Source organism: Oncorhynchus tshawytscha, linkage group LG22, assembly GCF_018296145.1.
Source record: "Oncorhynchus tshawytscha isolate Ot180627B linkage group LG22, Otsh_v2.0, whole genome shotgun sequence".
NCBI classification, from domain to species: Eukaryota; Metazoa; Chordata; class Actinopteri; order Salmoniformes; family Salmonidae; genus Oncorhynchus; species Oncorhynchus tshawytscha.
Window position 1 is genome coordinate 14,303,347 of NC_056450.1, and position 60,948 is coordinate 14,364,294.

The 60,948-nt window shown below is 41.6% G+C and overlaps 3 protein-coding genes across 3 annotated transcripts; all 3 read right to left on the minus strand.

Annotated features, from left to right (window-relative positions):
• Positions 1-3,391: 3,391 nt before the first annotated feature.
• tcf15 (transcription factor 15) lies at positions 3,392-5,326 on the minus strand. The gene is made up of 2 exons (XM_024383565.1): positions 4,593-5,326; positions 3,392-3,754 (listed from the first exon to the last, which is right to left on the minus strand). The coding sequence occupies exons 1-2, from the start codon at positions 5,079-5,081 to the stop codon at positions 3,689-3,691; spliced, it is 555 nt and encodes a 184-aa protein (XP_024239333.1). The 5' UTR covers positions 5,082-5,326; the 3' UTR covers positions 3,392-3,688.
• A 9,369-nt stretch (positions 5,327-14,695) lies between these two features.
• srxn1 (sulfiredoxin 1 homolog (S. cerevisiae)) lies at positions 14,696-16,020 on the minus strand. The gene is made up of 2 exons (XM_024383566.2): positions 15,659-16,020; positions 14,696-15,209 (listed from the first exon to the last, which is right to left on the minus strand). Exons 1-2 carry the CDS (start codon positions 15,977-15,979, stop codon positions 15,000-15,002), a joined length of 531 nt encoding a protein of 176 aa, XP_024239334.1. The 5' UTR covers positions 15,980-16,020; the 3' UTR covers positions 14,696-14,999.
• Positions 16,021-29,533: 13,513 nt separating this feature from the next.
• Positions 29,534-36,794, minus strand: scrt2 (scratch family zinc finger 2). The gene is made up of 2 exons (XM_024384253.2): positions 36,137-36,794; positions 29,534-32,091 (listed from the first exon to the last, which is right to left on the minus strand). Exons 1-2 carry the CDS (start codon positions 36,294-36,296, stop codon positions 31,274-31,276), a joined length of 978 nt encoding a protein of 325 aa, XP_024240021.1. The 5' UTR covers positions 36,297-36,794; the 3' UTR covers positions 29,534-31,273.
• Between the last annotated feature and the right edge of the window lie 24,154 nt (positions 36,795-60,948).

The following is a 60,948-nucleotide window of genomic DNA, read 5'->3' on the forward strand; positions in this document are numbered from 1 at the left end:
AGCTCATCGCTATGTTAAGGATCCTGGGACTAAACACCTCCCTCTGCAACTGGATCCTGGACTTCCGGACGGGCCGCCCCCAGGTGGTGAGGGTAGGTAGCAACACATCTGCCACGCTGATCCTCAACACTGGAGCTCCTCAGGGGTGCGTGCTCAGTCCCCTCCTGTACTCCCTGTTCACCCACGACTGCATGGCCAGGCACGACTCCAACACCATCATTAAGTTTGCTGATGACACAACAGTGGTAGACCTGATCACTGACAATGACGAGACAACCTATAGGGAGAAGGTCAGAGACCTGGCTGGGTGGTGCCAGAATAACAACCTATCCCTCAACGTAACCAAGACTAAGGAGATGATTCTCTCCCATTCTCATCGACGGGGCTCTAGTGGAGCAGGTTGAGAGCTTCAAGTCCCTTGGTGTCCACATCAACAACAAACTAGAATGGTCCAAACACACCAAGAAAGTCGTGAAGAAGGCACGACAAAGTCTATTCCCCCTCACAAAACTAAAAAGATTTGGCATGGGTACTGAGATCCTCAAAAGGTTCTACAGCTGCAACATCGAGAGCACTGGTTGCATCACTGCCTGGTACGGCAATTGCTCGGCCTCTGACCGCAAGGCACTACAGAGGGTAGTGCAGCGGCCCAGTACATCACTGGGGCTAAGCTGCCTGCTATCCAGGACCTCTACACCAGGCGTTGTCAGAGGAAGGCCCTAAAAATTGCCAAAGAGCCCAGCAATCCCTGTCATAGACTGTTCTCTCTACTACTGCATGGCAAGCGGTACCTGAGTGCCAAGTCTTGGACAAAAATGCTTCTCAACAGTTTTTACTCTCAAGCCATAAGACTCCTGAACAGGTAATCAAATGGCTACCCGGACTATTTGCATTGTGTGCCCCCCCAACCCCTCTTTCACACTGATGCTACTCTATGTTCATCATATATGCATAGTCATTTTGGTTTAACCATATCTACATGTTTTTGTACATACTATGGTTCCAATCAATCAACCAGACTAATGGGTTTTGTGGGTAGTGTCTGTTTAGTGTTTGTAGCCATTCCTTTTGTTACTTTATGTTTAGTGTTCAGTTCTATTTTATAGCCTCGCTACTGTATATAGCCTGTCTTTTTTTACTGTTTTATTTCTTTACTTACCTATTGTTCACCTAATACCTTTTTTGCACTATTGGTTAGAGCCTGTAAGTAAGCATTTCACTGTAAGGTGAAATTTTGATTTGATTGCACACAGGTGGACTTTTTTCAACTAATTATGTGACTTCTGACAGTAATTGGTTGCACCAGATCTTATTTAGGGGCTTCATAGCAAAGGGGGTGAATAAATAGACACGCACCACTTTTCCATTTTTTTATTTTCACTTCACCAACTTTGACTATTTTGTGTATGTCAATTACATGATAAAAATCCATTTAAATTACAGGTTCTAATGCAAAACAAAATAGGAAAAATGCCAAATGTATACATACCTCAACCTAAACATCAGCGCCACAGGTAACTTCCACAAATCTGTGAACAATCTGAGAGACAAGGAAAGAATGGCCTGCTATGCCATCCATCAAAAGGAACATAACATTAGACATACCAATTACTGATTTCTTGAATCAGTTATAGAACCAATTGCCTTTTATGCATGCAGAGCAGAATTAGGCCGATACCCGCTAATTATCAAAATCCAGAAAAGAGCTATTAAATTCTACAACCACCTAAAAGGAAGTGATTCCCAAACCTTCCATAACAAAGCCATTAGCTACAGAGAAATGAACCTGGAGAAGAGCCCCCTAAGCAAGCTGGTCCTGGGGCTCTGTTCACAAACACAAACAGAACCCACAGAGCCCCAGGACAGCAAAACAATTAGACCCAACCAAATCATGAGAAAACAAAAAGATAATTACTTGACAAATTGTATAGAATTTACAAAAAAACGGAGCAAACTAAAATAGTATTTGGCCCTAAACAGAGGGTACACAGTAGCAGAATACCAGATCACTGTGACTGACCCAAAATTAAGGAAATATTTGACTATGTACAGACTCAGTGAGCATAGCCTTGCTATTGAGAAAGGCAGCCGAAGGCAGACCTGGCTCTCAAGAGAAGACAGGCTATGTGCACACTGCCCACAAAATGAGGTGGAAACTGATCTGCACTTCTTAACCTCCTGCCAAATGTACGACCATATTAGAGACACATATTTCCCTCAAATTACACAGACTCACAAGGAATTTGAAAACAATCATATTTTTATAAACTTCCATATATAATGGGTATAAAAAAACAGTGTGCAATTGCAGCAGCAAGATTTGTGACCTGTTGCCACAAGAAAAGGGCAACCAGTGAAGAACAAACACCATTGTAAATACAACCTATATTTATTTGTATTTATTTCCCTTTAGTACTTTAACTATTTGGACATCATTACAACACTGTATATAGACATAATATGACGTTTGAAATGTCTTTATTCTTTTGGAACTTTTGTGAGTGTAATGTTTACTGTTCATTTGTTATTGTTTATTTTACTTTAGTTTATTATCTATTTCACCTGCTTCGGCAATGTAACCATATGTTTCCCACGCCAATAAAGCACCTTAAATTGAAATTGAATAGAGAGAGAGAGAGAGAGAGAGAGAGAGCGAGAGAGAGAGAGAGAAAAACTTTAAATTGAGCTCCTGATTGTTTGACTGAAACTGAAATAGATTTGAGTCTAATCAAGGATATCTAGATAAGTGCTTAATGTAGAGGGTTCCTTTCTCCTTATCTTTCCTGTGTAACTGTTAAGACCAAATAAACCTGCCATTAGAGGTATTCATTGACAAGCCTCTTGGACATGCCACCCAGCAGACGATGGCGCCCAGCTTAATTCTCTTGAGGATGTTAACCTTATTTTCTACTCTTAAACTGTTGGACTCATTTTCCCAGGGTTTTGTTTTGAATGCAGTAAATGTCATGTTCTTGGACCATACAGTACACACACATAAATGCTTGTACCATCTCCAAAGCTTTTACAGTTTTACATTGCATTAAGAAAAACATTTACAATCAATACCCGACCCTAAATACTTTAATTGTAAATGCTGTTTTAGTCAATGTAACATTTCTCATGTTTTTATAACCTTGTACCCTAACTGACCGCCTGCCATCTGCTCTGGCACAGGGGTTGCCATGAGGAAATCCTTAGCAACATAAAGAATAAATATGGAAAAGTCCTCAAATCTCAGTCTCAACGTTTTCCTGTTTTTCTGTGCCCTGGCATGAACTAGACAAGGAATCAAGTGAATAGGTCTGTCATATGTGTCTTTAAATGAATCTTAACTGCAACAACATGCACGTGTTCAAAGGAAAGAAAACTACTAGGAGAAATTTCATTCAGATAAAACAATTATTTTATTTCAAAATGTAATACATGTACAACACAAATATCACACAAATATACACATCTATAATTTCTCTATCTATAAATGCACTGCATTTGTTAAAGGCTTCATTCACATTGGACATTGGTTTGTTCCGTGCCTCTCACAGCATTCTCTCAAGCATAAATAGTCTCTTGTTATATAATGTTCTCCAGCATGATGAGAATGGTTCTGTTATGGCCTGCTTTTAGTGTTCCCTGAGTTTGTGGATGAGGAGTTCTGGTTCTGGTTCTTGCTGTTGTGTTTCACGGCCTTCTATCTGCGGTTCACCCTCAGAGAATCAACACCTCGCATCTTCAGACAGTCTTTGCTATCCTTTATCTGGGGAAAAAAAAAAACATTTTTGGGGACAATTAATAAGTGAACAATTTCCAAATGGCACTGCATATCACCACAACCAACAGCAACAACAAAACATAAACAACAGTATACAGTATATGGTAATAATGATGACGATGATAATAATGATGGCGATGCTGATATAGTATTAGCGCCACTGATTTAAGGTTACTTAAAGTGTATTACATAAATGTAATACTATTCTGTTATAAATGTGTATTGAATATTGCATTAGGCATAAATTCAAATCAATTAAAAAACTTGTGCAAACAATGTATGTTTTCTTTTGACAAAATAATAGACTATCCTATATATTTTAAATATTTTGTTCTTCAAAATACATGAAACAATGGCAGTGGAAGAAAGAGGCGTCATCTTGAGGGCACACCGATGAACAAATTCAATATCTTGAATTAATTAAAACACATTGTAAAAGAAAAGTTAAAGAAATAGTTCAATCACATTTATCACATTTAGGGGTCGCGTTGACCCCTCAGTATGGGCATAATGACGCCTCGTGCGAAGATGAAGGAAATATTGTTTTACGTGCGAAGATGGGGGAAATATTGTTGTACGCGCGAAGATTTCGATACAGAACAAATAATAATTTGGAAATGTCAATCAGTGTCAAATGTAAGTCTTCCAAAAACAAATAATTCCCTATTACTTCCCAACAACGTGATAGGCAGGGCCTGTCTATAACTGGATTGCTATTTGCCTGACGTTCAGCCATGTTTTCAAGCTATTGTTTTCTTCACTGATCTAAACCTTTTCCACTTGAATTGTGGACAATAATATTTAATAAAACGCATTGAATTACCACTTTTCTTTGGTTGCTCAAACAGAAGGTGCAGATGGTGCGAGGCTGCTTTCCTCTGCTCTCTCCTTGCGCGTAAACCGCGCCAAGACAAGGTTGTCCATCTCCATTCCCGTCACGGAGCAGCAGGGTGTTGGCGAGGTGGGAGATGTAGCTTGATGCTAGGCGAAGCGTCTCAATCTTGGAGAGCTTTCTGTCCACTGGCTCAGTGGGTATTAGAGTCCGAAGTGCAGTAAATGCAGTGTTGACACTTTGGGTTCGGTCGCGCTCCCTGGCATTGGCTGCGTTCCGCTGTTTCACAATGACAACACTGCTGCCTCCCGACTTTAGAGAAATCCTCCGCCGTTTGTCCGCGGCTGCGCAGCATCCATAGCTCTGATCCGAGCTGCCGTCGCTCTCGCTGCGGTTCTCCTCGTCCTCGGACATCATACTCAGGTCCGGGTAGCTGATCAGATGAGTCGCAATTGGCCGCAGCATGGCAAAGGTCATCATCGAAATGTTTTGGGTCTGGGTCTCTAAAACGATGGCCCAAGAAAAAATAAGAGGAGCAAACAAATCCCCAAACGAATTAATCTTCTATGCATGCATCTTGGTGACCTAATGTCCTAGACTTGGCCTATGTCTAAAATAGGCCTATTGGTAGTTCCAAAACGAGTTAGAAATGTCTAGTTTTTCTCAGCCACGTGTTTTTTCAAAGTCTTGAGCATCTCATAGTCAGTGTACCGGCCCACATAGCTCTTATAGTTGGATGGGAGGAGTTGTTCAGTGCATGGAATGTTCAGCCTCCAATCGAGATGTAGGCCCTATAACCAGCCTATTGCAGACTACTATAGTAATAACGATCTATTTTTCATAATCTATTTTTCAATTGCCTGTATTGTCTATTTAATTGGATTTAATTGGATTTTAAAGTCTTTAATAATAATATAATTAATAGGCCTGTAATGATAGTAATAACATTTATTATTGTCAATAATAAGTAGCCTGGCAATTCATATTTTAATACAATAAGGCTGTTATAGTCATGCATGGTAAATTTATTATTATTATGCATATCACAGTTTAAAAGTAAAATTTCTAAAACTTTTGGTAACCCTTTACATTAAGGTACAATTTAAAGGTGGCTGTAAACGGTTTATATGTTGTTGACAGTAAAAAAAAAAGTATATGTATCTGATAGATCACTAATGAACCCTTATAGGCCTAATTAATTGTTTAAAATAAGGACAATAAAGATGGCACTGACTGAGAAGGTTATTGTTGTTATTGTATCTTATGAGTTCCAACCTTGCCATATAGTGACTTTCATCTTGTTTATCTTTACTTTTTTTTTGTACAGAATGTTCATTTGATTATCACATTTGACTACCAAGCACTTCTGGACATCAGATCGCCAGTTTCACCTCAATTTCGAATTCAAATACGTCTTCAACTCCAAATCAGCTGTTCCAATGTTCATACTGGATCCTATTATTTGTTCCATGGGCTACCAAAACGCTGCAGGTATAGACGCCGGAGATGAGGTGGAGTCCTAGTGAAATTTAGGCAAAGAGAAAACTGAACGGCGCTCCTCTCCGTTCTATTGGCAAATGTTCAATCACTCGAGAATAAGATGGATGAGCTTCGTTCTAGTCTCCTATCAGAGAGACTTGAAAAGCAGCAATATTATATGTCTTACTGAAACGTGGCTGGATGATGACGCTATGCACAGGATCAGACGGATCAGACGCCGGCTTCGGGGTAGTCAAAAAGAGGTGGAGTGTGTTTTTTCATAAATAACAACTGGTGTTCTGCTTCAAGTGTGAAGGAAATCTCAAGCTTTTGCTCACCTGATGTAGAATACCTCATGGTAAGCTGCAGACCGTTTTATCTACCAAGAGAGTTCGCATTCGTAATTATCACAACTGTTTACATCGCTCCACAAGCCAATACCACTCTGACACTCAACAAACTGTATGGGGCCATAAAAAAAACAAGAAACCGTTCACCGAGAGGCAGCGTTTCCGGTGGGTTAAGACTTTAACACGGGAAGACTTAACACGGGAAGACTTAAAACCGTCCTACCTCACTTTTACCAACACGTCTCCTGTGCCACTAGGACTTCTAAAACTTTAGACCACTTTAATTCTACCCACAGAAACGCAAACAAGGCCCTCCCTCATCCTCCCTTTGGCAAATCTGACCTTGACTCCATTCTTCTGCTTCCTGTTTACAAACAAAAGTTCAAACATTAAGTACCTGTGATGTGCTCAATACAGAAGTGGTCGGAAGAAGCAGAAGCAAGGCTACAAGACTGCTTTGCTAGTTCAGACTGTGATATGTTCTGGGATTCACCTGATAGCATTGAGGAGTTTACCATAACAGTCACAGGCTTCATCAATACGTGCATAGACAATGTTTTCCCCACAGTGACTATAAGAGCGTATCCAAATCAAAAACCAAGGATTACAGGCAATATCCGCACTGGGCTAAAGGCTAGAGTTTACCGCTTACAATGAACGAGAGACAGACATGGATACATACAAGAAAGCCCGCTACGACCTCTGACGAGACATCAAACATGCAAAAGGACAATATAGGAGGAAGGCTGAATCCTATTACACCGGCTTTGACGCTCATCGTATGTGGCAGGGCTTGCAGACGATAACGGGGGAAACAAAGGGAAACCCAGCCATGAGTTGTCCAGCGATGCAGAACTCTCAAACGAGCTAAATGCCTTTTATGCTCCCTTCGGGGAATATAACACTGTGCCTTGCATGAAAGCCCATGTTTTTATGGATGACTGTGTGATCTCGCTCTCCCTGGCCGATGTGAGCAAAACGTTTAAACAGGTTAACAATCACAAGGCCACCGGGTCAGACGGAATACCAGGGCATGTTCTCAAAGCATGCGCAGACCAGCTGGCAGGTGTCTTCACAGACATTATCAATCTGTCCTTGTCCCAGTCTGTAATCCCAACATGTTTCAACCTGACCACCATTGTCCATGTTCCCAAGAGCGCCAAGGTAACCTGCTTAAATTACTATCGCCCTGTAGCACTTGCATCTAAAATACTATGAAGTGGGCATAGAAAGGCTGGTCATAACACACATAAACACCATCATCCCAGACACCCTAGACGCACTCCAATTTGCAGACTGCCCCAACACTGCCCTCTCTCAACTGGATAAGAGGGGTATTAACTATGTAAAAATGCTCATAGACAACAGCTCAGTGTTCAACACCACAGTTCCCTCCAAGCTCATCACCAAGCTAGGGACCCTGGGACTGAACCCCTCCCTCTGCAACTGGACTCTGGACTTCCTAACAGGCAGGTCCATGGTGGCGAGGGTAGGCAACAACACCATCACGCTGACCCTCAATAAGGGGGCCCCTCAGGGGTGTGTGCTTAGTCCCCTCCTGTCCTCCCTGTTCACCCATGACTGTGTGGCCACGCACGACTCCAACACCATCATCAAGTTTGCTGACGACATGACGGTGGTATGCCTGATCACCGACGGCAATGAGTCAGTCTACAGGGAGGAGATCAGAGACTTAGCAATGTGTTGCCAGGACAACAAACTCTCCCTCAACTTCAGTAAGACTACAGAGTAGATGATAGATTATAGAAGAAAGAGGGGAGAGCATGTCCCCATCCACATTGACGGGGCTGTTGTGGAGTGGGTCGAGAGCTTCAAGTTCCTTGGCGTGCACATCACTAAAGACTTAACATGGTCCACACACACCCGCACAGTCATGAAGAGGGCACGGCAGGACCTTTTCCCCCTCAGGAGGCTGAAAATATTTGGTTTGGGCCCTCGGATCCTGAAAATGTTCTACAGTTTTGGATGGTCTATCAATATAGCCAGTCACTACAAAGATACAGGCATCCTTCCTAAGTCAGTTGCCGGAGAGAAAGGAAACCACTCAGGGAATTCAACATGAGTCCAATGGTGACTTTAAAACACTTGAAGTTTAATGGCTGTGCTAGAAGAAAACTGAGGATGGATCAACAACATTGTAGTTACTCCACAATAGTAACCTAAATGACAGAGTAAAAAGAAGGAAGCCTGTATAGAATAAAACATATTCCAAAACATGCTTCCTGTTTGCAATAAGACACTAAAGTAAAACTGCAAAAAATGTATCAAAGAAATTAACTTCATGTCCTGAATACAAAGTGTTATGTTTGGGGAAAATCTAACACAACACTGAGTACCACTCTTCATATTTTCAAGCATGTTGGCGGCTGCATTATGTTATGGGTATGCAGCTAAGCACAGCTAAGCATAAGAAAAATCCTAGAGGAAAATCTGGTTCAGTCTGCTTTCCAACAGATACTGGGATAAATTATCCTTCAGCAGGACAACCTAAAACACAAGGACAAATATACACTGGAGTTGGTTTCCAAGCGAACATTGAATGTTCCTGAGTGGTCTAGTTACAGTTTTGACTTAAATCGGCTTGAAAATCTACGGCAATACTTGAAAATGGCTGTCTAGCAATGATCAACAACCAACTTGACAGAGCTTGAAGAATTCATAAAATAATAAGTTACAAATATTGTAGACTCCTGGTGTGCAGAGCTCTTAGAGACTTACCCAGAAAGACTCACATCTGTACTCGATGCCAAAGGTGATTCTAACATTCAGGGTTGTGAATACTTATGTAAATGGAACATTTTGGTATTTTATTTTGAATAGATTTGCTAACATTTCTAAAAACCTGATTTCACTTGGTCATTATAGGGTATTGTGTGGAGATGGTTAAGAGATTCCTCTTGTGTTACTATTTTATTTTAATTTGTATTATTATTTTTAAACTGCCTGGTTGGGAAAGGCTCGTAAGCAAGCATTTCACGGTAAAGTCTACACCAGTTGTATTCAGCGCATGGAACAAATTACATTTGATTTGATTCATTGTGTGACCTTTCACTTCGGAGCTTCCCAAAATGTGCAGCACTAAACCCATTATTTAGCTATCATCAAAACGATAATCACACAATTTAATCTAGGCTATTTATATTTATTGAATACTTACTTTTCTCCATTGATTATTTTGAGCTGAGATAGTTAAGAAAGGTTTACACATTTTTGAAGAGAGAAGAGAGAGCGAACGTGGTCCTGCGTGACTGGCATGTTTGTCTGAAGTTTATGGTCCTGTCATCCGCTGAGGTTTGTTTTCTCACTGTCACAAACAGCTCCTGTAGGCCCAGTGGAAGAAGCTGTAGTCAGTGAGGTGGAGAGGTCTGTCTTATGTCGAAGAGAACCCCCGCCCAAACCCTTCAAATTTGATCCTCAAAATTTGCTAACATTGCTGACACAATATAAATAATCTGTTACGAATGAACAATTAATTTTTAAAAAAACATGTAAACAGTTAATAAAACATTATTCATAAAAATAGGTGTAGTCTGTATCAAGGACAAAATTCTATTATTTCGTGAACTTAAAAAAACAAAAACGTGATTTCTTTCCTAAAACCCATCTCCCTCAGTAGCTAACATACCCTCACCCCATGCTGAGAGGGTTTTCTTGGGCGGTGGGAGAAAGTGAAGTGTTGAGTAAATAAACGTTGAGCAGATGTCCGACTGACCGACCAGGGGTGAACCAGGGACACCCGTCCACTTTCTGGGGCCAGCTTTGACAAAACAAAGTGAGGACTGAGGCAAATGGGTGCTAGCCTAGAAACTCTGACTTTAAAACAGCCACCAGTCACCAGGGCAGCTTTCACAAACATGTCCCCACCACCTCCTGCCTGCCAACCGACACATCAAACCACTGCTATGTGCCTCAGCTGCATCAACAATGCTGACCCACCAGACATTCAAACCCACTATAAAGAAGCACTGACTGAGACCATTTTAAGCGTTATTTTAAGGACAGGGCATGACAAGTACAATGACACGAAATATGTTCTTACTTTACTATGACCTCATCAAGCAAAGTGGCACAGAATGCCTCTACAAAGTCCCTCCACTGACCCAAAATAAGTTTGTAAAAAAATATATAATATGCTGTATACCATTCTGTAAATACACTCTTCTTCCTAAAGAGAATTGAAGCAGGGAATTGTACAGGGAGCACTAATTAATAGAGTAATTTATTATCCATGGAAATAATCCGTGGTAATTGACAAAAATAGTGAGGTGTTTGAAATATGCCTTAATTGTCAGCATGTGGGTTGGTTAAGAGATGCTTATGAACAACACTCATTTTTCACAGGATTTCTCAAGGCTCTTAATGTCCATCCCGAGGAAGTGTTCCCATTTATCCATGGTGGTGAGGTGACAGCTCATTGGTTTCACCACCTGCAGAGGCCCCTGTTATTCAGCCGGGGAATAACATGGGAACTGAGAAGCAGCGTAGAGTCAGAGAGGAGGTAACCTCAAACTGTCAAAAATATATATTTCAGAGAGCATCCCTCACTAAGTCTCACTGAACTCTATAAAAAGGGTCAGGCGTAGGAACCAACTAAAGATGGACAAAAAGCCCATTCATGTGTAGTGTAGGATCTCAACATTGTTGTTGTTTTTGGAGATAAAGCTATACTATGGAGTGGGCATAGAAATTTAAGTATTGACTACAGAAGAGACCAACTACTTACTATATGTTTTAAGATAGAGATGTGACTTATCTTAAACTGTAAATACCCTACAACCACAGTACAAAATCAGTTGACATTTATAGTTTAAAATCAGTCTAATGTTCTAGCCAAGGCAGAATTATACATGAGTTTGCAATGCGGTCAAGAAGGCGTTGGAAACACTGGTCTGGCATGAATTACACGCCTGTGGTGGCCAGCAGTCGGAAGGAATTCCTGATAGGGAGCCCTGGAGAGGCATAACCCCTCAGCCGAACAAACAGGGCTACATCCAAATGGCACCCTATTCCCTATATAGTGCACTCCTTTTGACCACAGCCCTATGGGCCCTGGTCAAAAGGAGTGCACTATAGGCCTATAGGAAATAGGGTGCCATTTAGGACACAGCTCAGGCCTCAAAAGGACTTGGACGTAATCCCTCCCTAAGTGGAACAAATGGGTGAGCTGGTTTACCGTCCGGAGGTCACTGCTCACCTGTTTTATTGAGACTCACTCTGCAAGGCAATAAGGATCAAGAAGAGCAATTAAAGACTCCTGTTTGGAGTTGGGTACAGGGAGGAAAGGAGAAATTACACGGTTCTTAGAGGAACTTTTTTTTATTTCACAACTGGAATGGATCATGTTGCAGACCCACCAGTGATCAAGAAGTTAACATAGAACACATGAACCACTGCATTACTAGAGATTACTAATTCAAAATGTATTGTTGGCTATTTAGAAGCAACAACAGAAAGAGCAAGAATGAGAAAGAATGGGACCACACTGTCTCTAAATAAACACTTCCTTCAACTTTCCACCTGATCCCCATATTGTCTTTAAAACCTCAAAGATACAGCATCTAGCACCCATGGAATGAACCCCCTAAAGTAACAGGTGCAATCTCTAAAGGCCATGGACGTTAAGAAAAAAAATTCTGAACAAGGATTTTGCGTGTCAAGAACCCTGTGAGGATATGGTTACTTCCAGGCAGTGAGGGAGCAACAGGAAATCGTCTCACACGCGACGATTATTTTGAGAAATGTAGTCCTTTAGGTCTATTCAGCAAAAGCTGCCCCCAGTCTCCCTTCACTTCCTCCATGGCTGCAGAGGGAGGCGAAGAGGCAGGTCTGAGCTTGCAAAGACTAGAGATATGGATGGATGGAGACCCTTATCTTGGTGTTTTATTTTTATTTTTTTCTAGGGAGTTTTTCCTAGCCACCGTGCTTCTACACCTGCATTGCTTGCCGTTTGGGGTTTTAGGCTGGGTTTCTGTACAGCACTTTGAGATATCAGCTGATGTACGAAGGTCTATATAAATAAATTTGATTTGATTTAGATGGTACTTTTTGGAGAAATGTTCTCTGGTCTGATGAAACAAAAAATAGAACTGTTTGGCCATAATGACCATTGTTATGTTTGGAGGAAAAAGGGCGAGGCTTGCAAGCCGAAGAACACCATCCCAACCGTGAAGCACGGGGTGGCAGCATCATGTTGTGGGGGTGCTTTGCTGCAGGAGGGACTGGTGCACTTCACAAAATAGATGGCATCATGAGTATGTAAAATTAGGTGGATATATTGAAACAACATCTCAAGACATCAATCAGGAAGTTAAAGCTTGGTCGCAAATGGGTCTTCCAAATGGAAAATGACCCCAAGCATACTTACAGAGTTGTGGCAAAATGGCTTAAGGACAACAAAGTCAAGGTATTGGAGTGGCCATCACAAAGCCCTGACCTCAATCCTATTGAAAATGTGCAGGCAGAACTGAAAAAGCGTGTGCGAGCAAGGAGGACTACAAAACTGACTCAGTTACACCAGCTCTGTCAGGAGGAATGGGCCAAAATTCATCCAACTTATTGTGGGAAGCTTATGGAAGGCTACCTGAAATGTTTGACCCAAGTTTTAAAGGCAATGCTACCAAATACCAATTGAGTCTATGTAAACTTCTGACCCACTGGGAATGTGATGAAAGAAATAAAAGCTTAAATAAATTCTCTCTACTATTATTCTGACATTTCACATTCTTAAAATAAAGTGGTGATCCTAACTGGCCAAAGACAGGTAATTTTTACTGGGATTAAATGTCAGGAATTGTGAAAAACTGAGTTTAAATGTATTTGGCAAACTTCCGACTTCAACTGTACATAAACCTGCATACCAAAGTGATGCACTTCTTTGTCCTTGAAGAGACTTTACTGAACTTTTTTCTCTGGAGATATACAGAACTATTGCCCCTAAATGGACATAAATAACATCCAGAAATGACCCCATTAGACAGAAATATGCCAAGACAAATTTAGAAATCAAAGAGCAAAAGAAAAATGGGGCCTTGTTGTGAAGGTTTTCTTCCTTATGAATTCACCTTCGGCTTCGGCTCACATCCCCTGAGAAAGCTAAAAATACTCCTCATCCCTCGCCAATTATGGCAAACACAACCTAGAAGAGGTTACGAGGTTAACAAAATGCGTCCTTTTTACAGACTTTGGTTGGCTGGGTAAGACCAATGGCCAGCCACAGAGAGGAAGGGGGCATGCATACCTCAAAATAGCATCCTGTAGTGTGGAGCGAGTTAATCCTGTTTTTAAAAAAACTATTTTTTCAGTAAGTCTGGAGCTTGGAGGCACTCTGTTCTTATGGAATCTGACCCTTGACCTCTTCTCGTCATCCTGTCCATGAGGTCATATCACGGACTAATGGAGACGCAGGGCCATATTCTGACTTTAGATTTGTGTGGTTACCTCAAGTTTTCGTTCAAATCTTCCATTGACTTCAATAAATTATTTAAGTCTTGTTGTTGACTTTACACTGTCTTTAATTGCATCATAATCATTTAACTTAACATTTACATTGCAGATAGAAACACCAGCCAGTATAGAATACAAGCAAGTTTACAACTTCAAATTAAGTTAATCTCTTCATTAATCTTTTTAAAAATTCAATACATGATATATAATTGGGGCTATTTGTATGTGGAAATATAATGTTCCAGCTTTCGGCGTCTAAGGTGATACATGAGGGAAATTCATTTAATGGCATGATATAAAACAGTCACATCTCTACCTGCTGGCCAGTACTTACAAACAATTATGACTGAAACCCCTGATCGGCATACACTGAGTGTACAAAACATTAGGAACACCTCCCTAATATTGACTCCCCTTTTCCACTCAGAACAGCCTTAATTCGTCAGGGCATGGACTCTACAAGGTGTCAAAAGCATTCCATAGGGATGTTGGCCCATATGCTTCCCACAGTTGTGTCAAGTTAGCTGGATGTCCTTTGGGTGGTGGACCATTCTTGATACACACAGGAAACAGCTGAGCGTGAAAAAAAAACAGCAGCTTTGCTTACACACTCAAGTTGGTGCACCAGGCATCTACCACCACTTAAATATTTTGTCTTGCCCATTCACGCTCTAAATGGCACACATTCACAACCCATGTCTCAATTGTCTCAAGGCTTAAAAATACTTATTTAATCTGTCTCCTCCTCTTCATCTGCACTGATTGAAGTGGATTTAACAAGTGACATCAATAAGGGATCATAGCTTTCACCTGGATTCACCTGGTCAGTCTGTCATGGAAAGAGCAGGTGTTCCTAATGTTTTGTACACTCAGTGTAGAGTATACCCACATCTACAGTCCTCATACTGACTATGACTCAAAAACAGTCCTCAGTTAATTAAACTTTTTTTTAACCTTTATTTCACTAGGAACAAATTCTTATTTTCAACTGCCTTGTTCAGGGGCAGAACGACAGATTAGTACCTTGTCAGCTCAGGGATTTGAACTTGCAACCTTTTGGTTACTAGTACAACACTAACTGCTAGGCTACCCTACCGCCCCAACTTCAATGTAGGTCTGGGGTTGAAGAGCCCAAGTAAGTGCGTAGGTCTGCAACATTTGATTTGAAGATCTTTGCTGGAATGGTGTTCATTTTCAACCGTTTGTATGCCTCAAACCGGTGACAGCCTCCAAAGGAGTAGTAGTAATTCCCTCCTTCCATGCCCTTGATCCAGAGTATATCAATAGGAGGAACAATGCTGATGTCTGTAGATTCCTATGAGGAAAAATAATAAGTGAGGATATATTGTCGCACATTCTTACCTTCAATAAGACCAACCACACAGACAACCGGTAAAGTAAGTTAAAATACCATTTTATTCAGCACTCTTGCTTGTCTGGTGAAAATGTCCAAACAAATTAATGGCATTAATAATCTCAGACCGTGAACCAGAGGTATCAGTCTGATTGTCAGGCAATCTGCAGAGCTGCCTCAAGAACAAGATTCATGACGAAAAACGCTAACCTGCTTTTGATACATTAAACATGGAAAAAATGTAATTCCCCCTAGAGGGTTTAAGGCTTACAAATACAGTAGTCTAGTCTGTCAGATGTTTCCCAATCAACAAGAGAATCTTCACAATTTTCTTGCTGCAATCTGTTTTAACATCAGCACTTATCTGAACTCTATGGTTTGATCTTGGCAGAACTAGGACACATTTTTACCTGGATTGTACCCATAAGGCTCTGAACTTTGGACTCATCTAGTAGAGGAGGGATTGGTCGTATGATAACTTCCATTGGCACGTTATGAACTTCCTCGACGTTGTCCGAGTGAATAGACCTATTTTCAATGTTCTTCTCACTGTCCATTCTATTACGAGAGATGTTCAACTGTCTGATAAGTAAACATGTGTGGTTTCCACGGCACCCACTCCTTAACAATCGAAATGTGTAATTTAGTTGGAGCCATACGGTTTTGTAAACGAGGAAGTAGTGTAAACTCATGCGTAGTGGCACATGCAGCTTTCCATTCGCCAACACCATTGTCGTAACCCAGGATATATCACCGTTTCCAATGGGAACAGATTAGTCACAGTGAACATAACAAACAAGGAGGGGCGGAGTCAAGCACGAGCTAGCGATATTCTATTGGCGCGTTCTAGCATATTTTCAGTTTCCGTTAGGTAACGCCTACTCTGTGAAGTGCTCGTGTTCAATAACTAAATTCGCCCTGGCAAAGGGTAAAATCTACACAATTTAGTCCAATCTGTTCGTAACAGATTGTAGTTTTGGGACAGAAAACTGTATTGAGATTCAACGTTTCATTGATGAGAAAATTAACATTTAATGTCGGGCACTGGGCTTCCTCTCATCACCATATTTGGTAGTGAGTGGAAACGCCAACCGGATGCTTCACACTTATACATCTGGTGAAATGTCTGGATCATTGTTGTATCTGTGCCGCCAGTTTGTAGCACAATGAGCCAGATATTTTACAGGCTGTGTAAATGTGAATCATCCAGTTGGCGTTTCCACTCATTACCAAATATGGTGATGAGAGGAAGCCCAGTGGCCAGCATGCGAAAAGATGGATTTTGCACGACATTGTGCACATTTTCTCATTGAAGAAACATTTGATCTCCATACAGTTTTGTTTCCAAAATTACAAATTGTAGTAAACAGAGTGGACTGCGTTTTGTAGACTTTACACTTTTCCAAAGTTGAAAAAAAGTTGCGTTGTTTAGGAGTGAGGGAGAATTTAGTTTTTGCACACGCGCACTTTACAGTAGGCGTTCTCTAACGGAAATATGCAAATAAATGCTAGATCACACCAATAGGATCTCACTAGCTCGTGCTTGACTCTTCCAACCTCTTTGCTTGTTCCGGCCACTATGATTAATGTGCTCCCATTGTGACCAGAGCCTGTCGTAAATCTTGTGTTAGTTATGACAAATATTTGCTTGTAGTCCTAAAACCCGGAAATTAGTTACTTCTGGTTCGTTCATCCATCCCTATGGGAAAAATGAATGGGAAAGAATAGGGTTTCGGAATAAATGCTAAAAATAAGGTCTGAGGTTAACACAGGTTTATGAGATTTTATACGTGTTGTTCTATGAGGCAATAGCAGTCAGTCAACATAACCATTATGAAGCCTTTATGGGATTTGTTTTTTTAAATTATTCTAACATAAATTCTTCAAAATTCACAAAAAGTGATGTTAGCTGATGAAGATTATCTCATAGAACAAAACGTATAAAATCCCCTAAACCTGTGTTTAACACATGCCTTATTTTCATTTATCTTATTTACCCTACCAAAAAGCCATTCATTTCCCCGTAGGCTTTGTCCAACAAACCATGGTGGAGTTAGTGCCTACAAAAAGACGCCATTCTAGCCTACTGATTGTGCCAGTAGGCACAGGTTTCCATTAACCCGGGTTCATTCAACAAAAGCAATGTCGCAAAAAAAAATGTATTGCAACATGTGTAATAGACACGGCAGATATAGGAGACATTTTCCAAAGATCAACATTTTTATTTGTTCGACAGGGTATGATTGTTCTTTTAACTTTTTTATTACGAGAAATTATGGTAGAAATTGTGTTTTTCAAATCAATTATGAATGCTGAATACTTTTTAAGGTATGTGGGGAATGTAATCAATCAAATGTATCTATAAAGCCCTTTTTACAGCAGCCGATTTCACAAAGTGCTATACAGAAACTCATGCTAAAACCCCAAACAGCAAGCAATGCAGATGTAGAAGCACGGTGGCTAGGAAAAACTCCCTAGAAAGGCAGGAACCTAGGAAGAAACCTAGAGAGGAACCAGGCTCTGAGGGATGAGGGGTGGCGAGTCCTCTTCTGGCTGTGCCGGGTTGAGATTCTAACAGTATATGGCCAAGATGTTCAAACGTTCATAGATGACCAGCAGGGTCAAATAATAATAATAATAATCGTAGTGGTTGTAGAGGGTGCAACAGGTCAGCACTTCAGGAGTAAATGTCAGCCAAGCATTCAGAGAGAGTCAAAACAGCAGGTCCGGGACAAGGTAGCATGTCCGGTGAACAGGTCAGGGTTCCATAGCCGCAGGCAGAACAATTGAAACTGGAGCAGCAGCATGACCAGGTGGACTGAGGACTGCAAGGAGACATTAGGCCTGGCAGTCCTGAGGCAAGGTCCCAGGGCTCAGGTCCTCCGGGAGGGGAGGGAGAGGGAGAGAAACAGAATTAGAGCGAGCGTACTTAAATTCACACAGGACACCGGATAAGACAGGAGAAATACTCCAGATATAACAGACTGACCTTAGCCCTGCGACAGATAAACTATTACAGCATAAATATTGGAGGCTGAGACAGGAGGGGTAGGGAGACGCTGTGGCCCCGTCTGACAATAACCCCGGACAAGGCCAGGCAGGCAGGCTATAACCCACCCACTTTACCAAAGCACAGCCCCCACACCACTAGAGGGATATCTTCAAACCACCAACTTACTACCCTGAGACAAGGCTGAGTATAGCCCACAAAGATCTCCCCCACGGCACGAACCCGAGACGGGCCCCAGCTCAGACAGGAAGATCACGTCAGTGATTCAACCCCCTCAAGAGACGCACCCCTCCTAGGGAGGTCATGGAAGAGCACCAGTAAACTAGTGACTAATCCCCCGTAATAGGGTTTGAGCATCACGTAACTATAAACTCCACAATAATGTTTCATTGTAGGACAAAGATTGTTCTGAATTGGTTGACCTTAAAATGAATGAATAATCACATTAAATAAATAATCATCTTCAGAAATGAATTTGTCAAAGCAACAAAATAACAAAGGCTTTACAATAATGGTGAAAACTTGGGGAAATGTTGGGGTTATGTGGGTTAAAATCTTCCTGGAAGTAACAGAGGGGTGCATGGACGGACATGTCAAAATAGTTTATTGAATTCTCCATGTGGTCTATATTGAAACGCACTTCATTGAATATAACAGGCTATTCATTCAATATTGTTGCACAATTTCTACTTAAAATATCAAAGGGACACAAAAGGTACTCATTTCGTGGAACGACCCTGATACCAAGCAGTCTCAGTTATCAGCCATAACGTTATTTCTCTGATTTGTTAAGTGGCAAAGGAAAAACTATGGAGTTGGATTTTTATGCATTATTGCATTACTATACAAATCATAAAAAATACATTTGCTGTGAATGAAAATAAGTTATTTCACCAAAGTTAATTGTGTCACTTCTCAACATGATGGAGAGAAATTTCAAAGCAAGATTTCAAAGCGCTGATATGTATCCTTTATATATATATATATATATATATATATATATATATATATATATATATATATATATATATATATATATATTTATTTATTTAACTAGGCAAGTCAGTTAAGAACAAATTCTTATTTACAATGACTGCCTACACCAGCCAAACCCAGACGACGCTGGGACAATTGTGCGCCGCCCTATGGGACTCCCAATCACGGCCGGGTTGCCTGTAGTGACCAGGTTGTCTGTAGTGACGCCTCTAGCACTGAGATGCAGTGCCTTAGACCGCTGCGCCCTAAGGAGTGTAGTTCAACAAACAACCTGAAATGTCACACTTTTGTAAATATTCTGCTTCTATAGATAATACACCTTTGAATCAGAACCTGCAGTCAATTTACTCATATCCCAACTGACTCTCATTAACATTAATCTTAGCAATTAGTCATACAGTTGAAAAGAATAAACAAACAGAATAAATATGCGAGCAGAATCTTTAGGTGACTAACTTTTTATAATGAGGTGAGTGCATGTTTTGAATTGTGAAGTATTAGTACATGATATAATGCCTTTTCCGTCAAAGAACACTTGGAGTACTAGGAGCGATAAAAATCATATTTTTGTAGGGATTTCAAAGAGCCAGCTAGGTTGCTGTGGTGACTAAAAGGACATCTGGGCTCAGTGCTTTACCTATGCAGGTATTACTGGGAAGCTTCAAAATAGTGAGGACGATAGAACAATTGTTGGTTTCTCCAACCCAGTCAGGTTATAACACAAATGAGACAATTAGAAATGATTTATTGGAAAGACGAGCATGTCACTGCATTAAATCATCATAAATACTTTGAACTACAATATGATAGTGCATTAAGTATGTTAGTTTTATGTTGGGGCTACAGGTAGCCTAGTGGTTCGAGCATTGGACTAGTAACCGCAAGGTTGCAAGATTGAATCCCTGAGCTGACATGGTAAAAATCTGCAGTTCTGCCCCTGAAGAAGGCAGTTAACCCACTGTTCCTAGGCTGTCATTGGAAATAAGAATTTGTTCTTAACTGACTTGTCTAGTTAAATAAAGGTCAAATAAATTCAATTCATTAATTGGTCACAAGGGGGATCAGCTGCAATTTATGGCCCACTTGTATTGTATGTTCAAAAGAGTTGAAAAACAAAAAAGCTTATCAACAATGTAATAGAACAAAGCAAATTACATATATAGTTTTAAGGATATGCTCAGTGCTCAAAGCATTGGCCTACTATTCTGTGGAATATAATGACACAGATGTTCAGGTAACTGCCAAAATAGAGGAAACATCAACATAAGGTGTCTTAATAGGGCATTTTGGGCCGCCAGAACAGCTTCAATGCGCCTTGGCATAGATTCTACAAGTGTCTGGAACTCTATTGGTCAACACACTCTATTGGAGGGATGCAACACCATCCTTCCAAGAGAAAATTCATGTGGTGTTTTGTTGATGGTGGTTTAAAAAAACGCTGTCTCATGCACCGCTCCAGAATCTCCAATAAGTGTTCAATTGGAATGAGATCTGATGACTGACACACACACACACACACACACACACACACACACACACACACACACACACACACACACACACACACACACACACACACACACACACACACACACACACACACACACACCCTTTCAACCCCCTATGGTCCTTTGAGACCCCTCTTTTAAACTCACTTAGATCTCTTCTTCTAGACAAGGTAGTCAAAATAATGGTCAACTAGGCGTTTTTATACATGAACCCTAAGCATGATGGGAACTCAGGAACCACACCTGTGTGCAAGCACCTGCTTTCAATATACAAAACATTACCAAAAGTATGTGGACACCACCTTGTCGAACACCTCATTCTAAAATCATGGGCATTAACATGGAGTTGGTCCCCTCTTTGCTGCTCTTGGCATCCGCCAGATGGTGAAGTGTTATTCGTCACTCCAAAGAAAGCGTTTCCACTGCTCCGGAGATCAATGACGGTGAGCTTTACACCACTCCAGCCGACGCATGGCATTGTGCATGGTGATCTTAGGCTTATGTGCGGCTGCTCGGCCATGGAAACTAATTTCATGAAGCTCCCAACGAACAGTTCTTGTGCTGACGTTACTTCCAAAGGCAGTTTGGAACTCAGAAGTGAGTGTTGCACCCGAGGACAGATGATTTTTACTCGCTATGTGCTTCAGCACTTGCCGATCCCGTTCTGTGAGCTTGTGTGGCCTACCACCTCATGGCCGGGCCGTTGTTGCTCTTAGATGTTTCCACTTCACAATTGCAGCACTTACAGTTAACAGGGGAAGCTCTAGCAGGGCAGAAATTTGACGAACTGACTTATTGGAAAGGTGGCATCGAATGACAGTGCCATGTTGAAAGTTAATGAGCTCTTCAATAAGGCCATTCTACTGCTAATGCTTGTCTATGGAGATTGCATGGCTGTGTGCTCGATTTTATACACCTGTCAGCAACACGTGTGGCTGAAATAGCCAAATCCACTCATTTAAAGGGGTGTCCACATACTTTTGTATATATAGTGTACTTTGTATCCCTCATTCCTTATTTTGGCAATTACCTGTATATGTTCTTGAATTAAAACAAAACTGTACTTTCCCTTTCATAGGCAAAGCACTTATTTGATATAAATATTTGCATGACGTGTGTAGGTTTTGAATATCTGAGCTGAAAATATGAATATTATGTGAGGTTACAAATCTAAGCAACACATCTCTCCACTGTCAGCACATCAGTTTCTTTATACATGAAACGCCACAATCAAGTCACTGCTTTGCCGTCAATCACACAAACCCTGACTTCACCACGGTGCCCCATTAGATCATCACAGGAGAGGAAGAGACCTTGTCACTCACATCCTACAGACACGTAAATGACTCCTACAGTAAGTATTTACAGGAGTCCCAATGCACTCTCTATAACCCTTAACTGTCACAGCAGCACTCCATCCCAGTACAGTAGCGAACATATCTCTATTACCAAGATTGAGTTAGTCATACAGGTACAGTATCCGGTCACGGAAGAGCAGTTCTCACATAATGATTTGCTGTTAATATTAGATTTCAGCCCCCATGGGATTGTCACGCTGGAGCTCTTCAGGAAAATGATCTGCCAACTCTCTGACAGCAGGGCTATGAGCTATTTTTATTTATAACACAATGGTGTGCTTTTAAAGCGATAATTATTCTGATGGTGATGTTCAGTCTTTTAAATGAACTCTTTGAGAGAGTCTCTTTTAATTCTCTTTTTTTTTAAAGTCACTTTTAATTGTGATTGGCATTATTATTGTCATTGCTGCATGTAGCTCTTTTTACAGAGAAGCTAGACTGATCTGTTGTGTTCGTACACTGTGTTGAACATGCATGAATGCAAAAACGAACACATACTCTATGTGGACTATTCAGCCAAAAGAGGAAAATAAAGTTGCTCTCCTCAAAAATAATGGAGGATAAAAATAAAACTATTGTTTGGCGAGATGTTGGGCTTGTACCTTATTTAAGCAGTGCCCTTTTTTAACTTCTGCCTGAATGTTGATTTAAAAAAAAAAGTGAAGCTCAGATGCTTTAAATGCATGAAAACCTGATTTTGACATGACTTCAAAAGAGAAGCAGAAGGAAGAGGTGGCCCCTCTGCCAAGAGAGAGAGGAGCTAACAGATGGGTTTTACATAAACAGCACAAACATCAAGAACACTGAGCTAAAGAGCTTGGCAGTCTCAGCTGATGAAACAGACCAGGGAGGAATCGTGAGGCTTTAATGAGCTTCTCTGTCCTGTGATGCACATACGGAATGTGCAAAGACAAACGGTTAGCTCTTAAAGAGGCAGTTACAGCTATGGCTAGGGTGGCCTTGATTGCCTAAGAACCAACTGGTGAGGCAAACACCTTTCCCACTGGGCACAGACGTCAATTCAACGTCTACACCACGTTGATTCGAAGTCATTTCATTGAAATGACATGGAAACAATGTTGATTCAACCAGTGCGTGCCCAGTGTTTTGTTGACAGTAAAGACAAATTAAAATGATTTTGTGCAGAGGGATAAGGTAATATTCTACAAGATGTTTACATTTGGATGAAGAAGATAATTAGTAATTTGGACAAATATTTTTTTGTGTGTTTGTTACATTTAAAGGATCGTATTGATTTCCAGAGTATTTACTTGTCAAGAGACAGGGACCTTTACATGTGAGTCAATCATCCAACAGATGGCGCCAGTTGCATATGGATGCTAAGAAACCGTACATGAGACCAACACTAAACCCCAGTGGTTAGAGTAATACTCTCTGTAAGATACACACTGTTCTTTGAGGGTCGAATAAAATAATGAATTGCAAGCTCATCACATCCTAATCACAACAACATGTTGTGATGTAATGTCTTCTCTGACAACCCTGAACATGTAACACAGCTCTTTCGCTGTCCCTGGTGCTGATTTACAGGATCCATGTTGAAGTTGTGTTCTCTGCATAGCCCCTCTTCTCTCTATAGGGGATTGAGACAGATTTCCTCTCTGACAGTTACTTAAAAGACATAGGCTATCTGAGGTCAATCTCTTTGAAGAGTAAGTGTAGCTAGCATGCTCAATATTGCAGGTACTATTCAATAATTCAGTTTATGTGCTCCTAATGGAAGGGTCAGTTGGTGGAGGAAGGAGATGGCAGCAGCCTGTTAGGCACCAGAGAGATATGATTGTGTGTCCCAAATGGCACCCTATTCCCACTTTTGACAAGGGCCCATAGTGAACTATATAAGGAATAGGGTGCCATTTTGACAGAGCCATGACAATCATTTCTCTCAGGATTCACAGTCTGATCATTTACAGCTCATCCTATTACACCCAGCCAGTACTACCAGGGGGAAGTTATGGTGATGTAATTGGATTCCATGTGTAACAGCATTGCTTCAGTCCCTCTCCTTGCCCCAACCAGGGACCTTCTGAACACATCGACAACAGTCACCCATGAAGCATCGTTACCTATCGCTCCACAGAAGCCGTGGTCCTTGCAGAACTACTTCAAGGTCTCAGAGCGAATGACGCCACAGATTGAAACGCTACTAGCACGCACCGCTAACTAGCTAGCTATTTCACACTGGTTACACTCACCCCCTTTGACCTCCTCCATCTCCGCAGCAACCGGGCAGAGCCCAACTGAGTGATCCGGGTCCACAGCAGCAATGCTATTGCTTCCATCCCTCTCCTTGCCCCAACTTGGGCTCGAACCAGAGACCTTCTAAACACAGCATTTATCATATTGTAGGTAACGATGCTTCATGGTAGGCAGTTGTTGATGTGATCAGAGGGTCCCTGTTTCGAGCACAGGTTTGGGAAAGGAGGCGGACGGAAGCAAGACTGTTACACATAAGTCCCCACTTAATGAAATTACCTATTTATTGTTATCGTTAAATCTGGCCAGGGATAATATCTGCTTCGAGAAACTTGAACTACTTTAGAAATCAGGGCTTGTATCTGTTTTTTTATGTATCGATGTTTTCTTTGAAATATAATATATAAGAATACGTCACTGTGGAATGAATTGAGCAATAATATATACTAGGTAAATAGAGATTGAATTTAGAAACACTTGTTGTAAAGCTTGGTTTTGGTAAACGCACATAAATATTACGTATTTACATGTTTTATTTTCTGGAATATCACTAATGAAGGGCTAGTTTACTGCTGTCGCAGCATACACTTTTACATATGATCCATTGTCGCGGTTGTCCCTTGAGTGTAAAAAGCTTCCCGTGTCGTAGCCCACTGTCTGTCTCATTATACTGTTTCACTGCTGCAGTAGGACACTGAAGGACACCACCACCGCCACCATTTCAATTCAAGTCTTGTATATTCCCTGGAAACCAATCAAGAAAAGACCAGAATAATAATCCCCATCCGCTGCCATGATTCATTTGAATTTTGTTCCACATTTTTCTCTCTGGCTTTTGAGTCACTGGTGAAAGAGGAGCTCCGGCATAAAATCAATGTTCCATTAAAATGTAATGATCAAGAATGGCTTTATAGCGCTCGAACAGATGGCTCTGCTTTTAATATAACCCTATGTTTCAGTTACTCTTACACAGAATATATCGCCATCACCTATATCGGGTCTGTTTTATCTATCAGTTGATATGGGGACTAGGAAGAATAATGGTCATATTTCTGAGAATTTGATAGATATGGTTGTAGCATTTCAGGCCAGTTGGCCTCTAGATTAGTGGCATAGAAACTATGTCTAACAACAGTGATTTGATGTGGATGCCACTGGACAAACACTGGTCGAATCAACGTTTCCATGTCATTTAAACAAATCGATTCAATGTGTTGACGTTGAATCAACGTGGAAAACTGATTGAATTTGCAAATAGTAGTCAATGTATGAGAATTTCGTATTTTTTTCCACCCATTTTAAATCCAATAACATGGTGACATTTGACACACGTTGAATTCACTTTAGTTGACAACACAAACAAATGTAAATACAAATTAGACGTTGAACTGACGTCTGTGTTCAGTGGGATCAGTCTGAAGTAATTAATTGAAAACAAGGAATGTGCTATATTGATAGTGTAGCATAATTCAAATGATGATTTTCTTAATTCCGCTCCAGTTGAATCAGTATCAGAGAGGACACAGCATCCAGTATATTGTAACAACGTGTTATGTATGAAGTGAATAGGTTGTCTGATTGCTCGGAGGCCTTATCAAGTGAAATAAAAACGGACCTGTAGTTTACTTGTGCTATTGTTTTATTATACTTATCACCATTATTAATTGTAGCAGAATCAAATAAACCAAAACACCCCACAGCAATCATGGCTTAAATTTATTCACACTTGGTTGAAAATATTAAATACAGAAAAAGTGATGTAAAGAAAGATAGCGAGAAAAGAAAGTGGAAAATCTGAATCTATGTTTTGAGGACCATATGGAAGGTTTCAAGCAGACCACCATATGTTGAAGGCTTTTGTTATGGTAATAATTTTTGGCACTTTTCATCATTGCGCAGCCAAGCTTGGCAAATAAATAAAATGAAAAAAAGAAAAGAGAAAAAGAACATGGACCAATCTCCCAGTCAGAATACACAGAGTAATGGAGTGTTGTTGGTAACCTATGATACAAGTCAGTATTTGACGTCAATCTATGTCTGAGGACGCCAGGAGATGAAGTGGAAACCGGCCACTAGGGGCAACAGTGAGCACCGTTACCTTCAAGTAGGTTTCAGTATTGCTAGGGTATTGTGGATGGGGATGGTAGATGGGCATTACCTTAGTGCCAAAGGTTGCATCTTTGATTCCAGCGAGAAAAAAATATATTTTTTGATTTTGCTTTAAGCCTATCCCAGAGCTTAACCTCTACCTTAACCATTCGGAGTTAATGCCTAACGGTAATAATTCGGAGTTAATGCCTAAGCTTAAACCTAACCTTAAAAATGTGGAGTTAATGCCTAAACTTAACCTTAAACACGTTGAAATTTGATGTTTGGAACAGCTTCGAAATTTGATGTTTGAGAAACGTGGATGAACTAATTCCGACATGAGATTGTGAGAGCTTGTTGCAGCTATGATGGATTTTAATTAAGACTTTCCCAGATTCACATTCCCACCCACACTGCAGTTGATACCTGTATTTGTCTTCTTTACAAAAGACAACATAAACAAAGAGAGCAAACAAGTAAATGTCCACATGCATTGTCATTATTATTGCTGGGATATATATACAGTACCACCTACTCATTCAAGGGTTTTTCTTTCTTTATACTATTTTCTACATTGTAGAACAATAGCGAAGACATCAAAACTATGAAATAACACATATGGAATCATGTAGTACCCAAAAATGTGCTGAGTAGGTGAAGGAATTATTTCTGCATGTGTGGTTCCCACCGTGAAGCATGGAGGAGGAGGTGTGGTGGTGCGGGGGTGCTTGGCTGGTGACACCATCTGAGATTTATTTAGAATTCAAGGAATACCTAACTAGCATGACTATCACAGCATTCTGCAGCAATACGCCATCTCATCTTGTTTGCGCTTAGTCCCACTATCATTTATTTTTCAACAGGACAATGACCTCCTGTGGGAACTCCTTCAAGTCTGTGGGAAATCCTTCAAGACTGTTGGAAAAGTATTCCAGGTGAAGCTGGTTGAGAGAATGCCAAGAGTGTGCAAAGATGTCATCAAGGCAAAGGGTGGCTACTTTGAAGAATCTGAAATATAAAATAGATTTTGATTTGTTTAACACTTTTTTGGTTACTACATGATTTCATATGTGTTATTTCATAGTTTTGATGTCTTCATCATTATTTTACAATGTAGAAAATAGTAAAATAAAGAAAACCCTTGAATGAATAGGTGTGTCTGGTACTGTATATATATATACTATATATATATATATATATATATATATATATATATATACAAATATATTTACAAAATCGTCAAAGAGGAACAATGTTTTCCTTTCTCAAACTCTGAAAAAAATGTTTCAAAACAAATTATCACTTAATTTTCTGCATTTAGGGCTTCTATTCATTTTTGGAACAATATAAATTAGATTTTACAACCAAAACAAGATCTGTATTAGAAATACAGTGCAGTTTGGTTGTGATATTGCTCAGAACAAACATGGATCCCCCCATCAAGTAGGAGAATGAGCTTCAAAACAATTTTGAGCTTCAGTAACCAGAAAAACAACAATTTCCTTTTTAACTCAAAATACTCTACAAATGAAGTACCTGTAAACACATATTCCACAAGTTGCTGTGGAAACAGGTGGTTTTTCCACAACACATACAGTATGGTCACCAAGCCTATCATGAGACAAAACTACATCTTTAGGATGAAAATCAAAGTTTAATATAGAGGTCAGGGTCATTATATGAGTTGAGTGGTAGTGGTGAAATAGAGGGAAAGATGAAACGATAGGAAAGAGACTCAGTTTATTCCCTGCAGGTTTTTAAAGGAGAACTCACCATTACTGTGACTGTGTCATCCATGTAGAATATGCAAATAGCTGACAGTGCATTTGCCTGCTGGTGCTCGACCTTCCCCTTGGAGGTCGCTCACCAACTCAATTACTCTCCCTATCTGCAGTCTGTCTGCAAACACCTGTTATCCTCCCACACGACACGGTCCTCTACCAATCCCAGACTAGCACATCTCACACACCACTAAACCACACGTCTCATGAAAACCAGTTAGAGGGGGAGAGGGGTTATGATGTGAGGTGGGGGGGGGGGTGGAGTGTATTATTATCTTATTACGTATTATTATCTTATTACAATAGCTGAGTCTTTGTCATTAAGAGATTTAGGTGGCTATCATGAACAGACATGAAGAAAGGAATTTGTATAAAACCTTCATTGTCAATTGATGGATGAACATCCATTTTGTTGTTACATTAATCATAATGATACATTTTACATTTATATAATTATCTGGCTTCTAGTCACTGCTAATCCCAAAAAGAAACATATGGATTCAATATAGAGTGATCTGCCAAACAGCTTAATTTTAGAAGCCCCCGTGATTGTGAAAAATGCCTATCATAACAAATGTGCTAAACTCTGTATCACCCTGATGCCTTACACCATTATTTTCAGCCTTCCAACCAAGTGACAATTTTGGGAAGTGCTGTTTTTATTTTCTTGTGTTGTAATTTAAATGTCTATTAAACTTCTAAGGTATTTTCAAGGCATATTCACATTGCACTGCTAGACCAGGCTACAGAAACCTACCCAGTCTTCATCATAAGGAGTGAAACAACTGTTTTACAGCCAATCTCTCGATGACTGACTTTTCCCTTTTCCAGGGCATTAGTGGCGTGCAGCAATGCTCTGGCATGGTAATCTTGAGAGCAATTGGGGTCGACACTGTTTTATAATTACTGCATTGCTATTATTATCGCCTGACTAATCCACCTGGGAAAAAAAGCCTTCCCATTGCCATTATCTCCTCTGGCATGATAATTGGGGCTCCTCAGTCCTCCTTCCAACTAACTCAACCTGTCAGGATTCTGGAATACAGCTCTGTGAGCGGTGGAAGACAAGCCAGCTGGTAGTATAGAATGTGTCTCAGAATAACCTGATTCCCCCTATCCTATTCAGAGGGTTGAATAAGGAAGTCTTTGATGTTATATATGTGGAAAATGTTACATTTCATGGGATGTCTTAATAAAACACAATAGTAACGTTTGCTACAGTTTTGTATGACATGATTAAGGGTCAATCTTCGGCCAATACACAGAGGGAGGCAGTTGAGTGGACTCTATTTCCATTTCAACAACAAGATGCAGGATATCTTAACACTTCTTGTTCATCTGTTTCATTTTATTGCCCTAAATTGACTGCAAACAGGACAGCTTCGATTATTATTAATATACATGTCAATTGCCGTACCAGTGAAGTTATTATTGCCGTGAAACAAATATAATCTGCATTCATCATGTGTTTGAAGTTACCGCTGACACGAGACATTGTTCCTCTTTAAAAAAACAAAGTCCAATGGACTCTCTACAGTTTCATGCATATAAACATTTTCTTTAAAGATCAGCAGCATCTTTACAAGGTCAATGGAAAGTCAGGTTTCAACACGTGAATAGACAAATATTGTAATGGCATAAATAAATAGATGAATAAATTAACAATCACGTAAATGAATAAATAAAATACATAGATACATTGACAGATAAATAAATAGTTACATAAATAGAGAAATACATTATGTACAAGGTAGTAGGACGATTTACATCTAATGGTAGAAAGAGCTTTCAGCAACATATAAATACAAAAAAACGAATCCTTTGTAACTGAGGGTGCATGTCATGAGATCATACCTTTTCCTTATTGAGGTAATAGAAAAAGAGGGGGGCACGTCAGAGAGTGTATAATGAACATTGCTTATTACGTAAGACTGAGGGAAACACCACAGAGTGGCAAAGTTCATGCAAGCCACTGCGGTGGAGGAAGAACAGGGATGGTTTTCATTGCTATAGACAGGTCACTGCACAATGCACATGGCACTTATAACAACAGATCGGTAGATTTGGTTTGGCTCCCAGTGTGATTTTTGTTCTAGTTACCAGTATGATGAAGAGTGTATACTCTGATTGCCGCCGGAATCTTGTGATAACACAACCTGTTCAACAGGTTTCCCATAACAACTCAGAACAACTGCTCTGATGGAACTGACAATGACCCCTGGTTCATGATCCTAATTGTTCTCAGCTGATGTAGTTTGCCTTTAGGTTTTGTTCAATAGGTTTGTCTGGAAGCTTTTTGAATACCCACAGTTACAAAGATGCTTTGCTTTTAAAAAATCAAGGAAGAATTGGCACAAAAAATAAACAACAAATTCAGTCGGACAATAGAAAAATAACACCTATTGAATTAAAAACATATGTGTGACAAAAAGGGTATGTTTTTAACTTTTAAATGATCTCCCATTTTTTGAAAATACTGTCATAATTCACATTTTCATAAAAAGTTCATGTTGGCAGTTGCAAAAGAATTCAATTCTTAGCAAATAAAAAGCAGCATAAAAATACAAGAGGTCATTTTTGTCTCTAAAAAACAAAAGAACACTGTTACTGTCCTTTTTTTATGTTGTTTATTTTTTTTCCTGTAGTATTTTCTATAAAATATCAGGAATCTAAATATTATTACTATTGATATCAATATCATTATAGTCATTGATAAAAATTCACATGCCAGGCCTCATATATAATTGTGTGTGTGTACGTATGTGGGTGTGTGTTTGTGTGTGCGTATGCTTGTGTTTGTGTGTGTGAGCTAAAAACAAGTCTTTATTTGGGGGATGGGTGTTTTGATTGTATGTATCTGTGGACGATTAGCTACTGTGCAGGGGGGGATCCAGCATATTTTGAAATTGTCTTTGCCATAATCAGAACAGTTTCTTCACGTAATCTCAGTGAAAATATTGCTTTCTATAAAAGGGAAGAAAAAAGGGATGTAGGGCAGAGTGAAGGGGGTTATTGGTTGTAGAACCTAGGGTTCCAAAATCTGCTTCCGTCCTTCTGGTTCCGCCAGCTAGTTCTCAGAGCAGGACTCGTCCTCATCTTCATCCCCAGATCCCTTGAAGCAGGCTGACTCATAGTGCTTGTTCAGGTAGGATTTCAGGGCGAAGGTCTTATTGCAGCGCTTGCAGCGGTAGTGCTTGAAGGCAGAGTGGGTTTGCATGTGGGCGCGGAGGTTTGAGCGGTCAGCAAAGGCTTTGCCGCAGTGGGCGCAGGCGAACGGTTTCTCCCCGGTGTGCGAGCGCATGTGGCCCTGCAGGAGCCAGGGCCGGCTGAAGGCCTTGCTGCACACATCGCACTTGTGCTTGAGGTCATGGGTGAGGATGTGCATGGCCAGCGCCGGCATGGACACATACACTTTGTCGCAGGTGGGACACTTGCGCGCCATCTTGCTATCCAGGCTACGGTGCGTCTGCTTGTGCCTGCTGAGGTTGGATGAAGTGGCGTACGTCTTGCCACACTCGTTGCAGGAGTGGCGGGACGTGCCAGCGGCCCCGGCCTCCCTCTCCTCTGTGGCATCGGCATTGGACGTGGCAGAACTACCTCCCTTACGGCCGTCGCCGTCTCCCTTCCGCCGCGAGCGCCCGTCGGAGATGAAGAAGGCATCCATGGTGTAACCCTCGGTCGGGGCCTCCGCCTCGCCGCTGTAAAAGCCGCTGGCTGTCATGCCGGACTGGGGGCTGTCAGGGTGCTCCAGGTCAGGGTCACAGTACTCCTCGCCCCCGCTGCTCACCTGGGTGTAAAGGGGGTCAGAGACAGGCGAGGCCAGCTTGAGCTCCATCTTCTTCTCCCCCTGGTATACCGATGGCGTGATGTAATCCTGGATGTAGCCTGGAGAAAACACACACAATAATAGTTTGAGTAAGGCAAAACACACGCACACAGTCTACAGTAGTCTACAGTAGACCTGGGGTTGTGGTGGTAGATAAGTCTATTGTGATGTGATTACATGATTATTATTGATGATTGCCTCTTGTAAATTATGAAACAATAGCATAAAAACATACAAAACACATTGCAATTTCCCCAAATCACACAGAACTAACCACAGGCCTCGGACTGTTATGCTGCTGCCGAACATTATTCACAGCATTCAGCCTTATTAAACAGTTACAGTGCAGATGAGTGGTGGCTGCTACATACAGATAATAGCTCATTAAATAGACCTGTGAAAGAAGGCCCCTCTTATTACACAACGTGGTCTCATTGATTAGGCACCTTTTCTTCCCACGATAAGACTTTTCTCACTATAAGGTATGTCAATCCTCTGTGACGATCTCTTTGCTGCGTTTGCCCAATTTAAGCCTGAACACGCTGGGCCCATCAGACAGCACACACTGTCAAGGGTCTGGGTTGACTGTCTACCACACTATAAATGAATTGATCTAAACCAGGGGCGTCAAGCACCACATAAATCTGACGGGGCACAAAGTATGCAAACACCTGAAATAGCTTTTTCCTGCTATCTAGAGCCATAATCATTATGCTTAATTCTATATCAATATATATATATATATATACATTTACTGGTGGTGGTTCTTTTTTTAAAGAAACGAAATATGCTTCTCTACATCTCTGCTAAAATTTGGGTAAAAGATTGAAAGAATGTGAGTCTTATTCAGTACATTTAGTAATTGCTTGCTTTTCTAAAGTCTGCCAGCCTTGCCAGCTAAGACAGTTAGACAAGCTAGCGACTCTAACTGGATTGATAGCCTGACATGGCTTCTTGGTAGCTATAGTTATGAGGTTTGGAGATTGGGAGCCTATCTGGGCTAAAGCCAACTTCATAATATTGCTAGGTGGCTAGTAGTATTAGAGAGAAATATTTTAAAAATTTTTTACATGACAAATCTGATGGGGCCTGTGCCCCCTATGGGCATGATGCCTCTGATCTCAACAGAGTAGCACTTCCAGGATATTTCCAACATTTCTCACTAGATTATTGACTGATGTTACATTACAGATGGGCAATATTTTTGTCTAGACAATTTTTTGTCCCTCCTTTAATTGCGAGGCAGCCAAGTGAAGCTAAAAGGTTTCCTGGCAGCTGTAAAGAGCTAAACAAGGCTGAATGTGAAGTAACATTAGCCGAGTTCATCTACACACTTGTATGCATTTATCTAAACATGTTCCACTTTAACAGCTTCCAGGAATATAGGACAAACATACGATTCCAATTGGAATGTGTGGTCCAAATCCTGCCCTGGGAGAAGTAGTGCATAACTGCAGAAAAATAAACCCATTCCTAAGCACTGTGTGCAGCACGCGGTGGAAATTAACTATTGACTGTTTTTTAATGAAATTCTAAGTTTCTTGCTGATCAATATGCCATCATCTGTAAAATAGTACAGCTGTTGGAACACACTGTGTGAGGGGAAATAAGATAGAAGTAATGCAGGCTCGGGCACAGAATAAACTGACTGGAGAGGACAACACAATGATAGCCTATTGCACATGGTGCAGTGATGGAAAGGTTAAGCGGAAACACGATAAACAGGATTACCAATGGAACAAAATGGCTATAGTGTTTGTGAAGAGGGTCACCTGTATGCAACAGTAAGCTCGCTGAAGTGCCTTTAAGAATCAGGTCATTCGAAAATCCATTTAAGTGCTCTCTTAGAACACTGTCTCCATTCCCAAGGGGTCCCTCTCAGAGCCCATTCCTTGTCAAAGGCATTACCATGATACTGTGGGACTGGGAGACTGAGATCTTACAGGAAGGCAGGGGTGGTATTTGGTCAAACGCACCATCTCTTGTTGACTAGATAACAACTTATGATATTTGGGAGATGTAGCCTATAGTAAAGAAATCATTTTAAAAAGACTTCTTAAGGTAATGGTAATTCTTACTTCATTTCAAGTATATAACACATTGTTATATTTTCTCCCAACATCTAAAATGAGGCACTATCTCCTCCAATATACAGTACCCTAAAGAGAGCACAGGACAAGAGTCAAACATACTGTAAACAGCATCAGATTGTTACTGGAACATACAGTATGTGGACATTTTGTTTTCTATTCCCCTGGTTAATTGCACATATGCGACCGGTTTCAATTACTTAAGGTCAGACAGAGAGTTCATCATTTGTGGCTGAACTAATGCTGTACCAACCTTTGCAGTACAGCAACTCATTCCTCTAATGCAGAGCAAGCATGTAATTAATGGACTCCCTCTCCCACCTTCCTCCTTTGTTGTTCGACAGACACTTCAAGTCAAATGTCTCCACAATGGAGGGAAATCCGTTGGCGCAGCCTAAGTGCTGATGCAAGGCTTTTCAACAATGTTATGATTTCTCTGGGATTTCATTGAGCAGACGAGAAGGCTTCCTTCCTAATGCAATAGACTATAATGTTTTTTTTCTCCCCCCAGTCAAAATCCTTTCTTTCTCAAAGGAAGAGGAGTAGTGTTTATTATTTACACGACAATAGAATGAGACTAACATGTTTATAAAGGATTGTAATTTCAATACGCATAGTCTATGTAAAGAAGTCATGTTTTTGCAATGAATCTGGTTCCATAACTTCATCATAACCTTGTGCATTTGTGTAAATAAAACACACATTTATTTATCCTTTTATATATCATTTCAAAATATATATTTAGTTAAATTGGCCATTCACTACAGCCATCATTTGTGAAGAACAACAACACCGTGCAAACATGTGCTTTTGTTATTGGTTGCTGTTGCAAATCTAAAATCACTGAATCACAGTAGTATGTGATGTGATGGAATAACAAGTGGGCATCGTTTGTTCACAGATTGAGCTGAACTGTAAAACTATCTGCTCATTGCCAGACAAAATAACAAAGAGAGACAGACGTCTGGCATCCTAAATATGGCCACAAAATGGGAGCGAGCTAAAACCTGACTGACTGAAAGTGAAGGACGTCTCTCTCTGGCTCCGGCTCTGGCTCTGGCTCTGGCTCTGACTGGACTTGGGCTTAGCGTGATGCCCAGTCCTAATGATGCCCACTGTGCAGCTATGTGCCCTTTCTTCTATGTTTACTGTATACCCTTGGTCACGTGGCCCCTCGTCAATGCTGCCCGAAGCATTTCTGTATTTTTCTCCCTCTCTCTCCTCCTCGCCCCCACCCCAGCTAACCCCCCTCCCCTCCGGCCGTACTGTACATGGCTGAAACTCTACCTCTGCTAGTTTTCAAACGCCCGGAAGGAGGAGAAAGATGTAGCGGACGGATGGGGGTGGGGAGACTGTGCATGCATGCTGTGGTTGGGTGGGAAGGGAGGGGGGCAGAGGGGGGTTCGGACTGTGATGGAAACTCAAGGACAATAACAGCTAAGGACAAATGTATCATCCGGCACTCATCTTTCATGTTCATACATTTTTCAGTTTGTCATCCTATATGTTAATATCTCAATTTGTCATCCTGTATGTTTCAGGCACACAGTAATTTGTGCAAGTAATACAAATTCAGATACACACGTCTACAGATGTGCGGCACGTTTTGCTCCCCAATTTGCATAAGCCGATCCTCTGCTGTGACCTGAATTGTGTCTGCCTATCATCAGAGTAAAAAAAAAAAGTCTGGGAGCACAATGGGGGTGGGGTAGTGGTGCTGGAGAGGATTATTTGTGATACGGATGCAAAATCAGCCGGCTTTATGTAACATCTGCTATGAATTCCCAGACAACAGGCATGTCAAGGGGTGAAGAGGCACTATTTCACCTAACAACCACTTATACACAAACAAAAGATAATTCCAACTATGTTTACTATGTTGATATCATGGGGCATTCTGATTCTGGAATCAACAACTAAACCTGTTTCTCCAAAGGGAGCAGTGATACAGTAGCACACCCTAGACAACGGCAGGCAGGACGTGTGTGTGCTGTGCAGAGGTATGCAAACTCACCATTCTCACTGAGGCGAACCCCCAAGTTGGTCACAGAGTCAGTGATGGAGCGTGAGAAAGGAGTGAACGAGTCGTCCAGGTGGTGATGGTGATTAGAGGCAGCATTGGATGAAGAGAAATCATCAAGCTTGATTTTCTTCACCAAAAACGAACGGGGCATGTTTCAAAGAATAAAAAACACACAGACCCGAGAATCACGCATGAGAAGAAAAGAGAAGACCCCCAAAGAAAGCAGCAAACAGGCAGAGCTGGAGCCTGCTGACGGTAGTAGTAATCCTTGTGTTAAACGAAAAGACAACCTCTAAAAAACATAAGAGAAGGAAAGAAAATGGAAACCAGTGGAGAACAAGGCTGACGGCAACGCTGTGTGTTACTCTATGGCTCCCCCAGCTTTCAAAAAGATAAAAAATCTTCTGGTTCAGCACTGGATAGCTCCTGTGATGCAGCAGGCTTAAAGGACCAGAGAGAGAGAGAGAGAGAGAGAGAGAGAGAGAGAGAGCGTGGAGGAGGGAAGGGAGAGAGAGACTGTCGGACTAGCTGAGATCAGCGATCTCTCCAGCTTTTATATGGGGCACAGGCAGTGGAAGATCAGGTGGTGCTGCGAAATGGAGCTGCTTAGCTTTAATCCATCAAATGTCCCCGGGGACACACATCAAATTACCACTGAACCGTCTGTGCATTCATTCGCACACAGTCAGAGGAGAAAGAACACAGCCAGACCCCCCCACACACACACACACACACTGCCCCCACTACTATCACCCCCTTTCACCCCCTCTTATGCTCCATGGCATGCTCAGAGGAGGAGTAAAAGAGGGGGCGGGCAGACAATGGAGACATGTGGATGAGAGCACATTCAGTGTCCTGTCTCCCATTGTTTTCAGATGAAGTGGCACAGTTTATGTTTGCCTTGTTACAGGCACTGCCTCGCTTCCTCCTCATCCTTTCCTCTCTGTCACCTCACTACCTCTCCCCATTCCAAACTATCCTTGGCTGAAACGAATGTGGACATATCGTACTGTAATTCCACAATTCACATTTTCCTCCGTAATTCCCGATGAGAAAATGTTTGAATTGGAAATGGATTTTTAGGTACCTTCCTGATTGACTGCATTGGAATGAAATTGACTCTAACCTTGACACATGCACTGTAGAGTTTCATGAAAGTGATTTCAGCACTGTTTATCTGTTTATCCATGGATGTATTAGGAGCGTTCCTGGCAAACTCTCTCGAATTTTCTTCCCTGGCGGTGCGGCACAGATGTGTTTCCTGCTATGCATGAAAATGTATTATCTGTTTAATTACATCTTTTTGATTAGAGTGAAATGCAAAATTAGACCCACATCTGCTAATTAGTGAGGTCAATTCTAGATTGATTTGGGTTGATAATATTAAAGCATAGCTGGCAGCAAATACTTCGATAGCTACATATTCTGTCGTTTTTGTTATTTCGAAAATATTGAACAGTTTTCCTTTTAGAATACGGTCAGAAAGTGTCACTGTATCTGACAAATATACATTGGAGACTGTAGAAATCTTACATAACAAGATGTGATTTCTCATTTGTAGAACACTGTATGTCTGTCATGCATATGAACTCTCATCATTTTCAATAATCAATCAGGAAAACCATGCACAGCCATGCTGGATCATACAGCAAAACATTGTCATGCTGCAATGATACAGTAGCAAGGCTATGGGACAATTTCATGCTGAATTGACAGTCATAAATTGGAAGTGACAGTGTTATAACTGGGCTGCTGCTTGTTTCAACAATTTGGACATACTCTAAGAAACTTGCTACAGCCAAGTTCAGTTATCTAGTCTACGGAGGAGCAGAAATTGAGAAATATGAAGAAAACACTGTGCATCATGCTATGAATGATTTCCCAAAGGTTTATGGTGTGGGACCAATTACTGAAAGTTGCTGTCCACTGTTTACTGTATAGGCACATGTCTTGTACACATCTGGTATTTCTGGGTCTACTCTCTCAGGGTTCTTGACTCTATTTAATAGTAATGTTCTTTCCAAATTCAGCACAACTCTTTCTGTGTTTTAGACATTGTAATTTTGACATCGGAAAGCTACAAGTTTTTCTGACTTCAACAAAAAATCAGCCAGGGGGATAGCTTAAAGTTAACTTTTTTAAACTAATATCGAACTTCTCCAGCAGTTTTTAACCAACCTCTAGTTTGACTCTGCGGTCTGAACTGAGGTTTATCTGTGGCAGAGGCCCTCCTCAGTCTTCTGCTTTCTGTATGGTGCAGTGGAGCACAACCAGGGCACCGCCTCTCTGCTTCAGACATGGCAAGCAGACATTAACATTACACACGTAAAGATAATGCCCTGAAGAAACATTGAGGCACTGATAGCAACTCAACCTATTGGAGGAAGGACACCTCCATTGAGAAAGAAGCATCCTCAGCACCTATGTGTCAGTCCTCCCAGTTCTATTGCCCTACATTTAAGTGGTTTTACAGTGTTATTTGTTTTATTCAACTGGTTGTGTGGTTAACTTGTATGTCTGAACATTTGCTGAACTGGCTATATTTCGACAGGATACACAGTTTTAAACCATGAATGATCCTGATTTCATATTTGAAACCAACAACTGCTAGTTACAGGTGACAGGTTACAGGTTGCCTCTCACCCTATCACTCCTCTTCCCTTCCCTGAGTTCCAGTCCATTAGAACCCCCCCAGACTCACTCTGACATCTGATCACTGCCTCGGGACAAGTGTTGCCATGGTGACAGCCCCTCAGGGTTAGTGGGAGTGGGACGGCTCTACCCTCCCCAGTAGTCGGGGCAGGGGCTTGGGTTGTATCCACAGTCTGGTCAGAGGGGGAGGCAGCGACACTATCTCAACTGCATTAACATACTGTACAGCCTCAGAGGGCTGTGGAAAGCTGGCCAGCTGAATGTTACATGTCTTGTTTGAGACAATTCCTCCACTAGAGATGCTGTGAAGCCCAAAACAGAGGAAATAAAGCCATTGGAGAAGGAGTCACATATAAAGCAATTCAATCCCTTAATTTACTTTCAGGCTGATTCATCTCAGTAACTTATTTAGAAATCAAGGGTTTCATTTGAATAGAGAGAAAATAAAGCCATTGAAACAGCTTTTCTTCTGAAAAGGTAGTGGTGCCTAAGCAGTCCAGGACACAGGCCATTGTGCCACTTATAACGTTACCATGAGTGTGAGTCAAGGTGCTCAGAGTCCATTAGGCACAACCACCATCAATAATTCACCTCGCTCTGCCTTACTGGGTTAGTGCAGCAAGCCAATATCCCCCTCATACTGTTTTATCATAGAGGCTCTGTCGTGTGCTGTAGCAAATATTGTTGTGCTGTTCTATGATAAACATCCTATACTGATGACTCACCAGCGTATAGGGATGATTTGGTCGCGATAATAGTTTATCAAACTGAGAACGATGAATAATATTCTCTGCATTGGAATACAAATAAATAAATAAACCCAGACTACAACAAACTGAAATGAATAATTGTTATGTATGGCGCTTTCCAATGTCATGCACACCCTTTCTTCTGTTGCAAATAACAAACTGATCAGCCCTAGAAAAAGAGAAGAAGGTCGAGAAGACAATATTTTGTACTTTGATGAGGACTCCCGGCTCAACATAGCCACACTATATCAAATGCAAGTTGGCATATATCACTCATGCCCTATTTGGCTTGTGTGTGCCTGTTGTTCTGTGTGTGCGCTTTTGTTGTCCACAGGCAACTGTACAATAAGTGGGGCAATTAACTGTGAAAGGCAGAAAGAAGCTAACATGTTCCTATCTCTCTTTGGTGGGTGAGATAATTTATGCTAATAACATCTCCACCAGCTCCAGTCTGCCTAAAAATGATAGCAGACCCTTCATTCTCCCTCTGAAAAATCCTTTTCATCCTCTAGAAAAAGCTGTTTCTCAACACCTTGCAAGAAGACAGCTGCATGGAAATGAATGAATATCTCTCAGACAGAGCCCAGACAGAATTGGATTTTCAATGTTCCACAACTATCAATATATAATGGTAAATACACTCACTCACACTCACTCATACTGTGAGGCCCTTTGTGGTTAGGAAAGGAAGGAGTAGGCCTACCTAATTAGGATGTATAAACATGAATAACAACCCATTGCCCAGTGATATTTAGATACTTTGGTGTGTGTGATAAGATGAGAAAAATGTTGAACAGAAATGATACAACAACAAATCTACCCAGCCCAAGGTGGGATCAATATAGAAATATACAATTGTTTTGCAGTGCAAAAAAATAAGAAATCTCCTCCTCTGTCCTATTGTGAGTACTTCCTCCCAATTTAGCCTCCTGCACACTTACAACCTAGTCTCCATCTCTCTGTCTCTCTGTCTCCATCTCTCTCTCTCACCTTCTCTCTCGCCCTCTCTCTCATTCCCTAACGCTTTCTCTCTCTTTCTCTCCCTTCTTCTCTCCCCCTAGCCCCCATTCCCCCCCAATCTGTTGTTCTTTTCCTCTCAATAGCCACCATCACAGAGAACCCAGGAATGTAGGAAATGTATTCAATATGATGTATGAATTATGTTTCTTAATATCATTTAATCTGCAGCTCAGTACGCTGTTCCAGTGGCATAAATTCCTTTATCATATTATGGATGAGGAGGAAATCACTGGCCGTGCAGAGCGGGTGTTTTCCATGATGCCAGTTCCATAAATAACACTGGTGAAAGTGAGAGCAATAAAGCATATGCAATCTTCACCATATGGTAGGTAGCTAGCTGCCCACAACCATACACAGTAAGGTGCTCTGTTATTGTCAGCGTGGTGAGAAAGTCATTTTCTAAAACCGTCAATGGAAAGATTCTTGGATTGGACTTAATAATACATCTGATTGTTCATCTCCACACCAAAAGAAAATACATTATTATTCATAAACATTTCCTCAAAAAGCAAACCTACAACCCAGTACCTTCCAAAGGAATGATGTAGAAGCACCCTAGTGCCATTAAAACATTGTTTTGTTTTAAATGTAAAAGCCACTCTCCAAAAGATTTCCTATGTATTCATATCATCCGTTTCCCTTTCTGTAGTGATAATTAAATATGAATTATAATTGTCATCACAGCACCTTGCTCTAAGTTATCTCTAAATGATTGTTCCAGTAATCTTATTCTAAGTTAATTGGGTTAATTAATCATCAACAGTCCCTCCTCTAACCCTCCTCATCCCCCATCCTTCATCCCCAAAAAGGCATTGCAGGTTTTTTTCATAATATGTTCCATGGAGAAGGTCATACCACTTGATAATAGACTGTCTCTTGCAATTTGTACCCCGACCCCAAAATAGGAGCAACTGCATTAGTGTGATGTTATCAGTCTGTTTGAAATTAGACAACAAATTAGAATATTTGCATGCAGCATGAATGAAGTGGAATGGCCCAATAGACGAAACACAGACCAAAGATGTTAATTGTGTAGCAAGTCCAAAAATATTTTCTCATTTCAGTTGCTCATTTGTCTGTGTGAGCAACACCTGTTTGCTTTAGGACACAAACCAAGACATGGAGCCCTTGTTTGCCAAAACGAAGCCCTTTCATGAATAAAATGAAGGAATTTGCAACCAAGCAAATTCTCCATCAGGCAACATTGAAGCAGGCGTCTTTTTTCTCCTCTTATGTGCTTCCCTTCCCACCAATGCTGCTTGTCAGGGAGGTGAGGATCAATTTCCCCCAGATTAGGCTGCCTGTGGAAAATGATTGCTTTTTCTACTACTTAGCAACAATTTTTCAATTTCCTGTGGTCTTTGTTACTCTCAACATTTTTGCAAATGAGCAAAACAGAGGCGAGCAGAGCAGCATTTCTGCCTTTACGAACTTCACCTTGGGACCGGTCGTCATTTGCATATATATTGAGAGCATACGTTTTTGGTTTATAATAGTCGCCATTCTGGGGTGGGGGTGGGGAGGTGGGAGCGGCTGGCAGGCATTCTGTCACCTGTTATGAGGCCCTTGTCCACGAACAACGCTGAGGCAGACAATAATCACGGTGCTAGGAGACTGGGATCCTAATGCACTGGTGTGGTGGAGTTGCTCTTTTGTGACACACTCTCTTCTATCCCAACAGATAGACTACAGGCTACCACAAAACAAAGACCAATTACCCTGCGGGGGGGCAGATTTAGCCATAAAATATATTTATAGTTACATTCATTAATCAACACTGCATTAAAAGTCATATAATTGTATGATGTGTAGTCCTAATAAATGGTTTCTTTGTGTACCTGTATACTGTAGCATTATGCAGTGACTAAACAAAAAATTAGGAAGACCTGCCCTTTCCATGACAGACTGGCCAGTTGACTCCAGGTGAAAGCAATGATCCCTTATTGATGTCACCTGTTGAGTACACTTCAAATCAGTGTAGATGAAGTGGGGGAGGCAGGTTAAAGGGGGATTTTTAAGCCTTGAGACAATTGAGACAAGGATTGTGTATGTGTGCCATTCAGAGAGTGAATGGGCAAGACAAAAGATGTAAGTGCCTTTGAACGAGGTATGGTAGTAGGTGCCAGGCGCACCGGTTTGTGTCAAGAACTGCAACGCTGTTGGGTTTTTCAATCTCAACAGTTTCCCTTGTGTATCAAGAATGGTCCACCATCCAAAGGACATCCAGCCAACTTGACACAACTATGGGAAGCATTGGAGTCAACATGGGCGAGCATCCCTGTGGATTGCTTTCGACACCTTGTAGTCCATGCCCGATAAATTGAGGCTGTTCTGAGGAAAAAAGGGGGTTCAACTCAATATTGGGAAGGTGGTCCTAATGTTTTGTACACTCAGTGTACATAACATATAAAATCCCATTCTTTACTTTGAAATGTAACTGCGCAACCATGCATGTTTTGCGGTGCACATCGGTGCGTGTGTAAGTGTGTGTGTGCATTCATAGACCTACATTTGTGTGTTTGAGCACATTTCAAAGGGCATGCAGCTTTTGTGCAGGAGGCACACACACGCAGACGATGCAGCTGGCAGTCAGAGGCAAGCTGTGTTCACTGTGTTGCTGCCTTGAAGCGTGCAAGTTGGCACACTTACAGAAGGCCGTGGCTCCTGGGTCACCCTTTATATAGGGTGCATAAATGCTGCCTCCTTCCCCGTCTGCTGTCTGCTCCATCCAGAACGGCTGATGGTCATACCAAGGATAATTTAGCTATTTGATTTGTAATTTTAGAACCCCTTTAGGTATCTGCAAAAAAATTATTAAAAACAATTGTCTGATGAAACATTGAATTTGGCGTTACTACTATTATCCCATAGAGACAAATTGAATAACAGATTCAAACATTGAAAACAGATAGTCCCAGTCTGAGGTCCTGAGTGCTCTGGAGCAGGTTTCCATCAAGGATCTCTTTGCTCCGTTCATCTTTCCCTCGACCCTGACTTGTTTCCTAATCACTGCCGCTTAAAAACATCCCCCACAGCATGATGCTGCTACCACCATGCTTCACCGTAGGGATGGTGCCAGGTTTCCTCCAGACTTGACACTTGGCATTCAGGTCAAAGATTTCAATCAATCAATCAAATGTATTTATAAAGCCCTTCTTACATCAGCTGATGTCACAAAGTGCTGTACAGAAACCCAGTCTAAAACCCCAAACAGCAGGCAATGCAGGTGTAGAAGCAGGGTGGCTAGGAACATCTCCCTAGAAAGGCCAGAACCTAGAGAGGAACCAGGCAATGAGCGGTGGCCCACCAGGCAATGAGCGGTGACGCTTCGGCGTCTCAGACCCCGTAACGGGAGGAGTGGAGACCAGAGAAGGCTCGGCCTCTGACTCTGACCCGTTGCTTAATGGGGAGAACTGGTTGAAAGTTTCTGTCGGCTGAATGAGCGACATTCAGCATTCCTACAGCATTTCCTTCCAGAAGCCATGAGAAAATTGAGGAGATTTAAACAAGGGTATTTAAACTACTATCTGTACTTACTGGTGGCACAGACGCTGTTTCATCCTTTCCTACACTTAAATTACTCTTGCCTAACGATTGCGTCTGAAGTTTGGCTTGCAGCACAGCTATCCTCGCCATAAGGCGATCGTTCTCCTGTATATTATGAATACAGTGACTGCAATTAGAAGGCATCATGTTAATGTTACTACTTAGCTTCAGCTGGTGGAGGTCCTGATGAACCATGTCCAGATAAAACGTCCGGGGTGTAAAAGTTTAATCAAAAAGTTGAGCAAATATTTTGATTTGATTTGACTTGATTCTCCCATCTTCACAGAGGAACTCTGGTCACCTCCCTGACCAAGGCCCTTCTCCCCCGATGGCTCTGTTAGGCCGGGCGGCTAGCTCTAGGAAGAGTCTCGGTGGTTCCGAACTTCTGTGTTCTTGGGGACCTTCACTGCTGCATACATGTTTTGGTACCCTTCCTCAGATCTGTGCCTTGACACAATCCTATCGTGGAGCTCTACAGACAATTCCTTCGACCTCTTAGCTTGGTATTTGCTCTGACATGCACTGTCAACTGTGGGACCTTATATAGACAGACGTGTGCCTTTCCAAATAACGTCCAATCAATTGAATTTACCCCAGGTGGACTCCAATCAAGTTGTAGAAACATCTCAAGGATGATAAATGGAAACAGGATCCACCTGAGCTCAATTTTGAGTCTCATAGCAAAGGGTATGAATACTTATGTCAATAAGGTATTTCTGTTTATATTTATAATACATTTGCTAACATTTCTAAAAACCTGTTTTTGGTTTGTCATAGTGGGGTATTGTGAGTAGATTAATGAGGAATAAAAATGGAGTAATCAATTTTAGAATAAGGCTGTAACGTAACAAAATGTGGGAAAGGGAAGGGGTCTGAATACTTTCTGAGTGCATACTTCCATTATTTTATTTTTTGGCTGCCATCAGGAAAATCTTGTGAGGCTTGCAGGTGTCCTAGAGCAAAACAACCAACATGTAGGTGTTTTTGAGAGACTCATCTTTCCATAGAGGGGTACCCTCATACCCTCATAGATATCATCCTGACCAACCTGCCCTCTTAATTAATACTGCTGTCTTCAACCAGGATCTCAGCGATCACTGCCTCATTGCCTGCGTCTGTAATGGGTCTGCAGTCAAACGACCACACCTTATCACTGTCAAACGCTCCCTAAAACACTTCAGCGAGCAGGCTCTCCAATCGACCTGGCCCGGGGATCCTGGAAGGATATTGACCTCATTCCATCAGTTGAGTATGCCTGGTTATTCTTTAAAAGTGCTTTCCTCACCATCTTAAATAAGCATGCCCCATTCAAAAAATTTAGAACCAGGAACAGATATAGCCCTTGTTTCACTCCAGACCTGATTGCCCTTGACCAGCACAAAAACATCCTGTGGCGTACTGCATTAGCATCGAATAGCCTCCGCGAAATGCAACTTTTCAGGGAAGTTAGGAACCAATATACACAGGCAGTTAGGAAAGAAAAGGCTAGCTTTATCAAACAGAAATTTGCATCCTGTAGCACAAACTCCAAAAAGTTCTGGGACACTGTAAAGTCCATGGAGAATAAGAGCACCTCCTCCCAGCCGCCCACTGCACTGAGGCTAGGAAACACTGTCACCACCGATAAATCGACGATAATTGAGAATTTCAATAAGTATTTTTCTACGGCAGGCCATGCTTTCCACCTGGCTACCCCTACCCCGGTCAATAGACCTGCACCCCCCACAGCAACTTGCCCAAACCTCCCCCATTTCCCCTTCAACCAAATTCAGATAGCTGATGTTCTGAAAGAGTTGCAAAATCTGGACCCCTACAAATCAGCTGGGCTAGACAATCTGGACCCCTACAAATCAGCTGGGCTAGACAATCTGGACCCTCTCGCAAGGGATGTCCTTGTCTCATCGCGCACCAGCGACTCCTGTGGCGTGCCGGGCGCCGTTTCCTCCGACACATTGGTGCGGCTGGCTTCCGGGTTCGATGCGCGCTGTGTTAAATAGTTTGCGGCTTGGTTGGGTTGTGTATCGGAGGACGCATGACTTTCAACCTTCGTCTCTCCCGAGCCCGTACAGGAGTTGTAGCGATGAGACAAGTAGCTACTGTAGCAATTGGATACCACGAAATTGGGGAGAAAAAGGGGTAAGATTCAACAACAACAAAAAACAACAAACATAGAATGCCCACCCACATCCACCTCTATGCAGATTCTGTGGACACTGTGTTAACTAACCTCCAGACAAGCTTCAATGCCATACAACTTTCCTTCCATGGCCTCCAACTGCACTACTCTTGACGGTTCTGACTTAGAATATGTGGACAACAACAAATACCGAGGTATCTGGTTAACTCTCCTTCCAGACTCACATTAAACATCTCCAATCCAAAAATACATCTAGAATTGGCTTCCTATTTCACAACAAAGCATCCTTCACTCATGCTGCCAAACATACCCTCGATAAAACGAATTATCCTACCTGTCACGGCATTCATCAGGTGGTTCTCAATCAGAGACAACGAAAGGGAGGGCGGCTCTGGCAGCTCCGGACGGGAGGGCGGCTCTGGCAGCTCCGGACGGGAGGGCGGCTCTGGCAGCTCCGGACTGACGGGCGGATCTGGCGGCTCCGGACAGGAGGGAGAACCTGGAGGGAGGAGACGTCTCCTCCCTCCAGGTTCTCCCTCCTGTCTGGAGCCGCCAGATCCGCCCGTCAGTCTGGGGAGACCTACAGGAGGACTGGTGCGTGGAGGAGGCACCGGATGGACCGGGCTGTGGCTGAACACTGGAGCTCTGGTGCGCAGCCTTGGCACCACTCCTCCAGGCTGGATGACCACTCTCGCATAGCACTTGCGGGGGGCTGGTATATAGCCCTCTGGGCTATGAGCGCACACTGGCGACACCGTGCGCTTCATCGCATAACACGGTGTCTGACCAGTATCACGCTGCTTCCGGTAAACACGGGGAGTTGACTCAGTTCTCTCGCCTGACTCTGCCAATCTCTCCGTGTGCCCCTCCCCCCAAAATTTGGGGGCTGCCTCTCGTGCCTGTTGCGCTGCCTTACCTCATATCGCCGCCCCTCAGCTTTAGCTGTCTTCAGTTCTTCTTTGGGGTGGCGATATTCCCCAGCCTGTCTCCAGGGTGCCTTGCCGTCCAATATCTCCTCCCATGCCCATGAGTCCATCAACCTCTGCTCCCGGTTACCCTGCTGCTTGGTCCATTTGTGGTGGGTGGTTCTGTCACGGCATTCATCAGAAGAAGAAGAGGAATCGTCAGAAATGCAGCTGTGTACGTGTTCATCTTTAATATACTGAACTGAACACTAAGATACAAAATAACAATAGGAATAGCCGAAACAGTTCTGCAAGGTGCAACCAACACGAAACAGAAAACAACCACCCACAACTAACAGTGGGAAAACAGGCTACCTAAGTATGGTTCTCAATCAGAGACAACGAAAGACAGCTGTCCCTGATTGAAAACCATACACGGCCAAAACCTAGACATACAAACACAGAATGCCCACCCACATCACACCCTGACCAAACAAAAAATAGAAACATACAAAGCAATCTACGGTCAGGGCGTGACACTACCGATCCTTGACTTAGACGATGTCATTTATAAAATAGCCTCCAACACTCAGCAAATTGGATGCAGTCTATCACAGTGCCATCCGTTTGGTCCCCAAAGCCCTATATACTACCCACCACTGCAACCTGTATGCTCTCGTTGGCTGGCCCTCACTTCATATTCGTCGCCAAACCCACTGGCTCCAGGTCATCTATAAGTATTTGCTAGGTAAAGCCCCGCCTTATCTCAGCTCACTGGTCACCATTGCAGCACCCCCCCGTAGGACTCGCTCCAGCAGGTATATTTCACATCACCCCCAAAGCCTATTCTTCCTTTTGCTGCCTTTTCTTCCAGTTCTCTGCTGCCAATGATTGGAACGAATTGCAAAAATCACTGAAGAAGGAGACTCATATCTCCCTCACGAACTTTAAGCATCAGCTGTGAGAACAGCTCACAGATCACTGCACCTGTACATAGCCCATCTGTAAATAGCCCATTCAACTACTTCATCCCCATATTGTTATTTAATTTTGCTCCTTTGCATCCCTGTATCTCTACTGGCACATTAATCATCTGCACATCAATCACTCCAGTGTTTAATTGCTAAATTGTAATTACTTTGCCACTACGGCCTATTTATTGCCTTACCTCCCTAATCTTACCTCATTTGCACACACTGTATATAGATTTTTTTCTATTGTGTTATTGACTGTACGTTTGTTTATTCCATGTGTAACTCTGTGTTGTTGTTTGTGTCGCACCGCTTTGCTTTATCTTGGCCAGGTTGGCCACAGTTGTAAATAAGAACTTGTTCTCAACTGGCCTACATGGTTAAATAAAGGTGAAATAAAATAAAAAATAAAGAATCAATTTAGATGGGGATTGTTGTATTATGCTAATTCGATTTCCGTGGGGGCACGGACATCGGCTCTATTATTATTATTTTTTTTACAAATGAGCAATATAAGATATTCAGGATGCATTTTCATATTCCCTCAACACACTCCACTGATAGATGTGTGATTCTAGAATGTACACATGACAAATCGAACACCAGTGGTTGCCCAAATGAAGAAGACAGTACAGCAGTTCTGTATAATTGCCTGATACATTAACCAGAAAAGACACCTGTCAAAACAGGCAGCATTTCCTGTGGAACCACCTTCTTCCTCCCGTTGGGCTTGTTCTGAAGGACTGAGTTGGTAATGACAGTCTGTCCCCTCAGGGTGAGAGTGGAGAGCGAGCACCATACATCCAGTCCTCTCCTCCAATCCATCCCTATTAAGATATTACATCAAATAGACATTGTAATTTGAAGTAAAAATGTACCCTCAAGGGTTTGTCAAATGTCTGTGAGAGCTGAAACGGCTAACCTTAAATTTACAACATTGACTGACTAGTGGTATTATTTTCCCGCATTTGTTCATTCTGACGTACATGATTTCACTCAGGTATTGTTTATGCCTTTTCGATAGACACTTTAAAATCACGTTTAAATACTGCAGCCAATAACTCTTCTCTTATTTAGCACTCATTGGTGATCCGCAGCAATACATTGTCCAATGGTAACCCCATCATGAATTAGAACAGTAGCAAACCACTCAATCACAATCTCTTTGGATGTAAGACTTTCTGTGAGGCTATAGCCAAGTTGTTTCAGGATTCCTATCTCGTGTATGATTGCACAGAAGTGGCCATATGTCGAGTTAAATCAGATATTCTCCCCCCAAAAAACAATAATGATGATTTATTGATTTTTCCCAAACAAACCAATTTTCTAGAATAATGGAAACTCCCTCTCTTGACTATAAAGAGACCTCATCACTCAGCAGTTATAGACTATGGTGCACTCCGCGACCTCTGTTACCAACACAGCTTGTGTGGCGTTAACGTGCATGAAATGAATGCCGTGGCCTGCCAGTGGTGCCTTAGCACTAGCTGGGCTCAACACCTGCCCGTGCTCAGCTGTTACCACTACGGTCGACCGCACATACGTAATAAATAGACCCGTCCTTATCAATGGAACTCCATTAGAGGGGACTACAGTCACCTAAATCCAGGCTGCCTGGGACCACGGACAGAGGAACGAATTGTAAAAGCAAATGGTAATGTTTTTTTACTATATTAACCAACTGCACGCTGAATTTCTGAATTACACCAAAAGCCTGATGTTATTACACGTCCCCTGGAGGACCAAGAGCTTGGCACTGTGTGCTTTATGATGACTACAGTGGAAACCAGGTCAGTGCTCAAATCGTCATGCTCTTTGCCCTCGTCACTCTGATCCTATCTATCAGCTCCATTCAGACTGCATGGGGACAAAGGCCTGCAGCAGGTTGGTCCCAGCTAGCACATTTGGTTCCTTGGAAGTTGTGGGAATGTACGTTTTTGGTTTCCCATTGATTCTGGGAATGAAACCATAAGTTTCGTGACTGGTAAAACTGAATGTTTTTTTAAACGTTCTAAGAACAAAACATTTTCCAAAATGGAGCTAGCGTTCAATGTTTGTGTTTTTTTACTCATACAAAGCTGTTCATTTAAGTTTATTCCAACAGACCCCATTTCAAAGGAAACAAGCGCGCATTAAGATCAGGTGTGGCCAATCAGGTGTGGCCAACAAGATAGAGGGTAGAGAGAGAATGCTGAGAACGGAATGTATGTTTTTAATTAAATAACATTCTTAGAACGTTCATTGAACGTTACTAATGTTTTCTTGTGTTTTTTTAATGGAATGTATTCTTAATGTTCTGAGAACATGACATTAAATAGATCCATGAGGAAACCTGTAGAAAACATTAGGCTGAAGCACTGAAATTCCCAAAGAAGATAGTTTCTAAACATTCTCTGAACGTTCTGAGAACATGACTTTAAATAGAACCATGAGAAGACCTGCAGAAAACGATATGCTGAAGTACTGAAACTCCCACCTAAAAAGTGAAACGTTATGTGCTACTGTAGCTGGGTATCCTGCACGATTCCCAGAATGTTGTGGGAAGATTGTATGCAGAATAACCATGGGACAACCACGCTCTCACCAAGCTCTAAGAAACAAATGGTTTCCAGAACATTATGTGCTAGCTGGGGTACTTTAGTCAGTCACGTCTTGGACAGTGTTCAACACTGGAAAGAAGATAATTATAGTCTCATATACAGTAGACAAGAATGTCTAGCAATGCTAACCCATACTTTAACTGTATACTGTAGGGGTGGAAGGGAACATTTTAGCAAATTGTCCCATATGTCTTTCCCTATTGTGCTACTACACTCTGTTAAAGTTGGAATCCTTAAGGTGAATCAGCAACATCTGTTTGGGATATTACAACAAAAAAGTTACTGCAAACAGAGGACACTATTTTTTTCCCTTGGACATCATTGTACGCGCGATTGAACAGCAGCACAGCAGTATTTGTTTTATACCATGGTCCTTATCTCCGTTTTTCAACAAAATAAAAACAATAACAAAGGTGGTGGGGCAACCAGTCGCGCTGTTTCCCCTGATGCAGATTCCATCTTTAAGCCCTACTACTGCAGTAGCCTGCAGCAACAATCATACTCTACTAGTTTACAGCAGAAACAACAGACCATGAAACAGATCGGCGACAGGGGGTAAGTAAGGGGGTTGTTTTTAATCAGTGAACCCTGGCTGCATCCTTCTTCGACAATGCATCCTGCTCTCCCAGGGATCCTTCAGTTCACAGACCAGGCCAGGCCTGAAGGGGAAGAGCTCAAGACAAAGACAACAACACTAGCGCAACTCCATTCCCCGCAGGCCTATAGGACTGAGGAGATGCCATTGGGGGCCCGTTGATAAATTACTCTTGTCCGCCTGCATGAGAAAACGGGAATTCTCAGTAATTTGTGTGTTCCTCAGAATTCCCTCTAATTGCAGTTGTCACATGTGCGGTCTGTGCAGTGAGCCAGCCTGGTCTCTGGGCCTTGGTTGTCAGTGATGTGTTAAACTAAACAGCTGAACTCTCACCTGCTCCCTAAGTAGGCAGCGGAGGATGTGCAGAGAGAGGCCTGTACGAGAAGAGGCTAATAAATGATACAGTGGCACAAAACGGGACAGCGGGACAGCCATGGAGTCAAGAGGCAGAGCGTTCCCAGTGTATCCTGCCAGACAGACAGAGACATGTTGCAGACCCATTAAGGCCTCTGGAATGGGCAATATTGAGAATGCCTTGGTGACACTGTTTAAAACAGCCAGGAGCTACTGCATGTCCCCACTTCCATTATTGAATGTACTGTATATTGAGCTCCAGAGTACAGATGTAACCAGGTGATATATTGTGGAATATTCCGTTTCAAGGTCTCGCACACAGAATTAAATTGAATTATAGGATCTCTATGGTCCCTCACCAATTTTCTGTGGGGGGTGTAGTCACTAGTTCCTACACTTTACACTACATTCTTTCAGAAAATCAATTATTATTCTACAACCAAAAACCCTTGTACACTGGCACCTTTATACTGTGACCAACCAAAATATGACATATGTTTATCTAGTTAAATGTAAATTAGGGTACAGAAAGTGCACTGAGATTAGGAATTTGAGCATCAAAGGTTAGATTATGGAACATGTTACATGGGAGATCTTGGAAAATAATGTCTTCGTGATGTGGATCTGATGAAAACCTTTCTCACAGGTTTCTGTTTGTCTTCTTGGTTCACCGACATAGAGGTGGGGTCGGTGATGGAGGAAGGCGTATCTCATCAGGACTTCTGGCGCACAGCGATACCGTGGGGCTGCTGAATTATACAGAGGGGTTGTACAACTACATTTTAATCCACTTGTGTTTGAGGCCTGATAAAAGGATTCTCTCCATCTCTTTCAGGTTAATTCACACCATCATAAATCAAATATCCCTCCTCCTCCCCCCAGGTTTTGAGGGCCTGCTGATAGGCTGGGGGTCCCCTGAGGGGGTTAGGGACTGGGACATGACCGACTGGTTACAGATGCTAGGGAAAAATGAAAAAGCAAAAGTCTGTATACATGTGCAAGGTGCTCAGTTTCTCAGACAAGCAGATTTGCAACAAGCAGCACTTAAGGCATTCAGGAAGTTTTGTTTGTAGGAACCCTCTCAAACAACTACGGTTGTAGGAATTAGTAGATTTATTAAGTGTGAATCACCCAATACAGGAATGTTTTTCAAATGTTTTGATATGAGCTTGGCAACACGTGTGTAACATTTCCTGTATATAAAATATAAGGGATTTGTATCTTGCCCTTGTCAGGAACACGTATGGACAGCAGCACCCACAGGCTGCCTGGATAATGAATGAGTGCCTGTAGCATAATGATGTGTTGCAGTGGGAAACCATGAGGGTATTCTACACCTTCAGAGAAGGCCTAAGGATTTATGAAATAATTGTTGTATTTTTAAAATGTTAATGTCTATTTAATCTTTTCAATAACATTTCAATTATATTTTCATGATATGATTATTTTCAATGATATTCTGCTTTCATCTATTCAGTTTGTGTTGGAAAGGAAAGTGTTAAGAGAAAAAAGATCCAATCAGGATTTTTCTTTGGTGGTCTCTGGGTAAATACTTTGAGCTCGCTAAGTCAGTCATTGGCTAGGCACTCAGAAACTTTATAGAAGGCATCTTTGCCATTGAACTGTCCCAGGGAAGTATTTTGGAGTGACAATGGAATCAACAAATCACATTTTGACTTGTAATGGATGGGACCATTTTACATAAACTTGACCATAAAGTCAGATTCCAGAGTCACAAAGTCAAAATTGGCTACAAAAATGTGCTTTTTGGTATTAATTGAAGGTTAGGGTTAGTAATAAGGTTAGCATTGTGGTTAAGGTTAGGGTAAGGATTAAATGCAGATTTTAAGAAGAACAGTTTTAGAAATGGGTGGGGTTTAGCTATAATAATGACTTTGTGTATTAACTAGTGACCACCTATAAACGTATGGAAACTTCTGCCTTCTCGAAGGCCAACAGGTCCCTGCGCAATAACGAGCAGTAGTTTCACCAGGGTCTAGCTAGCTACATTTTGTTGTAGGCTAGTGTGCAGAGGCTGCAGCATGTGTTATCGAAGAGGATGTTGTTGCTAATAATTCCAGACGTTCTTGTTTTCATGTTTTTTGTTGTACTTTTTTACATTTAATTATTTGTGTACTGCACTGTAAGGAGCTATTAACATAACCATTTCGCTGGACCCTCTATAACATTTGCCAAACTGTGTAGCGACCAATAAACTTTGATTTGATTTGTTAGCCTCGCCCTTTTCGAGATTAACTTTCAGCAGGAAGTTAAGCTTCAAAAGATCATCTGGTGAGGGGAAGTGTGTTTCTTATTGCAGCTCGCTTGCTGTTGTTAGCTATATCTTTGAAAATAACTTGTGTGTGTGAAACGTTGTTGCATTTAAACTTCAGATCAATGGTGACTTTGTGGTGTGCTGAACATGAAAAATACACTGCTCAAAAAAATAAAGGGAACACTAAAATAACACATCCTAGATCTGAATGAATGAAATATTCTTATTAAATATTCTTTTCTTTACATAGTTGAATGTGCTGACAACAAAATCACACAAAAATTATCAATGGAAATCAAATTTATCAACCCATGGAGGTCTGGATTTGGAGTCACACTCAAAATTAAAGTGGAAAACCACACTACAGGCTGATCCAACTTTGATGTAATGTCCTTAAAACAAGTCAAAATGAGGCTCAGTAGTGTGTGTGGTCTCCACGTGCCTGTATGACCTCCCTACAACGCCTGGGCATGCTCCTGATGAGGTGGCGGATGGTCTCCTGAGGGATCCCCTCCCAGACCTGGACTAAAGCATCCGCCAACTTCTAGACAGTCTGTGGTGCAACGTGGCGTTGGTGGATGGAGCGAGACATGATGTCTCAGATGTGCTCAATTGGATTCAGGTCTGGGGAACGGGCGGGCCAGTCCATAGCATCAATGCCTTCCTCTTGCAGGAACTGCTGACACACTCCAGCCACATGAGGTCTAGCATTGTCTTGCATTAGGAGAAACCCAGGGCCAACCGCACCAGCATATGGTCTCACATGGGGTCTGAGGATCTCATCTCGGTACCTAATGGCAGTCAGGCTACCTCTGGCGAGCACATGGAGGCCTGTGCGGCCCCCCAAAGAAATGCCACCCCACACCATGATTGACCCACAGCCAAACTGGTCATGTTGGAGGATGTTGCAGGCAGCAGAACGTTCTCCACGGCGTCTCCAGACTGTCACGTCTGTCACATGTGCTCAGTGTGAACCTGCTTTCATCTGTGAAGAGTACAGGGCGCCAGTGGTGAATTTGCCAATCTTGGTGTTCTCTGGCAAATGAAAAATCGTCCTGCACGGTGTTGGGCTGTAAGCACAACCCCCACCTGTGGACGTCGAGCCCTCATACCACCCTCATGGAGTCTGTTTCTGACCGTTTGAGCAGACACATGCACATTTGTGGCCTGCTGGAGGTCATTTTGCAGGGCTCTGGCAGTGCTCCTCCTGCTCCTCCTTGCACAAAGGCAGAGGTAGAGGTCCTGCTGCTGGGTTGTTGCCCTCCTACGGCCTCCTCCACGTCTCCTGATGTACTGGCCTGTCTCCTAGTAGCGCCTCCATGCTCTGGACACTACGCTGACAGACACAGCAAACCTTCTTGCCACAGCTCGCATTGATGTGCCATCCTGGATGAGCTGCACTACCTGAGCCACTTGTGTGGGTTGTTTACTCCGTCTCATGCTACCACTAGAGTGAAAGCACCGCAAGCATTCAAAAGTGACCAAAACATCAGCCAGGAAGCATAGGAACTGAGAAGTGGTATGTGGTCCCCACCTGCAGAATCACTCCTTTATTGGGGGTGTCTTGCTAATTGCCTATAATTTCCACCTGTTGTCTATTCCATTTGCACAACAGCATGTGAAATGTATTGTCAATCAGTGTTGCTTCCTAAGTGGTCAGTTTGATTTCACAGAAGTGTGATTGACTTGGAGTTACATTGTGTTGTTTAAGTGTTCCCTTTAGTTTTTTGAGCAGTGTATATTTGCAGTGGGAAGTAATGGTTGTAAATTTAGATTGGGAAATGCTTAGCCTAATGGTTGTATATTTGTATTCTTATGATTGGGGCCTACTGGCTTATTATGTCCGAGTGAATGGGCTGCTTATCTTTTAACATCATGCTGTGTGTGACTGTTGTCTTTCTATCTGGCCCTGTGTGTTTCACAAAACCTGCGCTCTCCTACATGCGGTACGCTGCACATTACGGTCACTGTCCTTTCAGCATCATCAGCCTGTCACACTCACATCCTATGACGTGTCACTGTTGTTGAATTGGTGAGAGTGTGATAGTGATGGCGTTAGGCTACAATAGGTTGTGTAAGCAGTGTGGTTGTTGTTGCTGATAGCATTTTCAGTGCAGGTGCTGTCTCTGTGTGAGTGGCAGCCCGAAGCGTGGTTCAGCCTCAGGCATGTTTGATTCAGTTGTGCGCATTAAGTGATGCTATGTTGATTTTTGAGTTTGATACAAGGTGTTGGAAGAGTTTCTTCCCCACTGAAGGCCTAGGTACAATAGCCAAGGTTCACCGCGGCTGTGTTTTGTGGTTCTATGTTGTTAGAAACCTATGAATAGAGATATGCACATCCCACTACAGTAGGTCAAGGTTCGAAACAAAAATAGAAAATAAAGTATTTACTGTATGTATTACGTTATAGCCTAGGTAAGTATACTCCCACACAACAACAAAGCATTTCAGAAATAGACCATATTTTATCCTCATCAGATTGTCCCTTAAGGAAAAAACACATGAATTTCACATGTGATCATGTGTTTCACAAACTGTTCAAAGGCACATCAATCTTTTTCCTTGCCCATTTACCCTCTGAATGGCACACATACACAATCCATGTCTCAATTATTTGAAAGTTTAAAAATCCTTCTTTAACCTGTCTCCTCCCCTTCATCTACACTGATTGAAGTGGGTTTAATAGGTGACATCAATAAGCAGTGGTGACCAGTCATTCAGGGCAGGTGTGGCAGAGCAATGTAAAAAAACGATGTGAAAAAAATTGCATTAATAAATCCCCACCTGTCCTCTTTTTTACTTTCCTGAGTAAGGCAGCTCCAAAATGCAGCTGTTTCAGCCTAGCTCAGTGCTTCCTGTGGTGGTTGGGCAGCCAGTGGAAAATACAGAGCATAGGAGTTGTTCTTTAGTTGCTCCATGATTGGCTCAGTGTTCTGTCACTCATGGGGACACTACGTCACCGCAACATCTACAGGGAGAGCTAGAAAGTTCAAGCTCCTTGGGTGCTGCCATAGAATTACATTAGAAGTGCCCATCCAACACGGCTCAAGGTCATTGGCCACAGTTAAAATGACGTCAAATCACGTTATATCTACCGTAGCTTTGATTGGACTGATCATGTCAACATCATACTTTCAAAATCTTAGCTAGCAAGCTAGACAAGCAGTCATCATCATGAATCAATCTACTGGCAAATCCTTTTCAATCCTTGTCATATGAAGACAAATTATAGATAAAATGTATCGGTGCCCATCGGCCATCAGCCATAAACATTACACAACAAGTTGGAAATCGCAAATTCAACAATGAGTAGTGTGGAAGGAGTCAGTGGCTAACTACAAGCGTTACAAAGCAATCACTAGCCTGTTATTCAGTGGAGAGGGTGTGTGGTCCAAGTCTGGGTTTAAGTGTCTCTTTTCACAGCTAAAAAGGAGAAACATTCACATTCAACACCATAGGCCAGAAAAGGTTGAATACATTGGCCATGCTGTCTATGAAGCATGACTCCTGCCACATTCAAAACAACTGGAAACTCAGATCTGGGAAATCTCAGACTTCAGTGAGTTCAAGACAACTAGGACCTCGGAAAGAAACAAGCTCAGTGTGGGAAAATACGTTTTGAGCTCCGACCTGAAGATCACTGATGTCATGATTCGACCTTGTTTTTTTCTGAGTTCACAGTTTTCTTCAAAGCACCAAGAGAATGACAGATTCTGATGACAAAGTTTGATGACAAAATGTGTCCACAAGAAGGAGCGGCACGCCACCTCACAAGGTGAGTCCAAAAATGTCTTGTATACCTCTGCATAAATTATGTAATATGCCAGGGAGATATGTATACTGTAGCTTAGAAAGTAATACTAAGTGTATGTTGTGTAGTAAGCTGTTAGTAGCCCATGTGCCTCGCCCTAATCATTTGGTCCCTTTCCCCCTCATCACTTAGCCTACTGTTCTGACTTGGTGGTGTACAAGTAGCCTATAGTCTGTTTTAGAGAAATATCATCATCAAATAATGTATGAGCTTTCATTGTCTGCTTATATGCCCCCGTTATTTATCCTACGGTTCTAACTTGGTGTGCAAGGAGAATACTGTAAGAACGGCCCGTGTTCTGAATTACTTCGCTGTACATTTCAAAAGTGCTGAACAAATAGACAGACTACATCTGTCTTAGCTCACTTATTAATGTCATAATCAAAATTATGGATTGACTCTTGTCCCCTCCTTTTTCCCTTATGCCATAGTTTGTACATCTCAATTGTCAGTAGAAACCACATTTGTTTAAGCAAGTTAGCTATATCAGCAGTTTTTTTTAAAGGCAGTAAATGAGGCTGAATGAACTGTTTCACTGCCAGACAAGTCTCCGCTGATAGCCAGGTATAGCGGTGGTATGGATTCACACCATGGTGCTGAAAAATGGTCTGCTGTTGGGATAGCTTTATGTAGGCCCTAACAGTTTGTGGGCACCGTTCTTCACCGTTATAGTGCAATTAAGTTTCAAGTTTTAATGTACAGTGAAATGCCTTTCTTGCGAGCTCAAAACCCAACAATGCAATAATCAATAACAATGTATTTCTAGAAAAAAAACATGAAAAATAAGAATAAGAACAATAAAGTAAGTATACTATATACAGGAAGTATTTAATGTGTTGTTTAGTGTTGTGTAGTGGCTTTGCTGACATGCATCTAAAAAAAAATTGCGTTTGCCCCCCCGAAGATTTACATGCTAAAACCGCCACTGTCAATAAGGGATCATATCTTTCACCTGGATTCACCTGGTTAGTGTATGTCATGGAAAGAGCAGGTGTCCTTAATGTTTGGTACTCTCAGTGTAGAATCTTGGTGTTCTCTGGCAAATGAAAAAACGTCCTGCACGGTGTTGGGCTGTAAGCACTTAGCAAAAGAGAGCCATCTGCACTGTTATTTTAGTTATCAGTTAATCTGAATATTCTCTCATCATTGATATAATTGACTTACTTCAGCAATTTGAGGGTTTTCTGTATAGTTGTCTAATGTTGGTGGAAGCATGTTAATGATTTAATGTTGAGAAATATAGTAGTTTTTCTTGAGTGTATTATACAAAGATGAGATTTACTTTGAAGTCCAAATTGTAGAATTTGGAATACAGGTGAAATCAGTCATTGACACAGATATGATGGTGTAGCAGGAAGATCAGAATGCCGTGAACCAAGAGGTAGTGTAATGAGGTCTGTGTGTAGCTGGTTAGGAGTCAGGTGCAGGACAGCAGATATGAGTAAATAAACATACTTTACTCCACATAAATCAAATGCAATACAAAAGAGAGCCCACATAAACAGACCTTACTACATACAAAACAATCACTCACAAAAAAACCATGAGGGAACAGAGGGTTAAATAATGAACAAGTAATTGGGTGATTGAAACCAGGTGTGAAAAACAAAGACAAAACAAATGGAAAATGAAAAGTGGATCAGCGATGGCTAGAAGGCCGGTGACGTCGACCGCCGAACATCGCCTAAACAAGGAGAGGGACCGACTTCGGCGGAAGTCGTGACAGGTAGTGGGTTTAAATTCCAGGCAAGGACATGTTGAATAATAATTACTGTATAAATAAACATACAAAAAATATTCATGTGTGTCAAGTATGTACATTCCGGGGACATCCTAACAACACATTTTTGTTTGCAGGATATGTGTGAATCCACATGTGAAAGATTATGTATAAATCCACAAGAAACAACATGATTTCACATGTGAAACTTCAGGTGAAATATCATCACTTGTGAAGTGTTCCAAAACCACATGGTTTCACACGATTTCACATGTGAAAGGTTATGTGATCAAATGTGAAAATCCATGTGAAACGTCATGTGAAATATCGTCACATTTGAAGTGTTCCAAAACCACATGATTTTCATGTGAAATCATGTGATTTTCCACATGTGAACTCATGTGGTTTTTCTGTAAGGGTTTACCCACAAAAATATGATAACGTACATAATTGTGGTCTTATTTTCTCATTTTTAATGTGAATCTAAGTTATTCTATGTTTCCCCAGCTCTGGTTATTAGTTTATGGGACAATAGCATTAATGTTTAATGGCCGGTAAATAATTCAGTACCTTTATGTTCGTCTGTGGTTCACTACCAGTTCTGATTGAGTCACTTCAAGACGTCTTTTGTGGATGGAGGGTCCTTCAGCCTAAATGACACTTGGCCAAATAGCACTTAAGTACCTGCTCAATATTTTAACAGGGTTGCCATGAAAGAAGGCCTGGGAATGGAATGGCGGGGCTGGTCCTTTTTAGTACAGGTGGATTTGGTCTTTGTTAAGCCACAGTATGGGTAGTGTATAGCCCCATTCATGCAATTTTCTCTTAAAGCCTCTGGGCTAACCGATCACTCAAGTTCACCCATCACTGTCCAGGCACTATGGTTCATATTCCGTGCTCAAACCAAGTCGAATTATTTGACAAAATTACTTCTGATGCAACAAATGATGTGTGAAATTGCACCACAATAATATGGGTGTTATTGTAAAAGCCTCTTTTGAATTTATATTGAATTTCCATGTGATATGTGGTTTGAAAAATATATTTATCATCCTTTGTTTTATCAACTCTATTTTCATATACACAATTAAGAATTGAATTGATTGGTTCACAGCTGTTACATTTTCTGGTGCTTATTGTTCTTGGGCTGAAAGTGTATATATTCTTTAAACTTGGATTCTTTTCATCTTGACACAATTTCTCAACTACTGTTTTTGTAAATATATCATCAGAATATACAAATCACAGATTTTATGAAAATAGCAAAAACCAGAGTGTGAGTTGGTACACTCATTTGAGTAATCAAGTCTGTCAAAATTGTGTTTTCAAAATCATCCCCAATTGGGTGTGGAGACTGCTATTGTAGTCTTTGGTGAGAAAATGAACTTATGTGTACACTTCATTATAAACCCAGCAGACCTCAAGGACCCAGGCCTTTATGAAACCAGGACCAGATGTCAGACAGCCA

What these genes read in the sequence shown, in the direction of transcription:
- scrt2 (XM_024384253.2), bottom strand. Translation starts at nt 36,296, where the DNA reads ATGCCCCGTTCGTTTTTGGTGAAGAAAATCAAGCTTGATGATTTCTCT. An exon ending in GGTTCGCCTCAGTGAGAATG is followed by an intron (nt 32,092 to 36,136) that starts GTGAGTTTGCAT and finishes TGTTTTCTCCAG; the next exon opens with GCTACATCCAGGATTACATC.
- srxn1 (XM_024383566.2), bottom strand. Translation starts at nt 15,979, where the DNA reads ATGGTGTTGGCGAATGGAAAGCTGCATGTGCCACTACGCATGAGTTTA. An exon ending in GCCTTATGGGTACAATCCAG is followed by an intron (nt 15,210 to 15,658) that starts GTAAAAATGTGT and finishes TTTTCCTCATAG; the next exon opens with GAATCTACAGACATCAGCAT.
- tcf15 (XM_024383565.1), bottom strand. Translation starts at nt 5,081, where the DNA reads ATGATGACCTTTGCCATGCTGCGGCCAATTGCGACTCATCTGATCAGC. An exon ending in TGAGCAACCAAAGAAAAGTG is followed by an intron (nt 3,755 to 4,592) that starts GTAATTCAATGC and finishes TTTTTTCCCCAG; the next exon opens with ATAAAGGATAGCAAAGACTG.